Here is a 72089-nt window from a genome sequence, read left to right as displayed (position 1 = left end):
AAATTGATGATGTATGTATTTGATTATGTATTTCAAGGCCTACCTTCAAACTCAGTGCCTCTTTGCTTGACATCATGGGAAAATCTAAAGAAATCAGCCAAGACTTCAAGGTACAAAAGTATCTATATATTCTGTAAAACGAGTCCTATATCGACATAACCTGAAAGGCCACTCAGCAAGGAAGAAGACAGTGCTCCAAAACCGCCATTAAAAAGCCAGACTACGGCACATGGGGACAAAGATCAAACTTTTTGGAGAAATGTCCTCTGGTCTGATGTAAAGAAAAATAGAACTGTTTTGCCATAATGACCGTTGTTATGTTTGGAGGAAAAAGTGGGACGCTTGCAAGCCGAAGAACACCATTCCGACCATGAAGCACAGGGATGATAGCATCATGTTTGTGGGGGTGCTTTGCTGCAGGAGGGACTGGTGCACTTGACAAAAGAGATGCCATCATGAGGTGGGAAAATGATGTGGATATATTGAAGCAACATGTCAAGACATCAGTCAGAAAGTTAAAGCTTGGGCGCAAATGGGTCTTCCAAATGGACAATGACCTCAAGCATACTTACGGACAACAAAGTCAATGTATTGGAGTGGCCATCACAAAGACCTGACCTCATCCTAGAGAGAATTTGTGGGCAGAACTGAAAAAGCGTGTGCGAGCAAGGAGGCTTACAAACCTGACTCAGTTACACCAGCTCTTTCAGGAGGAATGGGCCAAAATTCATCCAACTTATTGTGGGAAGCTTGTAGAAGGCTATCCGAAACAATTGACCCAAGTTAAACAATTTCAAGACAATGCTACCAAATACTAATTGAGTGTATGTAAACTTCTGACCCACTGGGAATGTGATGAATGAAATAAAAGCTGAAATAAATCGTTCTTTCTACTAATATTCTGACATTTCACATTCTTAAAATAAAGTAGTGATCCTAACTGACCTAAAACAGGGCATTTTTACTAGGATTAAATGTCAGGGATTGTCAGGGATTGTCAACTGTATGTTGATAATGTATTCGCTCAGCCACGACTCCGTGAAGCATAAGATATTACAGTTTTGAATGTCCCGTTGATAGTTTAATCCTTCCACGTAGGTCTTCGATTTAATTTTCCAAAGATTACACGTTTGCTAGCAGAATGGAAGGAAGTGGGGGTTTATTCGATCGCCTATGAATTCTCAGAATGCAGCCTCTGGCCCCATTTTCTCTGCCTTTTCTTCATGCAAAAGACGGGGATCTGGGCCTGTTACTGGGAAAGCAGGATTTCATTCACGTTCCGCTCGTCGGACTCGTTAAAGGAAGAAAAGGATTCTACCAGTCCATGGTGAGAAATCGGACTTCTGATGCCCAGACGTTATTTTCGGTCATAAGAAATGGTAGCGGCAACATTATGTACGAAATATGTTAAAAAATAAGTTACAAACAACTCAAAGAAAACAATCTAAAAAACACAATTGGTTAGGAATACGTAAAATGTCAGCCTTGTTCTCCGGCGCCACCTTATTTGAAATTCTCTAAATTCTTCAAGCTCTGTCAAACTAGTTGTTTATCATTGCTGGACAGCCATTTTAAATGATTTCCATAGATTTTCAAGTGGATTTAAGTCAAAACTGTAACTCGGACACTCAGAAATATTCACTGTCTTCTTGGTAACCAACTCCAGTCTAGATTTGGCGTTGTGTTTTAGATTATTGTCCTACTGAAAGGTGAATTCATCTCCCAATGTCTTTTGGAAAGCAGACTGAACCAGATATTCCTCTATGATTGTGCCTGTGCTTAAGTCCAGTCCCTTTCCTTTTTATCCTGAAACACTCCCCAGTCCTTAACGAATACAAGCATGCCTATAACATGATGCAGCCACCACTATGCTTGAAATTTTGGAGAGTGGTACTCAGTACTGTGTTGTATTGGATCTTCCCCAAACATAACACTTTGTATTCAGGACAAAAAAATGCATTGCTTTGGCAAATATTTTTCTGTATTACTTCAGTGCCTTATTACGAACAGGATATATGTTTTGGAAAATGTTGTACAGGCTTCCTTCTTTTCACACTGTCAATTAGGTTAGTATTGTGGCATAACTACAATGTTGTTGATCCATCCTCAGTTTTCTCCTATCACGGCCATTAAACTTTGTAACTGTTTTAAAGTCACCATTGGCCTCAAATCCCTGAGTGGTTTGGTGAAATCCCTGACTGGGTGTATTGATAGACCAACCAAAGTGTAATTAATAACTTTACCATGCTCAAAGGGATATTCAATGTCTGCTTTTTTAAAATGTACCCATCTACCTTCTTTGTGAGGCATTGGAAAACCTCTCTTGTCTTTGTGGTGGAATCTGTGTTTGAAATTCAATGCTCGACTGAGGGACCTTACAGATAATGAATGTGTGGAGTACAAAGATGAGGTAATCATCTACAAATCATGTAAACCACTATTATTGCACACAGAGTTAGTCCATCCAACTTTTTGTGTGACTTGTTAGGCACATTTTTACTCCTGAAATTATTTAGACTTGCCATAACAAACGGGTTGAATATTTATTGACTCAAGACATTTCAGTTGATCATTTTTTATTATTTCTAAAAAAATAGAAAAACATAATTCCACTTTGACATTACCCCTTGACTTTTTCCACATTTTGTTGTGTTGTTGTGTTGTGTTGCTCCATCATTGAGAGCATCTTGACTGGTTGCATCACCACTTGATTTGGCAACATGCTTGGCATCCAACCATAAGGCGATACAGAGGTTATTGTGTTCGGCCCAGTACATCACTGGGGCCGAGCTCCCTGCCATCCAGGACCTCTATACCAGGTGGTGTCAGAGGAACGCCCTAAATATTGTCAAAGACACCAGCCACCCAAGTCATAGACTGTTCTCTCTGCCTCGGCACAACAAGCAGTACCATTGCACAAAGTCTGGAACCAGCATGGCCCTTAACAACCTCTTCCCCTGAAGCCATAAGACTGCTTAATAGTTAGTCCGGGTTGCTATTGGTTAACTATATAACTATCTGCATTGAGCCATTTAACTCTAACTCTTTTGACTCATCACATACGCTTCTGCTACTGTTAATGATCTATCCTGTTAACTATTCATTTTATCCCTACATATATGTACATATCTACCTCAATTACTCACCTCGATACTGGTACCCCATGTATATAGCCAAGTTATAATTACGCATTGTGTATTTTTTCATGTGTTGTTATTATTTCTATTTTTTAAAATGTTTTCTCTCTGTATTGTTGGGATGGGCCTGTAAGCATTTCACTGTTAGTCTAAACCTGTTGTTTACGAAGCATGTGATAAATAACATTTGATTGATGGATTATGATGATACATTCAGCCTCATTTAGCACCGTTAACCTCCTGCCTCTCTGGCAGCCGCTATCTCCAGCGTTATCTCAGAGGATATCCCTTCACACGCACGCACGCCAACACCCTGCTCAAAGGCTCAGGTTTCCCTTTCGACACTGTCTCAGAGTAATGGTTGTACGGTGAATTCCTCCATGCTTCAACGCTCTGCTCAGAAGTCAACACAATGACACCATGGGTTTCTTCTGATCCTATCAAGCTCGTTATAAGATCTGGGCTTCTGATCTGCATCTTGAGACTTACATACATTAGATGTATGGAGGGTGGGGCTTTCAGTTGGGTTTGGGGTGTATGTGGTATTGTGCCCTGTTCACCGTCAGATGCTTATGTGAAAATGGCTGTATTGTGGGAATCATATATAATAATTACAAAAAAAGAGAATTGATTGTAGAATACCTTCAGTGGGGCCTTCCTTTCAGAGACATCATCAGTGGATTAGTAGATTAGTAGAAGTGGCACGTGCCTCTAGGTTATCCACTGGTTCTAACTGTAGGGTTTACTCTGTGCATTCCTCCTCTCTCCATATACTCCACCTAATCTCCCTTTTCTATTTTGCTCTTTGTATCCATCAGCTCCTCCTCTCCATCCCCTCATCTCTCCCTCCCGTCCTTCTATCATTCCTCCCCTCCTCTGCTCCCCCTCCATCCTCTGCTCCTCCTCCCTCCTCTGCTCCCCTCCCTCCCCTGCTCCCCCTCCGTAATCCCTCTGTCTGTTCATGCTTTGTGACCCGTCAGGTGTACCTCCTCTCCCTTCACCCCCCCTGGACGCCCCTGTTTGCAAACTGTAACAAAGTATCATATTCTGTCTATTCAGGAGGTGCAGGGAGTGTGGAGAAACAGGGCATCCGGGCTTGCCCCTCTATGACTCCTCTTATCCAGCATTCCCTAACACACACCCCACATATGTACACACACACGCACTCACACATGCACGCACACACCTCAACCAGTGGCATCCTGGGCCAGGAGACTCAGACAGGGGGACTGTCTACCAAAACCCAGGTTGGTGTGTGTGCATTGGGGGGTAAAAGAGTGATGGGGGGAATACCTCACCTTACCTCACCCTGAGTGATCTCTCTTTCACCCCTAGCTCTGCTCTGTGATCCAGAAATGTAATCTGGCGGATCTCTGGCCCTCTCCACTCAGCTGTGTGATGGACAAAGCAGAGAGGCTGTGAGGGTTCAATCAAGATCTGTCTTTTGATGTCTCTGGGACAAGAGAAATGCTGTTCCTACAGACTGTATGAACTAGTTTCTGGGACCCAGATTAGAGAATCTTCATTGAATACCGTATGCTCCTTTTTAGCCAGGATTAATTGGGAAACTAGGCCTGAGAGTTTATGATGGACAGTGAAAAAGCATGTGTGTTGGACAAACTGCAAAAACTATTTGAGAAACTTCTCTAAAAGGTGATGCATATCAGATATTTTCATCTGTGTAATGAGTCAAGCTCTCGAGGAGCAAGTAATTAAAATAAAGTTAATGAACGTAGCTCTAATTAATTAAGACATTTTGAATCGTGTTGTCTGATACTCTCATTAACACATCACTGCCAACTCTTTTCTCTTGCTCTAATCTTGGTGTTGAAAAGTGCAAAAAAATTGGACATATTTATTTTTATTTTTTAATTACAGATTGACATAAACAGGAACAATTAACTTATTATAATTTTAAAACCAATTTTGTGTCCTTTATTCTACCAATGTTATTGGTACTTCTAAATCATGGAATTTACTCTTAACTCAGATTAGTCAATGTCTTTCTAGTCTAAGGTACTCTTAGTCAAGCCTTTGTGAGTTCAAATCATAATTTAGTATTTATAGGGGGTGGAGTAACGGGGTGGGTGATGAGGTAGACACAGGGAGACACAGGGAAAGTTGGATAGTGTTGGGGTGTAGTTTCTGGAGTGGTGGGATGCAGGTGTGTTGACAGCATGCCATAGTGTTGTGTAGTGGGGTGGGGTCCTCAGTGACCACATGAAATGGATTGTTCTACCAGTTCGGTGCCCTTTGAGAAGTGTAACTTGGTAAAAAAAAAATAAACTTGTAATTTCACCTAATTTTAACATTCTGTAAAAAAGAGCACAGATTCCAATTCATAAAAACATTTTCCCAACTCAATAGGTCAAATAAATAAATGTTTATGGTAAGCCTATTTACATTTTAGTCAGCAGAGCAACTTGTCCCTTGCTCAAAGGCACATCGGCAGATTTTTCAACTCGTCAGCTCGGGGATTACGAACTAGTGACCTTACTGTTACTGGCCCAAAGCTCTTAACCGCTAGGCTACCTGCCGGCCCCTATTAAGTGCCAACTGAAGCAACAGGGTGGAACATTTCATCTTAAATGTCCCCTTGTGACAGGGGGAATAGAAGCTTGCAGTGTGCAAAAGGGAGTGGCAACTAATCACAAAAAAATGTAACTGTTTTAGTAAACCATTTCTAGTCTGTCTATCTATAGGTAACAGGCAGTGGTGGAAAAAGTACACAATTGTCATACTTCAGCAAAAGCAAAGATACCTTATTAGAAAATGACTCAAGTAAAAGTAAAAGTCACCCAGGAAAATACTACCTGAGTAAAAGTCTAAAGGTATTTGGTTTGAACTATACTTAAGTATCAAAGTAAATATCAAAAGTAAAAGTCAAAATTATTTCACATTCCTTATATTAAGAAAACCAGACGGCACTATTTTCTTGTTTTATTATTTTACTGATAGCCAGGGGCACAATCCAACACTCCAACACTCAGATATAATTCACAAGCATTTCTGTTTAGTGAGTCCTTCAGATCAGAGGCAGTAGGGATGACCATGGATGTTCTCTTGAATAGTGTGTGAATTGGCTAAATCTTCTGTCTTCTGCAAAGCATTCAAAATGTAACTAGTACTTTTGGGTGTCAGAGAAAATATACGGAGTAAAGAAATGCATATTTTCTCTACGAATGTACGGGAGTAAAAGTATAAAGTTGTCAAAAAAATAAATAGTAAAGTAAAGTACAGATACCACCCCCCCAAAAAAAAAAAAAAAATACTTAGTTAGTACTTTATGGTAACTGGTAACAGAGTTGACAAATTATGCTCGACCCGCTCATTTTTCCAGCAAAAAACACCAGAAAATGGCTAAATATTGTATAACCATCCCACCTGCTTTTACAGGATGATTTGACATTGTTCCATGTTCAATGTTGAATGTTTCCTTTGAAAAAAGTATTTGAAAAGGAATAGTTTCACCATATTAAAATGGGAGTTTAGTTCACAAAACAGGGTTGACCTTAGAATGAGGGACAGACAGACGTAAATGAGTCACTAGTCACATGAAATAAATTAAATATCTTCAGAAATGACTTTGTCAAAGCAACAAAATAACTAGGGCTTTACAATGATGGTGAGACTTGGAGACATTTTAAGATTAAGTTGGTTGAAATCTCAGGACACATTAGCAAGCCATTATTCATATAAAAAAATGACATTTACTGAATTCTCCATGTAGACTCTTTTAAAGGGAACTTAATATTACAGGCTTCTACTTAATTTCTACTTAAAATATAAAAGAGATGCAAAAGGAACTAATTTCGTGGAACGACCCAAACATATAGCCTGGGGGCCCCTATTAAGTTTTTATTCATCCACAGTGACTGACTGAGGAAGCTCTTAGTGTCTCATTAAATCCCAACCCTCCCAGTTATAGGGCAGACTTCCATCCCTACAGGAGGTTCTGAGGGCAGTAAAATACACTCTGGGGGAATGGTGGTAGCCTGGTCACCGGTAGGACAAAGTACTGTAGGGACATTAGTTGGGCACAGCCTTTGTTCAAACAAAATCCATGTGGTTTTAATTTTTTATCAATTTGCTTTTTAAATCCTTGATATTTTGCATATCCACCTCAAAATAAACAGTGAACATACAAGTCAACAGTGGTTGTTTGCATGACCATCCTTAATGAGGTTTGGATCTAGGCTCAATTCACAATTTCCAGCAAACATATTCAGGCAGACCTCTGGAAGGTAGCTGAGGTCCCATCACATGCCTAGGACACTGTTTTGGCAGTGCCTAGTCCTGTGTAGCTCAGTTGGTAGAGCATGGTGCTTGCAATGTGGGTTTGATTCCCACTGGGGACCAGTATGAAAATGAATGCACTCACTACTATAAGTTGCTCTTGATAAGAGTATGTGCCAAATGACAAGAATGTAAACCCAATGAGTCTTGACCCATTTATGCCTGTCACAGACTAGAACTAGATGTTGGGGGATAGAAAAAAATACCTTACATTGTATTCCTTGAGCCTAAGTCAGAAGAAACCTTGGCTACCAATGTTTTGAGGTTTAAGTGAAGTAAAATGGTGACTGGGTAAAGATTTTGATGATGTCTATCTACAATGGTAGCCAAATCGTTGCCTGACGACTCATTCTGAAGAAATGCAGGTTTACGTGCCGTTTGGCCAGAGCGATGTGGATGGTTAATCAGGTTGCCAAAGGGAACTCCTCCCAACTGAATGGAACTGAATGAAACTGAATGAGAACAGTTGGCTCCCATGAAGACTTCTAGGTCTCTTTTATGACTAAATTAATTTCCAAAAATGAGTGTATGCTGTTGGACAAGTTCAGCGAGTCCCTCCTCACGTTTGGTGCCTACTGAAGCTGAGCTTGGTCTGCAGACTGTGTGTCCTCTGAGCCATATGCAATATAGAGCAGACAGCATGAGCCTATAAGTGTAATAGAGCTCTGCTATTTTCATCAATAAAAAGGGTACAGGCAGGGCTCAGGTATCACTAAATAGATCACTAACATTTTGAAGCTGAGCCATTTGCATGTGCTCTGGTGCGCAGTACAGTCATATCTCACTAAGATCATAACATGGTGTCAGAAGTGCTTCAACCTCATCAAATAAGAAGACCTGAGAGATTATTTCACAGAAAAAATAGTAATGTTCCTTGAGTTTTGTTGAAGTTTAGAGTGAAAAGTACTGCTCTCTCGTGTCTCTTCATTAAGCAGAGCAGCCTAAGCGGAGCCATTGCTGTGGATACTCACATACTCCGAGCACCATGAGCAGAGTGCATGCAGAGTGCATGCAGACAGAGAGGAGCAGCTAATTTACTAACAGTGAAAGTTATTTCTGGTTTGGGGCCTTACATTTGGCAGAAGCAATCAGGCCTGCATCTTCAAAGTGCGCCTCTGCATGATTTTGATGTGGCTCAGTGCCAACCCTGCTGTCCATGTCACCCAGCTAAGCTCCCAGCCATGCCCACTCCCCCTCTCACTCCAGCCTGACCTCTGACCCTTAGCCCTATATGAGCAGAAAAACCACCAGTGAATGAATGTGTCATGGAAAGGGAGAGAAAGAGGGATAGGAGAGGTGGAGGGTTCAGGAAGGGCAAAGGGAAAGGGAAAGCGAGAGTGGGAAAGGGTGTAGAAGATGAAGGCGGAATGGTGGATGGGCATTTTGTGAGAAGCAGGTAAACAGAACAACACAGTAATACTCCTACCAAATGAGAAACCACTTCCCTTGTCAGTCACTGGAAGTGATTTGTTCTGGGTTTAGGGTGGGCGAATGGGACAGTTTTGCAGTTGGACAGAGTGTTACTGTAACTCTGCTGTGTGCCTGGGGCTTGGCAGAGAGAGAAGCCTGGCTAATGTAGCGTGAGTTACTGGGCACAGAGGGTAGGAGTTTCTGGGCATGAGCTTTTGCTTGAAAGGACAGCTGGGCCCATATCCTGCATAGTTACACAATACTGATGCCCGCAGCTCGTATCTCCTCTCCTCTCTCTACACATCCTCTACTCTCCTCTGCTCCAAATCTGTTTTCACAGTGACTGATGCCTCCCTCTTGTGCTTCACCCCATCCTGGTGAAAGTAGTTGTGGTTATCAGCTCTTTAATCAGAGAAGGAGTGTTTGTCTTCTCCCTCCAGGTAACAGCTTTTCTCACTGAGCCATAAAGCCCAGCAGTTATTGATACTCCAGCTAAGGGGGTCATACCATAACAATAATAGCCCTTCACTCTCTACTGGTAGTGGAGGATTTCTGCACTCTTTGTTTCGGGAGTCTTATCTCCGGCATATTATATTCAAGTTTGCTGACGACATAACACTGGTAGGCCTGATGACCAAAAACGACACAACAGCCTACATTGAGGAGGTGAAGGCCCTGGAGGAATGGTACCAGGAAAATAACTTGTCCTTCAACGTCAACAAAATGGAGGAGCTTATCGTGGACTTCAGGCAACAGCAGAGAGCGCACGCCCCCATCCACATCGACGAGACCACAGTGGAGAGGGTGACAACTTGAAATGATCCATTCACATGAACAGTGTGGTGAAGAAGACGCAACAGTGACTCTTCAATCTCAGGAGGCTAAAGAAATTTGGCTTGGCCCCTAAGATTCCCTATGACCCTCACAAACTACTACAGATGCGCCATTGAGAGCATACTGTCGGGCTCTTCCCAAACTTTTAATAGTCCTGTACCCCTTCAGACATTCAACCTCCAGCTGTGTACCCCCTCTAGCACCAGGGTCAGCACACTCTCAAATGCTTTTTTTTGCCTTCATTGTAAGCCTGCCACACACACACTATACAATACATGTATTGTCACAACCCGACGAGTGGGAAGTGAAAAAGAGCTCTTATAGGACCAGGGCACAAATAATAATATAATAATAATCAATCATTTTTCTATTTATTTAACCATCTTACATATAAACCTTATTTGTTCATCGACAATTGTGAATAACTCACCACAGGGTAATGAGGAGGGTGTACTTGAAAGGATGCACATAACTCTGCCATGTTGGTTTGTATTGGAGAGTCTCAGTCTGAGCAAGAGGACAAGTACATTAGAGTGTCTAGTTTGAGAAACAGATGCCTCACAAGTCTTCAACTGGCAGCTTCATTAAATTGTACCCACAAAACACTCAATGTCACCAGTCTCAACGTCAACAGTAAAGAGGCGACTCCGGGATGCTGGCGTTCTAGGCAGAGTTGCAAAGAAAAAGCCATATCTCAGACTGGCCAATGAAAAGAAAAGATTAAGATGGGCAAAAGAACACAGACACTGGACAGAGGAACTCTGCCTAGAAAGCCAGCATCCTGGAGTCGCCTCTACACTGTTGATGTTGAGACGGATGTTTTGTGCTGAGTAACTGACAAATTTACGAACACTCAACACCCTATAAATATGGCTAGTGTCAGTAAAAGTCAAATTTGGCCAAAAATTGTAATTCAATTGTTGCCAGCAGCACAGTTGCATTCACCAACACTCTGGATAACATAAAAAGAGCCTAACCAGCACTGCTAGGTCGAGTAAAATGGTCAGAGTGAGCTGTTCTCTCATTTGTGTCTGGCAGTAGCTAGCCAACGTCAGCCAGTTAGCTTGGCTGCTTGACTGCTGTTGTTAGGTGAGAATGCTCGGATCAACCCTTCTCCTAGGCCAGAGCATCCAGTGTGCGCTCTGAACGCTCCGAGACCCAAACGCTCAGAATTTATGAGCGGACAATCTGACAATGCTCTCTAGGGCACACTCTGGCACTCCAGATTAAATGTATGAACACACCCGTAGTATATGTCAGCCTTTAGCCTTGAAATCTTTGGTTGTTTAGCACATAGCCTCACATGTGAATCCTTAAAGAGATGGGTGAGGCCAAACTTAAGAGGGCGTGAACGATGCTGAATGTGTGTAGACAAAGAAGAACTTTCCACTAGGTAACAAAACATTCAAGAGACATTTTCTCAAAAGTGAGGTTACAAGTTTATCAACTTTCAAAGGAGAATTACTTTCCCATTGTTCATCAACTGCAGTGTGTGATTTACAATTTTTGAGCTCTGAGTCTCTACTTTTATCCAATATAAAAAACACAATTTCAAATGTTTGCTACACAAGACCGAATCGAGCCGGTCAGTCACATTTGTGGTTGCTTCAGGTTGTGTATGTACAGTCTTTTATGTATTGTGTTGTCATCAACTCCAATCCAATGTTAGTCCGTTATAGTCACAGAAACAAAATAACCAAATGTATGTAAGCCTATCCCATCTTTGCTAAATATTTTGAAAATGTTTTCAGTTCACATTGTAAGAAGCCTCAGATGATGCAGGTGAAGAAGCTGGATGTGAGAGGTCCTGGGCTGGGATGGTTACATGTTGTCTGCCAGTTAGACGTACTGCCAAATTCTCTTAAACATATTTCTCAGCTTTTGGCAGAGAAATTAGCGTTCAATTCTCTAACAACAGCTCTGGTAGACATTCCTGCATTCCGCATGCCAATGTCATGCTCTCTCAAAATGTGAGACATCGGTGGCATTGTGTTGTGTGACAGAACTGCACATTTTAGGGGTGGACTTTTATTGTCCCGAGCCGAAGGTGCACCTATGTAATGACCTTATTATATATTATATTATATATTACCTTGCTGTTTCATTAGCTTCTTGATATGCCACATCTGTCAGGTGGATTATCTTGGCAAATGATAAATGCTCTCTAAAAGGGATGTAAACAAAATTGTGCACAAAATTTGAGAGAAATAAGCTTTTTGTGCATATGGAACATTTCTGGGATCTTTTATTTCAGCTCATGAAACATGGGACCAACACTTTACACGTTGTATTTATATTCTTGCTCAGTGTATAAACATAGCATTTGCACCAATATATGGGCTAGGCCTACTGTAAATTTAATTGTGTCTGCTATGTCTGAGCTATGGACATGCCAAAAGTTGCAATAAGCAAGATGAAATGCCTGGTCAGTTCCCCTCGTTCCACTGGGATTCTCTGACTCTAACCCTATTACAGGAGCTGAGTTACTGGCTTACTGGTGCTCTTTCATGCCGTCCCTAGGAGGGGTGCGTCACTTGAGTGGGTTGAGTCACTGATGTGATCTTCCTGTCTGGGTTGGCGCCCCCCTTGGGTTGTGCCATGGCGGAGATCTTTGTGGGCTATACTCGGCCTTGTCTCAGGATGGTAAGTTGGTGGTTGAAGATAGCCCTCTAGTGGTGTGGGGGCTGTCCAGTAAAGATACTTGTGTAGTGTAAGGAGACGGATCTAGATTCAAATCTATTTTTAAGAGATATCTCCCCCAATACCTCAGGAGATAGTTTGGGAGACATCTCACCACATGTAAAGCACATATTCCCAAACTGTTTTGGCCCACAACCACACCTCGACCACGTGAATTTTTTTTTAATTAACATCCAATGTTTACTTTTTTTGGGGGGGCTATGGCAGTCAATTGAAAAACATTCTAACAGTATTTCTGATTGTCTTCTCAACTCTCCGTGACATACTTTTAATGTGGGGAGTTTTGACTCCTGACTCAAAGGGAATAAATACCCTGCCGTCTCCATTTTAGCATTAATGCTGAGTTCAAAACAACTGGAAACTGGGAACTGGGAAATCTTCAGTGTTTTCAAGACAGCTGGAAACTGAAAAATATGTGGTCAAATCAATACATCTGTGATCTTCAGGTCGGAAAGTTGGAGCTCTGGAGCTCAAGTTGGAATTTCGAGTTGGATGACTGGTAATTTTTTTTCCAGAGTTCCCAGTTGACTGCTGCAGTATATATCTGAGTTCTGTGCTCAGCTCTTTTGCCTCCAGTTGCTCTCGGCATATCATACAATAACTCCATGTGGCAGAGGGATACCCATTCATAACTAAAGTGCATAGGCCTGCCTGCCATCCACCATAGATGGAGCCCAATCTGTGTATGTAATCTGTTTTTCATTAATTTAGCCACACAGCACCTTGAACATCCCCTGTGTCGTTTCATGCTCCGGAATATGCGGGTACAATTTAATGAAGCTGTCAGTTGAGGACTTGTGAGGCATCTGTTTCTCAACCTAGACACTCTAATGTACTTGTCCTCTTGCTCAATTGTGCACCGGGGCCTCCCACTCCTCTTTCTATTTTGGTTAGAGCCAGTGTTCGCTGTTCTGTGAAGGGAGTAGTACACAGCGTTGTACAAGATCTTCAGTTTCTTGGCAATTTCTCGCATGGCAACCCTTCATTTCCCAGAACAAGAATAGACTGACGAGTTTCAGAAGAAAGGTATTTGTTTTTGGCCATTTTGAGCCTCTAATCTAAACCACAAATGCTGATGCTCCAGATCCTCAACTAGTCTAAACAAGGCCAGTTTTTTTGCTTCTTTAATCAGGACAACAGTTTTCAGCTGTGCTAACATAATTGCAAAAAGGGTTTTCTAATGATCAGCCTTTCAAAAAAAAGCCTTTTAAAATGATAAACTCGCTTAGCTAACACAATGTGCCATTGGAACACAGGAGTGATGGTTCCTGATAATGTACACATATGTAGATATTCCATAAAATAATCTGCCGCTTCCAGCTACAATAGTCATTTACAACATTAACAATGTCTACACTGTATTTCTGATCAATTTGATGTTATTGTAATGGAAAAAATGTGCTTTTCTTTCAAAAACAAGGACATTTCTAAGTGACCTTAAACTTTTTAACGGTGGTGTATTTCTAAATTAGATGGGGTCAGAAGCATTATATAATAAATCACGTCTATTGTTCCAATAAATCACATCTATAATTCCATCACATCTATCGTTCAACAGGTAGACCTACATGTCTTTAAGTATAACATTTGCACGTCTATACAAAATACTAGGCTCCTGTCAAATGTATTGTTGCCTATGTGCGAGGCACATTCTTAAAATAATCCACCGTTGATATGGCATTATAGGAGGACTGAATAGTTTGGAGCAGCACGTCTTTGGTAATCTGATGATGGCTGCTCTTTGAAAATGTGGATGGATAGCCTACTTGAACAAGCAAAATGAAGTGTGCAGGTATGTGAATTGTGAATAATGACTGCAAAAACCTCCACAATTCTTCAAACAGATTTAGTAGATAATTTAAAACCACTTTCTTCATATAGGCTACTTGGCTAATGCATGGCCAGGATAACAAGATGCACCTATGCAAAGCTGCTAAACCAGCCTTGATTAAGGGGAGGGGAGGATAGGCTATGCTTATGCCATGAGCAAAATATTTAAAAAATCTCCCCATCCCAGATTCTAATGGTTTTCATCCTTTCACCAAGTTCCTGTTAACACGTGCACGCACGACTACTAACTGCTTTGGTGAGGGAGATGAAAAATGGCAGGAGTTTCTAAAACATTGACTTTCTCAGTGTGAAAGTACTCATATTACTTTGATTTGGAGAAAATTACAATGATTTATCTGTAAAACACCTCCACACTGCTAGAAACACAACTTCCAATCTTTTGAAGCACCTATAAAGGCAACAAGCCAACACAAAACTCATACCGAAAGACCCCCAAGACCTGACCACTGCTGCTAATATGCCTGTAGGCCTGTAATGTAATAGAGAAAATGCTGCCTATTTTCCATGGTAGAATCTCCCTCTTTCAGACAGATATTTAGCAAAATACCGATGACAGTTCACATTGAGTGAGGACGCGCAACGTTTTGGGGTGTAACGCCAAAGTAATATAACGAGTTGTGTAACAAAGTACTTTTCCCAGGGAGTAAAGTAAAGCAATTCATTATTTTTGAACGAAGTAACGAGTAAAAGTGAATATGACTTTTTTTGAGTAATGACCCCAACACTGGGTGCTAATCAGTCTGTCGTGTTGTTTACCAGCTGTCTGTAATGTTACGCTGAGATCAAACGAAAAGGATCAGTGGGTTTCACTCCCCTTCTCCCCCTGATATACACCTCCTTACAGAACACTAATACACACAGCCCTGACAATCTCCACTAACCTTGTCCTATAGTTTGGGCCTAGCTGTCCATACTGAACTAGAATAGCACCTCCAAATCATCCAGAGCTATAGAGGACGAATGGAGAGGACTGAGGACAGTCCACGGTCATTAGTTAGTGTTAGTGTTGAGAGTGTTGAGTTATCCCTGTCTACAGCTGAACATCTCTCAATACGTTGGTCCTCAGGAGAGGAACACTGGGAGGAACACGATTCACTACAAGCCTCAAAGGCGCATTTCCTTTGGTAATTACTTTTTTTGTAGGGTAGAATGGACACGCTGTGAAAGATATAACGACAGAGTCTGTAGCTCACCAGGACTGAGATGACATCTCCTTTCCTCTCCTCTCCTCATGTTGACATAGACATCCTTCAGTGCTGTGACATAAACATATATAATCCAGTGTTAACTCCACATCTGTCCCCCTGAGCACACTCAGAGCTACCTGTAGCTCTGTGACCAGAGCCCTCCCATTCAGCCCCAGGGAGGTTGATAAAAACACAGAGCTCAGACTAATTGGTCCTTCGGCAGGAAACAACAGCTTGTTGTAATTTATAGCTTTGCTCGACACGCTGCAGACATCTGACACAGCATGCCTCTTCTCCTCTCCCTGCCTGCATAGATCAAACAATGTGTTCACTCCAGATTAGAGTCATCCTCATTGATATGTTCTCTCTCTCTCTCTCTCAGTATCCATTATCTCTCTCTGTTTCTCTGCTTTTCTATTCCCTATCTCGTCCTCTCATTATATCTGTCACTCTAAAGCAGTGACCTGCGGTGAGGTCGGTGGCTGGGACTGCACTGGCTATGATAACAAATATATATCTACATTTTTTCCACCTTTTTTTTCCTTACACCAAATACAAACAAACACATTCGAGCAACAACTTACAGACACACACAAACAACAACTACATCTCATCTGTCCAGACCTGCATGCTCGCACCCCCATCTCTAGTGCCTGGACTTACATTTAAGCAATTTGTTTTTCTCGGTCGCCCATGCCATTTCAATATTTCAATAATAAATCATGCATTTTTTTCCGTTGTGTTAATTGTGTCAGATTGATAGATTTCCACATTTAAAAAATGTTTATTTCAAAATAAGTGTTGAGAAGATTATCGTCCAGTCCATTGGGTATCTCACTATACCCCCATATGCCATGTCTCGAAATATGCAGACAGATGGATTAGAAGTACATTTATATTGTAATACTTCTGACAGACAACTTTCTAGCTCCACCCATAACTTTTGGACTGTATAACATTCCAAGAAAGCATGTAGTCATTGTTAATTTTACACTTAATTTGTGAATATAGAATTTTGTATAATACATTCTATACATTAGTTTATATTGGATTAGGTGTACATTTAGAGTAATTTTGTTAGTTATGTTCCAACCTTCCCTCCATCTTGTGCCAACATCAGATATTTTTAAGTAGTTTATATTTTTTTCTAAGAGATTGTCAGATATGCAAGGTTTTGTATACATTACCTATTATATGAACATCCTTTTCTGACTCAAATAACATTCCCTCAAGGTTGCATGTATTTGAAATGATCTACATTGGTCAGTCTAAAATAGCTTTTTAATTCTGTCATGGAAAAAAATATCTGGTTAACAAGTCATTTACAGTTTCTATGCCTTTAGTTTTCCATGTGGACCAATTTATCTGTGAACTCTGAAAACCTAACCAAGGATTGTTCCATAATGTTGTGTTTTTAGGGAGTGATGTTGCTTCTTGTAGAATACATTTAATTTTCATCCATATATTTATAGTGTTTTTAATTATTAAGTTCTTAACATTCTTAGCTTTATTCTTTGAAAATAGACACGTGGAATGGTTCAGGGGATGAGAATGCGCACCTTCAATGTCACGTTCTGACCTTAGTTCCTTTATTATGTCTTTGTGTTAGTTTGGTCCGGGCGTGAGTTGGGGTGGGTAGTCTATGTTATTTTTTCTGTGTTGTATTTCTGTGTTTGGCCTGGTATGGTTCTCAATCAGAGGTAGCTGTTGATCGTTGTCTCTGATTGAGAATCATACTTAGGTAGCCTGTTTTCCCCATGTTGGTTGTGGGTTATTATTTTCCGTCAGTGTTTGCTCCATACGGGACTGTGTCGGTTTCCATTTATTCTCTTATTCTTTTGTTTCCTGTGTTCAATTGTAATTTCATTAAAATTATATTATGGACACTTACCACGCTGCGCATTGGTCCGATCCTTCCTACTCCTCCTCAGAAGAGGAGGACGGAAACCGTTACATTCAATATGTACTCATTGTTCCTCTTTGTTGCATTTAACTACATGTCACAAGTAAAAGCCTTGGGTGGCAAGTTGATACATTTACAAGTTTGGAAGGATTAAAACCACCCTCAGACTTAGGTAAATTTAAACTTTCCTTTTTATTCTATGAATGTTTTTTGTCCACAAGGTCTGTTATGACTGAGTATACTTTTTAAAATTATATCTTCAGTGGGGTAATTGGTATTACTGAAATAAATACAAAAACTTAGGGAGCCATGCCATTCTGAAGAGTTTTATTCTACCTGTAAGATTTATGGGAAGATTATTCCATTTAATTAGGTCTGCTTTCATATTTTGTAGTAATGGAATAAAGTGATCTTTATATATTTGTTGTCACTTACTAAGAATCCTAAGTATTGTGGTCAACTTAAAGGATTGCTGTAGATCATGAGTTTTTATAATATTTTTAAATTTTTCCACATTTGTTATTTTATAACCAGAGATTTTTGACTATTCAATAAATAGTTTTAGCAATGGGGGCATTGAGTTTTGAATATTGGTCAGGTATATCAAGCGATCATGTCACGCCCTGACCTTAGTTAACTTTGTTTTCTTGATTATTTTGGTTAGGTCAGGGTGTGACAAGGGTGGTTTGTTTAGTTTTTGTATTGTCTAGGCGTTTTTGTATGTCTAGGGGGTTTTGTATGTCTAGGGGTTTCTCTTGTCTAGGGGTTTCTCTGGTCTAGGTGTTTATATGTCTATGGTTGCCTAGATTGGTTCTCAATCAGAGGCAGCTGTTTATCGTTGTCTCTGATTGGGGACCATATTTAGGTAGCCATATTCCTTGGGTATTTTGTGGGTTGTATGTCTATGTGTAGTTGCATGGCTGCATTTGTTCTATATAGCGTCACAGTCATTTTGTTTAATGATTTTCCTTCATTAAAAGAAGTATGTACGCTTATCACGCTGCATCTTGGTCTCATCAATACGATGAACGTGAAAGATCAACTGCAAATAAGCTTTGTTTACATTCATGTCAACTGATACCTGTTACGTTTGGGTCTTGTCTAACTGCAAACGGTTCAATTTCTAGTGCAAACAGGAGGGGGAGAGGGGACATATCTGTCTTGTGCCCCTTTCTAAAGCAATTTCATCAGATAATGCAAATATATCTTTTTTTCTTTACTTTAGGACATAATATTTTTATTACATGTATTATTTCAGCTGGAAAGTTGAAATCTTCCAAAGTGAATAGAAAAGGCCATTCAAGACGGCCGAAACAACCATCATTGATACATATCAATTTTGTTTTACATATTGTATGAAACTGAAACATGTTCTTGGAATTTTGTTAGTAAACCCTGCTTGAAAATATCATGTCTGGTAAGGCTTTTCCACTCTATTGCTTATAAAGTTAGTTATTTTATTGTTACAATTTTTTTTAAAGGACTTTCAATATAACTGAAATAACTATTTGATACATGGAACTAGAAAGTACTGAATTGAGTGACATGCGTGTTGTCATTTACAGTATGTAAATAGGGGCGCTACTTTGTCCCAAAATGTTGAATATAATTCTATGGGAAAGCCTTCCATTCCCAGTGCTTTTCTCCATGCAAATGTTTCAACAGTATCTCATATTTATTTTTGGATGATCTCTGTTTTTAGTGATTTTTGTCTGCTGATACTTGCTTCAGGGTTGTTGAGTCCAACTGTTGTTTAATTTAGTTTATATCAATTTTCATATAAACTTTTACAATTGTGATTAATCACCTTGTTGTTTCTAATTACAACATTTGTATCTTTAAATGTAACTACATGTAATCTAAAATGTAATCTACCTAGTCTCCAAAAGTAATTGTTTATCATAAGAGGACCATAGAAAATAACTAGTAATGCTACATTCTCCAAGAAATGTTAAAATCTCACCTTTTTGCCAATTTGTAAGTCGCTCTGGATAAGAGCGTCTGCTAAATGACTTAAATGTTAAATGTTAAATGTTTGCCAAAACCCACAAAATAGACATACAACCCACGAAATTCTAAATTACTGAGGTGTAGTCACTTTTGAGGAAACTTGCTCAAGTGCACAGAACAAATGTGATGCAAATATGAAACTATAACATTTTCTATTACCTATTTAATTCTTAACAAAACTGTATGAATAAGGCTTGAAATGACTTACAGTGGGGAGAACAAGTATTTGATACACTGCCGATTTTGCAGGTTTTCCTACTTACAAATCATGTAGAGGTCTGTCATTTTTATCATAGATACACCTCAACTGTGAGACGGAATCTAAAACATAAATCCAGAAAATCACATTGTATGATTTTTAAGTAATTCATTTGCATTTTATTGCATGACATAAGTATTTGATACATCATAAATACAGAACTTAATATTTGGTACAGAAACCTCTGTTAGCAATTACAGAGATCATAAATTTCCTGTAGTTCTTGATCAGGTTTGCACACACTGCAGCAGGGATTTTGGCCCACTCCTCCATACAGACCTTCTCCAGATCCCTCAGGTTTCGGGGCTGTCGCTGGGCAATACGGACTTTCAGCTCCCTCCAAAGATGTTCTATTGGGTTCAGGTCTGGAGACTGGCTAGGCCACTCCAGGAACTTGAGATGCTTCTTACGGAGCCACTCCTTATTTGCCCTGGCGGTGTGTTTCAGGTCATTGTCATGCTGGAAGACCCAGCCACGACCCATTTTCAATGCTCTTACTGAGGGAAGGAGGTTGTTGGCCAAGATCTCGCAATACATGGCCCCATCCATCCTCCCCTCAATACGGTGCAGTCGTCCTGTCCCCTTTGCAGAAAAGCATCCCCAAAGAATGATGTTTACACCTCCATGCTTTACGGTTGGGATGGTGTTCTTGGGGTTGCACTCATCCTTCTTCTTCCTCCAAACACGGCGAGTGCAGTTTAGACCAAAAAGCTCAATTTCTGTCTCATCAGACCACATGACCTTCTCCCATTCCTCCTCTGGATAATCCAGATAGTCATTGGCAAACTTCAGACGGGCCTGGACATGCGCTGGCTTGAGCAGGGGGACAAATTATTTATTTCAGCTTTTATTTCTTTCATCACATTCCCAGTGGGTCAGAAGTTTACATACACTCAATTAGTATTTGGTAGCGTTGCCTTTAAATTGTTTATCTTGGTCAAACATTTCGGGTAGCCTTCCACAAGCTTCCCACAAATAAGTTGGGTGAATTTTGGTCCATTCCTCCTGACAGAGCTGGTGTAACTGAGTCAGGTTTGTAGGCCTCCTTACTCACACATGCTTGTTCAGTTCTGGCCACACATTTTTTATAGCATTGAGGTCAGGCCTTTGTGATGGCCACTCCAATACCTTGACTTTGTTGTCCTTAAGCCATTTTTCCACAACTTTAGAAGTGTGTTTTCCATTTGGAAGACCCATTTGCGACCAAGCTGACTGATGTCTTGAGATGTTGCTTTAACAGGCTAAAGTACTAACCAATCATGGTCTGCATTTTGTGAATGTGTGCTGTGGAATGGTCTGACGAGGTCGGTATAACGCTGGACGAAATAGTGTTCTGCAAGTCCAACGGTTAATTTTCCTTCCTCATGAAGCCAGGTATTTTGTGAAGTGCACCAGTCCCTCCTGCAGCAAAGCACCCCCACAACATGATGCTGCCACCCCTGCGCTTCACGGTTGGGATGGTGTTCTTCGGCTTGCAAGCGTCCCCCTTTTTCCTCCAAACATACAATGTTCATTATGGCTAAACATTTCTATTTTTGTTTCATCAGACCAGAGGACATTTCTCCCAAAATGACGATCTTTGTCCCCATGTGCAGTTGCAAACCGTAGTCTGTTTTTTTATGGCGGTTTTGGAGCAGTGGTTTCTTCCTTGCTGAGCGGCCGTTCAGGTTATGTCGATATAGGACTTGTTTTACTGTGGATATATATACTTTTGTACCTGTTTCCTCCAGCATCTTCTCAAGGTCCTTTGCTGTTGTTCTGGGATTGATTTGCACTTTTCACACCAAAGTACGTTCATCTCTAGGAGACATAACGCGTCTCCTTCCTGATCGATATGACGGCTGCGTGGTCCCATGGTGTTTATACTTGCGTACCTTTGTTTGTGCAGATGAACGTGGTACCTTCAGGTGTTTGGAAAAAATTCCTAAGGATGAAGCAGACATATGGAGGTCTCTACCAATGTATACAACAAGCAGGATGTGAGGGCTTGCAAAATTAACCAATTACTGCACTATTTCTGCATAAAAGAGTCAAATAATTGCAATATTATTGCATGAAACTGACATCACAGCAATACAAAAAGAGGGCTCGCAATTTCAACCAATCGCCGCACATTTACTGCATATTACTGTGGTAGAAAAAGTAACCAATTGTCATACTTGAGTAAAAGTTGTGACGACCCTCCCACTCTGTCTGCCGAATTCTTTCTCTTTGCTCTTGTTTTCCTTAATAGGATGTCGGTGGGTGGAGCCGGGAGGGTTGTCAGCGACATGGGACACACCTGGGCCCGGGTGTGTCCCAGGATAAATGCACCTCTTCCCCATTCTTTGGGGAGACTCTCCATGCAGACACCTTTATAGAATTTCTTTGTGCTATTTTTGTGGCCTTTTGGTTGTTTGCTTTGGCACCTTTACACCCTGCATTATCACATTTATGCATGCAAAACACTCACTTACACTACTGATTACACACACCATTGTTAATTGTATTTAGTTTACTTTATTTATTAAATATATTTTGTTATTCCTTGTCTCCACGTTGCCTCCCTTTTGTTACGAACTTCGAGCCAGTTCGTGACAAAGTAAAGATACCTTAATAGAAAATCACTAAAGTGAAAGTCACCCAGTAAAATATTGCTTGAGTGAAAGTATTAGGTTTTAAATATACTTAAGTGTCAAAAGTAAAAGTGTAAATAATTTCAAATTCCTTATATTAAGTCAATGAGACAGCACAATTTTTTTTAAATATTTTTTTTACATTTAAGGATAGACATCTCCAATCCTCAGGCATAATTTGCAAATGAAGCATGTGTGTTTAGTGAGTCCGCCAGATCAGAGGCAGTAGGGATGACCACTGATTTTGTCTTGATATGTGGGTGAATTGGACCATTTCCTGTCCTGCTAAGCAATCAAAATGTAACCAGTTGTTTTGGGTGTCAGGGAAATGTATGGAGTAAAAAGTACATTGTTGTCTTTAGGAATGTAGTGAAGTAAAACAAACATTTGTCAAACTATAAATATTTAAGTACAGATGCCCCCAAAAAACGACTTAAGTAGTACTGTTTTTAGTTAAGTACTTTACATCACTGGCATAATATGGTTCGATCAAGCCATGTCAACAAATGTATTCCCTTGTCAGCGCATTTTCACAACACATTGGACAAAATCATTGCATATGGCCATGCAAAATGTCAGAATTACCACAGCAAAATCTGTTTACCCACAAATCTCACAACAAATCATTGAGGGACTGATAAACTATACGTAACATGAAGTCCCTCTTTAGTGTCAAATGTTTTAGTACTATTGGTAGGGTGTAGGCTTAGGTTTCTGTGTGTGGAGAAAATTAAACAGTGGTCTGTGAATTTCCAGGAATGGTGAATACATTAGAGAACAACTGCAATGCTCCTGGCTTCGCTGCTGGGACAGAATCATAATCAGATTGTTCATGTATTAACCATTAGGAATGAACAATGAATCAATGCTGATAAGCATCATACAGAGGTTTTACTGTATTAAGTCTAAACAGAGGTTATCTGGCCTGGCTGAAAGGACTGTCTGCAGTCTGGGATAGACTTCATCATGATCACACACTAACAGGTGTGAGGCAGGACAATTCCCTTTGGAGGGAAAAGATAACACGAATGTTATGGTTGATAACAATAACATAACTGTACAATTCATGATCGATCACCCTAACATTCGAGTGAAGTGAATGCATTAAGAAGTTACTTGGACAGAGACAGTATAATGGTGTAGGTCTAAAGCTGTACTGTCAGTCTGGTGTGTCTCATGATAGCATGGAAACCTTCTAAGGATCTGGATAGTTTACAACAGCTGCATATTCAGAGTGATAGAGAAAAGCCCTGTCTGGAGAGTACATCTATCTGACTGACAGTTAGCAGGACTCTGGTTCACTATGCAGGACAGAGTTCTAAGAGCTTACAAGGCTCAGTACACAACAGGACTGCTGACCAAGTGGCAGTCTCAGTTCCTATTTCTCTTGGTCTTACATAATGCCACAGAACACACACACATACACCAACGATGCCCAATCAGACATGTGTGTTATACATATAGGAGCAGGCCTAAAAACATCATCCAAAAATCCATGTTTATTGGTTAAAAAAACATAAATTTAGATTTCTGTGTGGTTCTGGGAATAGATAAGGGTGTTACAGTAAATCATATTGAACAAACCTGAGTTTAACCTTCAACAGCAGAGCCAAGGCAACGTTGTAGCGACGGTGGTGTAATGTAAATGTCCTTATCCCAGTTCATGTCATCTCTGTGTAGATAGACGTGGAACAATGTGAATCCTTGTGGTTGTGTAACTCAGGTAGACTCACAGTGAAATATTCATGGCGGATGATAAATTCATGTGGAGAAAGAACAGGCTGAGAACAGCGACCCTCAGAGCTCTGCTAAACCTGCCAGTTAGAGAACAGGAATCCTATAGGCTATTCCCTACTGACGGGTAAGATTACTGTACACTATATCACTTTACTGGAATGTATTGAATCATAGAGTGAAGGTCTGTCTATATGTGTTTTAGTTTACTAATCCTGCAAGGTAAGGGTGGGACTTCCACCAGGGATTTAGTGGCTAGAATGTTAAACGCTGGTTTAGAGGACTGGCAGCGAGTAATGTAAACTCTAATCCTACCAATGCTAATTTAGCTTAAACGTTTGTGACAGGTTCATAAACAGCATGTATGTGTTTTATGCTCCATTACATCCCTGGCTGCATGGACAGATAGGGTGGGGCTGCATGGATGTCGAGGACAGAACACTGTCCCCAGTTGTTGTTTTATAAATAGTACATGGACTAATCTGTCTATTTAATACACGACTTTCAGATCCTGAGCCATGGGATTTATGCCCATTCACCACCCCCAAAGCTTCCGTTTCATCATGATAGGCAATTCAATATCCGTGGAAACAGGAGAGACTGTGTCTCTATTTCATATGTGTCACGCCCTGATCTGTTTCACCTGTCTTTGTGATTGTCTCCACCCCCTTCCACCCCCTTCAGGTGTCACCCATCTTTCCCATTATCCCCTGTGTATTTATACCTGTGTTCACTGTTTGTCTGTTGCCAGTTCATCTTGTTTGTCATGTCAACCAGCATTTTTGTGTCTCAGCTCCTGCTTTTCCCAATCCCCCTCCAGGCTTTGACCCTTGCCTGTCCTGACTCTGAGCCTGCCTGCCTGAACACTCTGCCTGCCTGCAACCTGTACCTTTGCCCCACCTCTGGATCATTGACCTCTGCCTACCCTGACCCTGAGCCTGCCTGCTGTCTGGTACCGTTGCCCCACCTCTCTGGGAGGGAAGCTGCCCGAAAGCTAATCTAGCTCCAGCAGGACGATCGCAGAGTGGCTGACTATATGGTGTATTTCCGCACATTGGCAGCGGCGAGTTTGTGGAACCAGGAAGCACTGTTCGACATGTTCCTGCACGACGTCTCAGAGGAGGTTAAGGGCGAGCGCTGCTCGGGATTTACTCATGGATCTTGACTCCCTCATCGCTTTGACCATTCGCAACGATGGGCAATTGAGGGACCTACGGATGGAGAGGAAATTAGCTTTTGCTCGCACATCCAGGGATTCCACCTCACCTCCATGTCGCCCAGTAAAAGACCAGGCTCACCGGTAGGAGCGAGTACTCTGTCTGGGCCATATGGAGAAGTTCTCTGTTTCCCTTGCTCATACACCTTTTCATGTTATTCTGCTGTGGGGAAACAAGTCCAAATCTCTTCGGGTCCTCATTGACTCAAGGGTTGATGAGAGCTTTTTGGATGCCACACTGGCTTCCGAGCTGAACAACCCCACTCAGCACCTCTCCATTCACATGGATATTCGCGTGCTGGATGGGCGCTCTATAGGTCGGGCCACCCATAACACCACTTCCATCAACCTACGTGTGTCAGGGAATCACAGCAAGACTATTCTGCTCATCAAGCCCTCCCAGATTCCCATGGTTTTGGGATTCTCCTGGCTCCAGCGACACAATCCCCTCAACAACTGGTCTACGGGTGCTATCATGGGTTGGAGTCCGTTCTGCCATGCCCATTGTCTGAAGTCGGCGCAACCTGTCCCGGGACGTCTTTATGGGGGCTCGGAAGTTGCCCTGGACCTCTCTGCCATTCCCGCAGAGTACCAGGACCTCTGGGAGGTGTTCAGCAAGTCCCGGGCCACTTCCCTTCTGCCGCACCACCCCTATGACTGCGGGATTGCCTTTCTCCCTAGCACCACGCTGCCCCGGGGACATCTGTACTCTCTGTCCGGACAAGAAACCAAGGCTATGGAGACCTACATTGGTGACTCCCTAGCTACAGGATTTATCCGTCCCTCTTCCTCTCTCGCTGGCGCAGGTTTCTTCTTCATGGAGAAAAGGGACAAGACCCTGCACCCATGTATTGACTACCGGGGACTCAATGACATTACTGTAAAGAATCGTTATCCGCGACCACTCATTTCCTCGGCCTTCGAGTCACTCCATGGGGCCACTGTTTTCTCCAAGCTGGATCTACGAAACGCCTACCACCTGGTGCGGATATGAGAAGAGGACGAGTGAAAGACCGCCTTCAACACGGCCAGCGGCCACTACGAATATCTGGTCATGCCCTTTGGCCTCAACAATGCCCATGCCATGTTCCAGATTCTGGAGAATGAAGTTCTCCACGACATGCTGAACCGCTCGTCTTCGTCTACATTGATGACATCCTCATCTTCTCCAGCTCCCCGATGAACACGTGCTCCACGTCAGGTTATGCAACGCCTTCTGGATAACAAGTTGTGTGTTAAGGTGGAAAAGTATGAGTTCCATTGCTCCACCATTCCCTTTCTGGGCCACATCATCTCTGCTGGGAGTGTCCAGATTGATCCCGAGAAGATGAGAGCGGTGGTGGATTGGCCTCAGGCTACTTCCACGGTTAAGCTGCATCCCTGCGCCTTCTTCTCCCACAGCCTCAGCACCATGGAGAGGAACTACGATGTTGGGAATCAAGTGCTTCTCGCGGTGATGTTTATTCAGGGCCACGCAAGTTCGTGGTACAAAACCATTCCTTTTATACTAGCTCCTTACGCGCATACTTTTGCACAAAAACAGAATTCATACGCACATACATTTGCACACAAACAGTAGGTATCCTACGCACATACTGTATCAATACCCAGCCGACAAAGATTAGGGACCGTGAGAAGCACTCCCTGTCCATTCCCAAATCTCTCAGTGGCCCCTAGACAAGGTCGGCACCGAATCTTGCTCAGACCGTCTGTGTTTAAGATACTACAGAGACATATTGTACAGATATATTGTTTTAGTCTAATTCTGACTAAAACTACACACATCATTTATTATAATTTTACTGACAGACTACACACATCATTAATAATAATTTGACGATTCCAATGTATTTCATTGATGATTTTAATCAATTACATACAATTATATAGTTTCAGGGTAGAATATTCTAATCATTCATTTAAACGTATAAATTCCATCAACAATCCCCGGGCTCTCGTCGGACCCTGGCCTTCATGCGACAACACTTTCGGTGGCCTACTATGTTTCCGGATGTTGCCATGTTTGTCGCCACATGCACATTCTGCGCACAGAACAAGACTCCTCGGCAAGCTCTGGCTGGTCTTCTCCAACCACTGCCTGTTCCTCACCCTGAACAGTTTCACCTGTCTTTGTGATTGTCTCCACCCCCCTCCAGGTGTCGCCCATCTTCCCCATTATCCCCTGTGTATATCTACCTGTGTTCTCTGTTTGTCTGTTGCCAATTCGTGTTGTTTGTCAAGTCAACCAGTGTTTTTGTGTCTCAGCTTCTGCTTTCCCAGTCTCTTTTTTTTCTCACCCTACAGGTTTTGACCCTTGCCTGTCCTGACTCTGAGCCTGCCTGCCTGACCACTCTGCCTGCCCCTGACCCTGAGCCTGCCTGCCGACCTGTACCTTTGCCCACCTCTGGATTATTGACCTCCGCCTACCCTGAGCCTGCCTGCCATCCAATACAATTGCCCAACCTCTGGTTTACTGACCCCTGCCTGCATTGACTTGTCTATTGCCTGCCCCTGTTTAATTATTAAAACATTGTTACCTTACCCTCATACCTGATAATATGTTTCTTCTCAGGTATATCACACACACAAATATACACACACACACACAAACTCATCTCCAATCAAATATTATTCAGATGTATTTCAATTAATTCAAGGATCGGTCATTCATTCTGCTAAACTTGCCAGTTAGAGAACAGGAATCCGATAGACATCAGAGACGGAAGGCTTTCCCTGACAAATCACAGATGAATCCACGGGTTCAATCACATTGCTAGGCACTAGTTTGTATTATTTTGGTTTTGACCCTATCCCAAAACTTGGACCACCAATTGGAATTAATGGGGTATTTATTTTTGGTAAAAACTGACATTTTGTTTGTTATATCTGGAGTACTGCTCCTGTCCTATTCGGTGTTCTGTGTGAATCTAAGTGTGCGTTCTCTAATTCTCTCCTCTCTTTCTTTCGTCTCTCGGAGGACCTGAGCCCTAGGACCATGCCCCAGGACTACCTGACATGATGACTCCTTGCTGTCCCCAGTCCACCTGACCGTGCTGCTGCTCCAGTTTCAACTGTTCTACTTTATTATTATTCGACCATGCTGGTCATTTATGAACATTTGAACATCTTGGCCATGTTCTGTTATAATCTCCACCCGGCACAGCCAGAAGAGGACTGGCCACCCCACATGGCCTGGTTCCTCTCCCGGTTTCTTCCTAGGTTTTGGCCTTTCTAGGGAGTTTTTCCTAGCCACCGTGCTTCTACACCTGCATTGCTTGCTGTTTGGGGTTTTAGGCTGGGTTTCTGTACAGCACTTTAAGATATCAGCTGATGTACGAAGGGCTATATAAATAAATGTGATTTGATTTGATTTGACATTTGACATTGAAATGACGAAAACTAAATTGAAACTGTGTAAAAATGACCTACAGTATATTTATAGTCTCTTCACTCTGTCCAGCTTGCTAACAGTGATAAAAATGAATGCGAGACAGTCAGGGAGCATCGAAAATTCCAAAAGTGATGGATATGGGACTATTTTATAAAACATTTTAACGGCAACGAAATATAATACATTTTAAGTGCACCCCCCTGGACCTCGATGAAAACCGAGTGCTGGGGGGGGGGTGACATCCTTGGCCTAAACTTAACCTTTGAGTTGTTTCTGTTTTAACTCTATCCCAAACCTTAACCATTAAGTTAACCAATCGGAATGAACGCCTAAACTGTAATTAACCGTCAAAACTCGATGTTTATCCACCCTGGACAAACGTGTATATTGAAGTCAGACCGTGTCAGGCCATGAGATCTTGTTGCCCAGCCCTGTGGAGTGGAGAGAGAACAGAGGGGAGGGGAGAGAGTGGAGTGGAGAGAGAACAGAGGGGAGAGGAGAGAGTGGAGTGGAGAGAGAACAGAGGGGAGAGGAGAGAGTGGAGTGGAGAGAGAACAGAGGGAAGGGGAGAGAGTGGAGGAAAAAGAAGAGATAGCTATTCTGGGTCAGATGGGGTAACAGAGCTGGTCTGGATGGGGGTCAGGCCTTAAGTGGGGTGGGGGAAGAGAGATCTGAGAGTTAGGAGTGCATGTGTGGACTTGGGGTGGGGCGATGGAGGTGGTATTGTTTGAAAAGGCCTGAGTGAGCTCTGATGGGGTTATTCGGACTCCCAGTGGGTATCAACAGAACCTCTCCACTAACACCCAATCTCTAACAATACCACAAGCACCCCACTGCATAATAAACTCAAACACTTCCCCCTCGCACTCCAGAAATATATGAGTTTTAAGCTCTCCAGTCCTTTGAGGTCGTCAGACCACTTCAAGTCCTCTCTGTATTAACACCATTATTTAGTGGATGTGACAGTTTATATTTAGTAGCTCTCTGACAACCCATAAACCCACAGGATACAGTCAGAAGACTGAAAGACAAACTGGACTAATGTAATGCAGTGTGTTTCTGAACAGTAGAGGAGCTCAAATGAAAGGCAGAGGAGGCTAATATTCTGGGGTTTACAAAGGCTGTGAATATGAAATCAGACACTGTGACCGAGAGAAGGAGAGAGCGAAGGAGAGAGAGTGAAAGTTTGTGTCAGATTTATGGGATTTGATAGCACCGGAGAGAGGAGTGGAGAAATGAGGAGAGGAATGGAGAGAAAATTGAAGAGAGGGGTAATGGAACAGGATAGAGAGAGGGAGATCGAGAGGAGTGGAGGGGTGATGGGTGAGTGAGGAGTAGAGAGAGGTGGAAAGATAAGAGGGGGAGAGTTAAGACATGAGGAGGAGAGGTGTAGAAAAGGGATGAAATGAGATGAGTGGAGATATGGTTTGAGAGATGGAGAAGAGTTGAAGAGGTGACGGGAGTAGGAGAGTGAGGAGTGGAGGACTCTTAAGTTGTCCTAAACACATTCCCTAACAGGATGGAATGGTCAATGCTAGCAGGGAAGAATTTCAAACACAACCATTTTTTTCCTCTGTAGCTTTCTGAAGCTCGTTTATTATGCTATCACCCATCACTACTTTTCTAACAAACTGATATCCTTCCATTAGATAGAATTACATTTCAATCCCAGTTGTCAAGAGATGGGAAAGAAGACAAAGTGTGTTTTATCAATCTCAAGTGGGCCACTCACCAGTCATCTACCTCAATAATAGTCCTGTCTGGCTTCATAACCTGGTCTCAGAGCATTTCAGATTATTATGTAAGTAAATTTGCAACCCTCCATTTAGTATGATATGCTACTTTTTGTGTGGTATGTATTAATTTGTGGATGTCCATCACCAATTTCATGTGATATGTTTTGAATTGCAATTTGTATTATATGTTATAAATTTGTAAAATGTGCAATGTTACGAATTTCCAAAATGTACTATATGTTACAAACTTGCAGAATTTATGATAGGTTACAAATTATATATAGGTGGGTATGTGTGTGTGTTTGTGTGTGTGTGTGTGTGTGTGTGTGTGTGTGTGTGTGTGTGTGTGTGTGTGTGTGTGTGTGTGTGTGTGTGTGTGTGTGTGTGTGTGTGTGTGTGTGTGTGTGTGTGTGTGTGTGTGTGCGTGTGTGCGTGTGTGCGAGAGCGTGTGTGTGCGTGTGTGAACAGTCCCCAAATCACCATAACCATGTTTCCACCCACTTCAGTAGGGGATTAGTTCTGCTGTTCTCAGTGTTTCTAAATGGGTCATTATACACATTGCTATGTTAGTGGTCACTACCATCAGCCCTGGGTCTAGACCAGACACATAGAACTGCAATTACTGAAACACACATCTCCATTCAAAGTTACACTCTGTGGTGGATAGACCACTGATGGCCAGATGTGCAATTTCAAACGTTGAGTTGGTTAAATTCAGAATTCTGTGCCACCACATAATTCAGTGTCTTGCTCAGTGTATAAAAGAGTCAAGAATTCTGATATTGGGTGTGAAATTATTTGGATTTCAGGGTTATGTCTGTTCTATCAGTCCTGAGTCATGGCCAGAGCATCCACACTAGAACTCATTATCATTCACTAGAGAAGGGAGACAGCTTACTAACTGTCAGATGTTTGTTAGCGAGTGACGTCCCACTTTACACACTTTAAGAGGAAAGACAATTGGCCAAGTTCTCTTATAATCTCTACCCGGCACAGCCAGAAGAGGACTGGCCACCCCTCATAGCCTGGTTCCTCTCTAGGTTACTTCCTAGGTTCTGGCCTTTCTAGGGAGTTTTTCCTAGCCACAGTGCTTCTACACCTGCATTGCTTGCTGCTTGGGATTTTAGGCTGGGTTTCTGTACAGCACTTTGTGACATCAGCTGATATAAGAAGGGCTTTATAAATAAATGTAATCGATTGATCGAATAGTCCTCTTGATGAGTCTATGATTGATGACTCTCTGTTTATGGCTTCTACGTGTGTGGATTGATAGTGTTAATTCTAACTTCCCTGTTTTAACCTCACTTGTTTGTGAAAACAATAACGGGTGTGGGAAATAACAAAAGCGTATGTGATAGTTAAGGCTTTAATCTTTGAATTGTGATAATATGAAATTGATTGTGTCTGGTAACTTTTGGTATGGAATATGTATGTCTCATGTAACTGTTATAGCAGTGTACATGGACCAAACAGTGGTCCTGTCCATTTGACCTGGGTTCAAAAGGTCATGTGATCAGCTCAGTGAGCTCTTATAACAACAACAGTGTTCCAGATGACTTCTTCGAACTTCCTTGTGTGACTGTGAGTGTGGGAATATATGTCAGACAGAGAGAGATATGGAGAGCAGGGTATATTTCTCTATGTGATCAGGCACCAAGTGTCTGACAAGTATACCTTACTGTAGTGGAACATTTCCCAGAAATTCATTTCATATGTACTGTATACATCTAATACATTTTTCATTGTGATGGAGCCAATCACTCACACAATATACACATACAGTATGTGTCTGTCTAAGCATGAACCATGATTCATCAATTTCATAACGTTGTTTAAACCTGTGATCTTTGATGTCCTGATAAGCACAATGAAACACACGAAGAGCACAGTTGATGTGTGGGACATTGCGCATTGATGACGTGCTGGATATAAAGTCTCCTATGAAACCTGGATAGGAGAGTCCTTCAACACTGAGTTCTCAGAAAAACACAGAGCGTAAGTTTTGTTGTCACACCGTCAGCTGACCGCTTTGGGCACCGATGAGATTGTGTAACCACTATGCCACCAAGTCTTGATGAAAGATAGGTTATTAGATATCCATGACTGCTTGAATGCAAAGTAAACATTTTGTTGCTCTAGCCAGACAGTGCACCGTTTGACCTGCGCTGAACTCACAAGAGAAACTGAGAAATCTACAACGAAATGTCTGGTGCTTCAAAGCAGTCAACCACACACATAATAATTTCCTGGTAGGCTTAAAGGTCCTTAATTTAAGTAATATTAGGGTAATTTAGAGTTCAATGCTGCATTTATGAAAATGTATTATTTGTCAAGAACATGCATATCTATCATTGTGTGACACTCTCGGTTCTAGGTACCACAAATACAGAACCTTCACAGCAGTGGATTACGGTGTTTAGTCATTTATCACCATCTCAACACAACTCTCCAATGATATGCACATTTAGAACAGCTTGAACTTTTACCTTAATATTTCATTTTTTTGTCAAAATAAAGTTTTAACTAACCATTACAGATTGACTCTAGGTACAGTACAGTAAGCATTGGCAGCAGATTATAGCAAGCCCTGCCAAGTGATCTCAGTATGATTAATATAAATTATACTGTAACGTATGACTGTAGGGAGAGGGACCTCACAGAGATGGAGAGAGAGAAACAGATTTAGAACTGCTGCAGGGAGAAATGTGAAAAGGGGGAAGAGGAGGGGGGTAGGGTTCGAGAGGTGGAAGAGAAAAGACTGACAACCGCTGATGGAGGGAAGGGAGGAGGGAGAAAGGAAGGAGGGAGGATGAGATAGAGGGAGGGAGAGATAGAGGAATGACAGGTGAGGGGTTTAGAGATGGAAAGGGAAGTAGAGGTGTGAGACAGGTCAGAACAGATGTGGACACATGAGACATGTCAGGACCCGCTGACCCTATAGAGTGACATTATTTAGCTTAACATTGTGATTTTGTCTTCCTTCTAGTGTCTCTGTGTTTATAATTATTGTACATAGATTTAGAAGATATACTGTACATAATACAATGCTGGGTTAAACACAACCCAGCGCTGGGTAAATAGTGGATAGATCACATGTTAGTTGGGATATTGAGCAATGATCAGTGGTGTAATGTACTCAAGTAAAAATAATTCAAAGTACTACTTAAGTAGTTGTTTTGGGTATCTGTACTTTACTATTTATATTTTTGATTAATTTTTATTTTACTTTACTACATTCCTAAAGAAAATAATGGTATTTTTAAATCTATACATTTTCCCTGACACCCAAAAAATACTTGTTAAATTTCGAATGCTTATCAGTGCAGGAAAATGTTCCTATTCATACACTTTTCAAAGAACATCCCTGGTCATCCCTACTGCCTCTGATCTGGTGGGCTGACTAAACACAAATGCTTTGATTGTAAATTAGTGTTGGAGTGTGCCCCTGGGTATCCGTAAATTTAAAAAACAAGAAAATTGTGTTGTCTGGTTTGCTTATTGTAAGGAATGTGAAATAATATATACTTTTACTTTTGATACATAAGTATATTTTAGCAATTACATTGACTTTTGATACCTAAGTATATTTAAAGCCAAATACTTTCCACGTTTACTCACCTAGTGTTTTACTGGGTGACTTTCACTTTTACTTGAGTAATCTGCTATTAAGGTGTCTTTACATTTACTCAAGTATGATCATTGGGTAATTTTTCCACCACTGGCTATGATCAACCAGGTCAGATTAGAAGACTGGAGGTGTGGCTTAGTAAGGGCGTGGCTTTCATCTAGTTATTTTTTTGCTACCCGTGAGAGTAAATGTCATTCCGCTTAATTTGTTCTGTTGTATTGTCAAACAAATAAAGTTTGAGCACTGACATGTTGGTAGCTTATTGAGGTTTCCTTCCACCTGTATTTGTGGACTTTTCCCCATTCTTCTCTGCAGATCCTCCAAAGCTCTGTCAGGTTGTATGGGGAGCGTCGCTGCACAGCTATTTTCAGGACTCTCCAGAGATTTTTGAATTCCGGGCTCGGGCTGGGCCACTCAAGGACAATCAGAGTATTGTTCCGAAGCCACTCCTGCGTTGTCTTGGCTGTGTGCTTAGGATTGTTGTCTTGTTGGAAGGTGAACCTTCGCCCCTAGTCTGAGGTCCTGAGCGCTCTGGAGCACGTTTTCATCAATATCTCTCTGTACTTTGCTCTGTTCATCTATCCCTTGATCCTGACAAGTCTCACAGTCCATGCCGCTGAAAAACATCTCCACAACATGATGCTGCCACCACCATGCTTCACTGTAGGGATGATGGTGCCATGCCAGGTGTGTGCCATTCCAAATCATGTCCAATCAATTGAATTACCACAGGTGGACTCCAATCAAGATGTAGAAACATCTCAAGGGTGATTAATGGAAACAGGTTGCACCTGAGCTCAATTTAGAATCTCATAGCAAAGGGTCTAAATTTTTTTAAATAAAAAATATATATATTTTCACTTTGTAATTATGGAGTATTGTGTGTAGATTGGCGAGGGGAAAAAATAGGTTAATCCATTTTAGAATAAAGCTGTAACTTAACAACATGTGGATAAAGAGAAGGGGTCTGAATACTTTCTTAATGAGCTGTATTTCACCATAATGCCATGATGTTATCCACTGACACTGCTTTGTAATGTCAGTAAACAAATCCTATACACAACAAAGAGTAAAACGTACAGTGCCTTGCGAAAGTATTCGGCCCCCTTGAACTTTGCGACCTTTTGCCACATTTCAGGCTTCAAACATAAAGATATAAAACTGTATTTTCTGTGAAGAATCAACAACAAGTGGGACACAATCATGAAGTGGAACAACATTTATTGGATATTTCAAACTTTTTTAACAAATCAAAAACTGAAAAATTGGGTGTGCAAAATTATTCAGCCCCCTTAAGTTAATACTTTGTAGCGCCACCTTTTGCTGCGATTACAGCTTTAAGTCCCTTGGGGTATGTCTCTATCAGTTTTGCACATCGAGAGACTGAAATTTTTTCCCATTCCTCCTTGCAAAACAGCTCGAGCTCAGTGAGGTTGGATGGAGAGCATTCGTGAACAGCAGTTTTCAGTTCTTTCCACAGATTCTCGATTGGATTCAGGTCTGGACTTTGACTTGGCCATTCTAACACCTGGATATGTTTATTTTTTAACCATTCCATTGTAGATTTTGCTTTATGTTTTGGATCATTGTCTTGTTGGAAGACAAATCTCCGTCCCAGTCTCAGGTCTTTTGCAGACTCCATCAGGTTTTCTTCCAGAATGGTTCTGTATTTGGCTCCATCCATCTTCCCATCAATTTTAACCATCTTCCCTGTCCCTGCTGAAGAAAAGCAGGCCCAAACCATGATGCTGCCACCACCATGTTTGACAGTGGGGATGGTGTATTCAGGGTGATGAGCTGTGTTGCTTTTACGCCAAACATAACGTTTTTCATTGTTGCCAAAAAGTTCAATTTTGGTTTCATCTGACCAGAGCACCTTCTTCCGCATGTTTGGTGTGTCTCCCAGGTGGCTTGTGGCAAACTTTAAATGACACTTTTTATGGATATCTTTAAGAAATGGCTTTCTTCTTGCCACTCTTCCATAAAGGCCAGATTTGTGCAATATACGACTGATTGTTGTCCTATGGACAGAGTCTCCCAGCTCAGCTGTAGATCTCTGCAGTTCATCCAGAGTGATCATGGGCCTCTTGGCTGCATCTCTGATCAGTCTTCTCCTTGTATGAGCTGAAAGTTTAGAGGGACGGCCAGATCTTGGTAGATTTGCATTGGTCTGATACTCCTTCCATTTCAATATTATCGCTTGCACAGTACTCCTTGGGATGTTTAAAGCTTGGGAAATCTTTTTGTATCCAAATCCGGCTAAAAACTTCTTCACAACAGTATCTCGGACCTGCCTGGTGTGTTCCTTGTTCTTCATGATGCTCTCTGCGCTTTTAACGGACCTCTGAGACTATCACAGTGCAGGTGCATTTATACGGAGACTTGATTACACACAGGTGGATTGTATTTATCATCATTAGTCATTTAGGTCAACATTGGATCATTCAGAGATCCTCACTGAACCTCTGGAGAGAGTTTCCTGCACTGAAAGTAAAGGGGCTGAATAATTTTGCACGCCCAGTTTTTCAGTTTTTGATTTGTTAAAAAAGTTTGAAATATCCAATAAATGTTGTTCTACTTCATGATTGTGTCCCACTTGTTGTTGATTCTTCACAAAAAAATACAGTTTTATATCTTTATGTTTGAAGCCTGAAATGTGGCATAAGTTCGCAAAGTTCAAGGGGGCCGAATACTTTCGCAAGGCACTGTAAATAAGTAGAAACATTTGCATCCCCTAATCTGAAACATGTTTTAAGGGATAAATGGTTGATTAAAGCCAGATAAGGCCTGAGCTTCATTCTAATGGTAATGTTTTCACAGGACAGTAATCTAATGCTGAGTCCATTCTCCGAGCTTCTGGCCTACAGCCCACTGCAACTACCGTAGCAATCTGTCCATATTACAATAGCACTAGTTACCTCTCTCGCTCTTTCAAGGACAGTGAAGTCCTTGGCCCTGTTTTGCAAGGCTGACCAGTAAATTGTGTGTTTGGCTGTGAAACCGTAACAGTGGTGTGTCCAGCTAGCCAGGCCCGTAGAGGCTGTATGGGACTCATTCAGATGGTTATTGTGGAGCATTGAGACTGTTGACTGATTTGGAAAGGACATGTCTACTATTCATTATACCAGTGACCTAATGTCCTGGTAGTGGTACTGATAGAGTCCTGCTGTCAACGATATATCAAGATAGGGTAGGTCTCCCCAGGTAGAACCGAGCATTGGGAGAAGGAGAGTAGCAGAGGTCAAGCGTAGAGGAATAGAGCAATCTGAGGTAAAACAGTAGAGCTCATTGTAGAAAATAAACAGTTACAGCGTTCAATTACAGCACAGCATTCAATTTAAGCACTCCGCTCTACTATTCTCTATGCTTTACTGCTCCTCTCTTACTCACTCTGCCCTCCTTCTTTCCCTCTCTCTTTCTCTCTCCCTCCTCTCTCTTTCACTCTCGCAGCTCTCTCGCTCTCTCACACTTTCCCGTGCTCTACCCGCCTCCCCCCCTCTGGCAGTGCTGGCTCCCTCAGCTGCTTTCATTTGCCCTGTGTGCAGTGTGCAGCGTGGACTGGGCTTGGCTGAGCTGGGCTGTGTTGAAGACATATAGTGGATCCGTATAGTGAATTTGTGAGAACTACAGAAGGAGTGTCTCAGTAAAGACTCTGTTTCCCAAACTAATTGGATTAGGAACTGGAACATACTGGACCAGTTTTTCTACACTAACTTAAGACAGAGCTCTAAGCGAGGGGAGGCTCGAAGAGAGAAAATAGAAAACCATACAGAAAGTCAACACTGGAGAACTGCTGGAGCAGAGACCCACGTCAAGGCTGATCTCTAGCCCAGGTCCCCTCATCCACCCTGGGATCGGAATGGTGGGACTCCTCCTGCCTCTGACCTCCAACACTGGGGTGATGTGAGTCTGCTGTGTGGTTCCTGTTTAGCTCAGTTCAGTCCCAGTTAGTTAAGTTTGGCTCAGTTCTGTTTGACTTCCTTAGGCTGGCCCTTTATGACACTGACCCATACCCCTGCTGCTTTTGCAGGTTATGTGTCTCTGGGACCCCTGACCCCTAACCCCTGAACCTAGGACAGATTCTGGTAAGGCTTTACGAATTACTGTCTTCTGGAGGACTGGTGCTTCAGGGACCTGTCTGGCCTCTTTCTCCCTTGGATCATGGCCTCTCTCTGGGGCACGGTGGTGCTGCTGTGTGGGGTGGTGGCTCTCTCTGGAGCCCAGCAGAAAAAGAGCAATGTTCCCCGGCTAAAACTCTCTTACAAAGGTCAGTCCACCTTACTCTGACATTTACTATACCATGTTCCTTTCCTATTTCTCCTATTACTCTACAAGAAGAATCCTCTATGCTGACTGTCTTCTCACCAACTGCTCTCTATGTTTACTTGTCTGTATGCATGTCTGGCAGGGACAACGGTTTCTGTGGCTGTTTGTATTGAGAAAGAGCAGAAGCAGAATTGATGTTGTTGTTTCTATTTGAGACCCATAGGTTGAAACCTATAGGTTCTATTTGAGACCCATAGGTTGAAACCTATAGGTTCTATTTGAGACCCATAGGTTGAAACCTATAGGTTCTATTTGAGACCTATAGGTTCTATTTGAGACCCATAGGTTGAAACCTATAATTTCTATTTGAGACCCATAGGTTGAAACCTATAGGTTCTATTTGAGACCTATATAGGCTATAGGTTGAAATATAGCAGGACTAATGTCTAATATGTGTGTCAAGATAAAGTGCCACCCTTATTTCAGTGATGTTGTTTGGTTGCTTTTAGATAGTGTATAGTAGTGGCTTTATAAAGCACATTTTGAGGACAACCATAATCTAGTTGCAATAACTTTATTTGTTCCTAAAAATGAGAGATGCATGTTTGGTATGATCATTATTGAATAAAACATTTAATGTATAGCCTATGCACTCTGCACCATATGTTTGTATGTATCTATGTTTCTCCCAGCTCTGGGAGATATCCACCTTTTCCACTGTGTGGTATAAGTCAGGTAGAACTGAACGATCTCTTATTTCATAGAATACTTTATCAGAGCATCCACATAATCAGCTATGCGTATGAGTGTACAGTGCTATCTTTTCTCTATTGTTGTCAGTTTGTTAGTAATCAGAGATGATAGAGTCTGACTTTCCAGTGGTTAAGTGAAGTATCACTCATCTATCTATCCTTCTCTCCCTCTTGTTTTCGTGGTTGTCGTTTTTCCGCTCTGTCGTTCCCTGCATGGTAATTATGGTGAGGATGAACGGTGTAAGTCTGTCTCAACAGATGGCTCTTCCAAACAGAGACGTTTCTCTCTCAGCACCATCACACTCATAATTACGCATTCTCTCTCTCTCTCTCTCTCTCTCTCTCTCTCTCTCTCTCTCTCTCTCTCTCTCTCTCTCACAAACACACATGCAACCATAATCACATGCACTTTGGCCATCTGTAGGTAATGATACCTGTGTGTGTATGTATCAGTCATCTCTAAATCACTAGCCTTCTAGGATTTCTCTATTATACCACAGAACTACAAAAACACTACATGGCGACATTTTGCAGAGTCACATAGGCACAGCAGCACAGACCTGCACAGAGCTCAGGGTAGAATGTCAGTCTCTGATATGGATCCGTTCATATTGACTGTTTAATTATGATTATAGGCTTAAACGCTGGTGTGGATAAAAGCTAAATTACTTTATATTGCTAAACATTTGTGGGGTGAGGTGTGTGTGTGTGTGTGTGTGTGTGTGTGTGTGTGTGTGTGTGTGTGTGTGTGTGTGTGTGTGTGTGTGTGTGTGTGTGTGTGTGTGTGTGTGTGTGTGTGTGTGTGTGTGTGTGTGTGTGTATGTATATGTGGCTTCTGAGTGTGTGTGGTTGGTCTTCTCTGTGAACCACAGGTTCCGGGGCGTGTAGAAAACCTGACCCCTACAGGTGGCACTCAGCACACACACACACACACACACACACAACTGTAACAACAGCAGGCCAGCAGGACTTTTAGACTGCAGGGCAGCAGAGGGACAGGGTAGAGAAAGATATATCACTGGTCGCCTGAGGCGAGATTTTAATGGATTTCTGTACAGTGGCAGGGACATAGGAACTTAAGCTTAGCTGTACAGTATGTCATACATGTGTCCTAGCCAGGAAAAGTGGAGGGCATATTGTTAAGTGTCTGGGAAATAGAGGAAGACAAAAGAGTTTGAAGGAGAAGAAATGCGAGGGAAGGAGAGTGAAAGAGAGGGTACTTTAGTTTCATGGCCAGTGAGGGGACTTCCAGGAGCTCTGTCTCTGTCAGACCTATCCACCCCTTTGATACTCACAGCCAAGACACACACACACACACACACACACACACACACACACACACACACACACACACACACACACACACACACACACACACACACACACACACACACACACACACACACACACACACACACACACACACACACACACACACACACACACTAAAACTCTCTCTCCTGCCCCCTTTCTCCCATGTTTCTCTACCCTTCTCTCTCTCCTCCTGAGGTTATGTACATCTTAGTGGTAATGTTATCCACTGAGTCTGAATAGACTTTTAATCAGAGCATGGAATGAGGGAGGTTAATTTCAAATGTTTAATTTATAAGGATGTTTATTTGTCTATGCTTTACCCATCAGTATCCCACAGAGACAGATGACATGCTGAAATATGCTTGTGTGAAGCCTGGTGTTGTGGACAGTGACTAGGGAACATACAGAGAAGGAACTGCCAGATGAGTCATAATAGCCTGGAAGTAAAGCAGCATTGAGAGCCAAATTTGAAATGGAATACATTGAATACATGGAGCATTAAAACATGATTTAAATGTATTTTCAAAAGGTCACCATTCATGTAATACATGAAATCTATACATCTCATGGTAGTCGGGAGCTATTTTATAGTTTTGTCAAGGGTATATTATTTTCACATTTTAATTGTATAGCAACCCTATGCTTGACGTGACTGTTATGGGAAGAGTAGACCATACAATATGCCTAATTATATGAAGGATGGAATAAAAATGTAAGAGCTTCTATATTGATACTAATCTCACATCAGTGTAGTTTGCAAGCGATGTTGTTAGGCTAGATTGTATCGTTGTTTCTTCTTCAGATGATACATTTTACATTTGAGTCATTTTTTATTTTACCTTTATTTAACTAGGCAAGTCAGATAAGAACAAATTCTTATTTTCAATGACGGCCTAGGAACAGTGGGTTAACTGCCTGTTCAGGGACAGAACGACAGATTTGCACCTTGTCAGCTCAGGGGTTCGAACTTGCGACCTTCCAGTTACTAGTCCAACGCTCTAACCACTAGGCTACCCTGCCACCCCATTTAGCAGACGCCCTTATCCAGAGCGACTTACAGTTAGTACATTCATCTTAAAATAGCTAGGTGTTACTCGTTTTGCTTGACCGTGAGAATCACACGTTCTTTCAAGTTTTGCAATGTATGTTCTGAATGTTTGCATTAAAATAAAGTGTATAGGCTATTACATATCAGTGGAGGAGCCTATAGGCCTACTATAAAAAACATCTAAATGAACTGATTGGATCCCCCTCACCTACTGAACGAATGTACTATACAGCACAGTGCACACCACATGATCTCCACCCCAGACCATCAGATCAGAGAAAACAGACAATTAAATGGAGGACATTCATCCCAGGGGCCTTCACTATTATAAACAATTCCCCATGTGGGCAGGTGTGGGGTGGGGTAGGAGGGTAGGAAAGGTATCTGCCTGACTGTTCCTATTGTTTGTTTCCTGTTGTGTTTCCTATATGTGTTGTTTAGGCCTATGTGATGTGTTAGAAGTGGTAGGATTTCCTCTTGTAGGACAAAAGTGAATCTGAATCGGAATTGGTTTTACTTTTCCATCACATGAACGTCTTGATGCAAATGCATTAATATAGTTTTATTCAATCAATGAATCAAAGTTTAATGCTGTAATTATTTTCTCCTTCATGGCATGAGGAGTGATAGCTCATGAACTGAAGAGAATTTAGGCCTATACTATAAGATTGATTGCCTTCCTTCTCTCGTTGATATGTTTTACACCTTCCCAATTCAGACCCAAACACACATTTGAGTTACACACACGGGGACTCCATTATCATAATGTGGGATGTGATGGGTATATGGTCTTTAAAGTTAGGAAACAAGAATCTCAACCTACAGTGGTCAAATGATTTAGCATTATGTCACGCCCTGACCTTAGAGAGCCTTTTTATTTCTCTATTTGGTTAGGTTGAGGTGTGATTTGGGTGGGCATTCTAGTTTTCCTATTTCTTTGTTTGGCCTGGTATTGTTCCCAATCAGAGGCAGCTGTCTATCGTTGTCTCTGATTGGGGATCATACTTAGGCAGCCTTTTTTCCCCCTTTAGTTTGTGGGATCTTGATTTTGTATAGGTGCTGTGTAGCCTGCAGAACTTTGCTTTCGTTTTTTTGTTTGTTTTGTTTTTCGGTGTTTAAATAAAGTAAGATGTTCGCCTACCACACTGCACCTTGGTCTAATTCATCCAACGAACGTAACACATAAATATAAATAAGCACCAAAAATAAAAATAAAGTGTAAAAAGTGTAAAACTTGCATGTGAAGATTAATTACAATATTAGTGGGAATATGTCCATGATAAAGACAGTCGGATATAATTAGATAAATTAGAAAAAAATATTATTTGAGATGCAGCCACCACTTGACTGTGGGTTGCTATTTCTAAAATCAATATGGACAGCGCCCGGTGCTGAAAGTTGAGTAGACAAATTAGCAAGAGGGTTTTGTTGGATCACTAAGAAATAAGAGGTATAGGTTTAGCTGTTTGACAGATTATTATGCAATTATGTTATACTGTCACCATGCACTCCTTAAAGAGGCCTACCTCCTTTCTGCGTCGGACTCGGGCCACATGTCTGGGGTGGTAAAATGGCGATGCTCAGATTCATAATGACATCTCAGATGTAATTATTTGCACACAGCGACAGTAGATTTGCAAACAAGACACACTGGTTTGGCAGTGGAAAAATAAGGTAAGATTAATATATTTTCATAGAGTAAGTAGACCTATTCATGAATACATAGGTGGTTTTAACAATGTAATCAGATAAAAATGAATATGTTATTGTCAATGAATTTTCTAGCCCACTAACCACGTGTTAAATGTGTAGTGTAGTGCTTTGAATTGGGCAGCTAGTAGGCTATTTGTTAATAGGTTAATTATGTTCTGGCGCACTGACTAGCTACAAACTCAGGAACAAATTGGCTGGAGGCCAAAACTAGTTGCCATCCCCTGTTATATATTTAAGTAAAGGGCATGAGGGGGTGTGGTATATGGCCAATACACCACAGCTAAGGACTGTTCTTATGCATGACACAACGCGGTGTACTTTTGTACGGCCATTAGCCAAGGCATATTGGCCATATACCACAAAACTTTGAGGTGCCTTAATGCTATTATAAACTTATTATTAAAAAATCTAATCAAATCAAACTTTATTTGTCACATGCGCCGAGTACAATAACTGTAAAGCCCTTAACCAACAGAAAATATTGACCCAATAAACTAAAGTAAAAAAAATAATAAAAAGTAATAATAACAAGGCTATATACAGGGGGTACCGGTACCGAGTCAGTGTGCAAAGGTACAGGTTAGTTGAGGTCATTTGTACATGTAGGTAGGGGTGAAGTGAGTAGCAGCAGTTTACAAAACAAATGGGGGCAGGTCAATGTTACTATTCTGGTGGCAATTTGATTAATTGCTCAGCATTCTTATGGCTTGGGGATAGAAGCTGTTAAGGAGCCTTTTGGTCCTAGACTTGGCGCTCCGGTACCGTTTGCTGTGTGGTAGCAGAGAAAACAGTCTATGACTTGGGTGACTGGAGTCTCTGAGAATTTGATGGACTTTCCTCTGACACAGCCAATTATATAGGTCCAGGATGGCAGGAATCTTGGCCCCAGTGATGTACTGGGCCGTACGCACTACCCTCTGTAGCGCCTTATGGTCAGATGCCGAGCAGTTTACATACCAAGCGGTGATGCAACCGATCAGGATGCTCTCGATTGTGCAGCTGTAGAACTTTTGATCTGGGGACCCATGCCAAATCTTTTCAGTCTCCTGAGAGGGAAAAGGTAATGTCGTGCCCTCCTCATTACTGTCTTGGTGTGTTTAAAACATAATAATTGGTTGGTGATGTGGAGACCAAGGAACTTGAAACTCTCGACCCGCTCAACTACAGTCCTGTTGAAGTTAATGGGGCCTGTTCGGCCTGCCTTTTCCTGTAGTCCACGATCAGCTCCTTTGTCTTGCTCACACAGCATTCTCACATAGGTGTTCCTTTTGTCCAGGTGGGAAAGGGCGGTGTGGTTTGCGATTGAGATTGTGTCATCTGTGGATCTGTTTAGGCGGCATGCACATTGGAGTGTCTGAGAGGATGCTGTTGATGTGAGCCATGACCTGCCTTTCAAAGCACTTCAATAATTTGTTCCTAACTGACTTGTGTAGTTAAATAAAGGTTAAATAAAAACATGTATAACACTTCACTGTTCATTGTCTATACTCCACCCCTCAGACATATATAACCTGGAGTCTCTGTGTTGATATGATCAGGAGAAGCTTTATCTGCTGTTATGGAGCAAATACACACAGCCATGTGGATGTCAGCTGATCTATAACAACAAGGCCTTGAGATATAGGGCACCATACCATACAATACTGGCTCATATGTTTTATTGCTTAGATGTGCTTCTGATATTTTCTATCGCAGCACTTAACTCTCCCTATGCTCTCCAGCCCAGAGACAAACAAGGAAAGAGAGAGACAGAGCGAGACAGAGAGAGAGAGAGAGAGAGAGAGAGAGAGAGAGAGCAAGAGAATGTAGGATCAAATAATTAATTTATAAAGGTCTCACATAAAATAAAGCTGTGTCTTAACTGAGAGTGTGAGACAGAGGGAGGAAGGTGGAGGATGAAGTGACTGGAGAACGGAAAGGCAGAGATGGAAAGAGAGAAAAGAGAAAGAGGCAAAAATAGATAGTTTGGGTGAGGGGTGACATGGAGAGCGCATTGAAATAAAATAGAGTGGGGAGGGTGGAGCATATTGCATCTGAGAGAGGGGGAATGTTGAATGGAGAGTGTGGGAAAGGAAGAAACATGAATAGTGGGGATAGGGAAAGGTTAACAGCTGACATCTTGTGACCCCACTTTCCATATGTCTGTCTGTCTGTCTGTCTGTCTGTCTGTCTGTCTGTCTGTCTGTCTGTCTGTCTGTCTGTCTGTCTGTCTGTCTGTCTGTCTGTCTGTCTGTCTGTCTGTCTGTCTGTCTGTCTGTCTGTCTGTCTGTCTGTCTGTCTGTCTGTCTGTCTGTCTGTCTGTCTGTCTGTCTGTCTGTCTGTCTGTCTGTCTGTCTGTCTGTCTGGCCACCTGTTGTTCACCTGTCCATCTGTCTTTCCAAATGAGCCCCTATGCAGAATGCGAGTGAGTAGTAGGTCTAGGAGTTGATTCTGACCAGGAGGATACAGATAAGAGTTGCTGTGTGGATCCACATATGCTTAATCGTGCATGTGTGTGTCTGTATGTCAGCAGTTGTCCGTTTATTTTTTTAATAATCTCACTATACTCTGGTGAATGGTTTTCATGGATACACCACCTGAGCTGTGGTGTGTGTTAAAATGATTCCCGGACTGGCTCTCTACATGTCTGACACACCACCACTATACGACAAGCAGGCTGGGATCTATGCAATTAGCTGCTTACTTTTCACACAGTGGATAGCATATACAGTAGGATTACAGTAACGCACACCTCTGTATCTTTGTTTGTTCAGGTGTGTGTGTGTGTATGTGTGTGTATGTGTGTGTGTGTGTGTGTGTGTGTGTGTGTGTGTGTGTGTGTGTGTGTGTGTGTGTGTGTGTGTGTGTGTGTGTGTGTGTGTGTGTGTGTGTGTGTGTGTGTGTGTGTGTGTGTGCTTGGGGTGGGGGGGGGGGGGGTGAGGGTAATGCTGGGGTGTGTGTAGGAGAGGAGTGCTTTCAATGAAAAGTGGGGTGTGTTTGTGACAGAGCAGATGAAGGGCACTTGAGGGAATATGTTTCTAACTAGAAGCAGGCGGTCTCTCTCTCTCCCCTCTCTCTTTATCTCTCCCCCTCCGTCTCTTATTCTGTCTCACTCTCGTCTTTCTACTTCCTTTGCACATGTTCCCTTACATTGCCTTTTTCTTAAACTGCATGCATATCCATCTCTCTTCTTTTACTTTGTCCACTTCTCTCCTCTTTTCCTCCCCCATGTTCTTTCCCTTCTCCTCTCTCGCTCCTCCCTCCCAGGGGTTCTGACATATAAACACACTTCAGATAGGGGCCATTCTCCCTGCTGAAACATTCATGATGTACACATTTATTCATTCCCAGAGAGAGAGACATAAAGAGAGACAGAGAGACAGAGAGAGAGAGATAACGATATAGATACTGACTGCACTGCCAATAGTTGAAGTTTCAATCGTTTCTGAGAATTCCACTTCCTGATGTACATATTCAAATATGTAACAACACAAAATACATCCTGTGACAAACAGAACCGAGTCACTAATAAACGTTTCAATTTATTACAAAGCAATACACCCTCAGCTAACAACCAGCTGCACAATAAGGTGTTGATTCAGCATATAGCACTCTGAAACCTATCATCGCGAAAGTTTTCGTTATCACACATAGTAATACATCTACTAACATAGATCTACTACCAATCCCACATTTAGAATATCATCTAGCAACTGGCTGTAGAGTGGTTGTAGAGAGCTTTCAGGTGGGTTGTATATTGGTTGTAGCGAGGATTTGTGTTGGTTATAGATTATTGATTCGTGTAACACAGAAGCTGAAAACATACACAGTGTAATGTATGACTGTGGTGTGTCCTGGACTACGTTAACAGAACATTCCCATTAGTCTAGCGAGCTATACCTCTACCCACACACAGTGATATTAAACACATGGCCATAATGAACATTACTAATGTTTCTCCAGAGAACACTCACAAATGGCTGTCACTATTTCAGGAAAAACACTACTTGACGAAAACATTTCAGGGAAAATACTCTTGTCCTACGAAGCTCAACCCTCTGGAGAGCTGTCCAACCATCTTATGTATTCTGATAGATGAGACCAATGGTAATACATGGTAGCTAGGTTTTTGTAGTTCATCTGTGTGAAGAAATGTGCTTCTAAGATCAGACACAGATCTTGAACAAACAGATATTCCACCTAGCTTTCAAGCCATAAGTGAGAAGGGAGTATGCCACTACTGCCTACGTCAAACCACATTGGTCTGTGGGGAGAGAGAGAGAGAGAGAGAGAGAAGAGAAATATAAATGGTGTAGGGACTAAGGCGCCCAGAATTACAGGGTGTTACAGACACTCATCTTAACAATTCCTCAGAGACTTTACGCTGTGGTTACTTCATTATTGCCACTTATCTCACACACACACACACTCTCTCTCCCTGTCCCAAACTCTCTCCCTGTCTCTTCCTCGCTCTCCCTGTCCCTCACTCTCTCCCTGTCTCTTCCCCGCTCTCCCTGTCCCTCACTCTCTCCCTGTCTCTTCCCCGCTCTCCCTGTCCCTCACTCTCTCCCTGTCTCTTCCTCGCTCTCCCTGTCCCTCACTCTCTCCCTGTCTCTTCCCCGCTACCCTGTCCCAAACTCTCTCCCTGTCTCTTCCTCGCTCTCCCTGTCCCTCACTCTCTCCCTGTCCCTCACTCTCTCCCTGTCTCTTCCCCTCTCTCCCTGTACCTCACTCTCTCCCTGTCCCTCACTTTCTCCCTGTCTCTTCCCCTCTCTCCCTGTCCCTCACTCTCTCCCTGTCTTTCCCCTCTCTCCCTGTCCCTCACTCTCTCCCTGTCTCTTCCCCTCTCTCCCTGTCCCTCACTCTCTCCTTGTCCCTCCCTCTCTCTCCCTGTCCCCCACTCTCTCCCTGTCCCTCACTCTCTCCCTGTCCCTCACTCGCTCCCTGTCTCTTCCCCTCTCTCCCTGTCCCTTATTCTCTCCCTGTCTCTTCCCCTCTCTCCCTGTCCTTCACTCTCCCTGTCTTTCCCCTCTCTCCATGTCCCTCACTCTCTCCCTGTCTCTTCCCCTCTCTCCATGTCCCTCACTCTCTCCATGTCCCTCCCTCTCTCTCCCTGTCCCTCACTCTCTTCCTGTCCCTCACTCTCTCCCTGTCTCTTCCCCTCTCTCCCTGTCTCTTCCCCTCTCTCCCTGTCCCTCACTCTCTCCCTGTCTCTTCCCCTCTCTCCCTGTCCCTCACTCTCCCTGTCCCTCCCCTCTCTCCCTGTCCCTCACTCTCTCCCTGTCTCTTCCCTCTCTCCCTGTCCCTCACTCTCTCCCTGTCTCTTCCCCTCTCTCCCTGTCCCTCACTCTCTCCATCACTCTCTCCCTGTCTCTTCCCCTCTCTCCCTGTCTCTTCCCCTCTCTCCCTGTCTCTTCCCCTCTCCCTGTCTCTTCCCCTCTCTCCCTGTCCCTCACTCTCTCCCTGTCCCTCACTGTCTCCCTGTCTCTTCCCCTCTCTCCCTGTCCCTCACTCTCCCTGTCCCCCACTCTCTCCCTGTCTCTTCCCCTCTCTCCCTGTCCCTCACTCTCTCCCTGTCTCTTCCCCTCTCTCCCTGTCTCTTCCCCTCTCTCCCTGTCCCTTACTCTCTCCCTGTCCCTCACTTTCTCCCTGTCCCTCACTTTCTCCCTGTCTCTTCCCCTCTCTCCCTGTCACTCACTCTCTCCCTGTCTCTTCCCCTCTCTCCCTGTCTCTTCCCTCTCTCCCTTCTCTTCCCCTCTCTCCCTGTCCCTCACTCTCCCTGTCCCTCACTCTCTCCCTGTCTCTTCCCCTCTCTCCCTGTCCCTCACTCTCTCCCTGTCCCTCCCTCTCTCTCCCTGTCCCTCACTCTCTCCCTGTCTCTTCCCCTCTCTCCCTGTCTCTTCCCCTCTCTCCCTGTCCCTTCCCCTCTCTCCCTGTCCCTCACTCTCCCTGTCCCTCACTCTCTCCCTGTCTCTTCCCCTCTCTCCCTATCCCTCACTCTCTCCCTGTCTCTTCCCCTCTCTCCCTGTCCCTTACTCTCTCCCTGTCTCTTCCCCTCTCTCCCTGTCCCTTACTCTCTCCCTGTCTCTTCCCCTCTCTCCCTGTCCCTCACTCTCTCCCTGTCCCTCACTCTCTCCCTGTCTCTTCCCCTCTCTCCCTGTCCCTCACTCTCCCTGTCCCCCACTCTCTCCCTGTCTCTTCCCCTCTCTCCCTGTCCCTTACTCTCTCCCTGTCTCTTCCCCTCTCTCCCTGTCCCTTACTCTCTCCCTGTCTCTTCCTCTCTCTCCCTGTCCCTCACTCTCTCCCTGTCCCTCACTGTCTCCCTGTCTCTTCCCCTCTCTCCCTGTCCCTCACTCTCCCTGTCCCCCACTCTCTCCCTGTCCCTCACTCTCTCCCTGTCTCTCCCCCTCTCTCCCTGTCTCTTCCCCTCTCTCCCTGTCCCTTCCCCTCTCTCCCTGTCACTCACTCTCCCTGTCCCTCACTCTCTCCTGTCTCTTCCCTCTCTCCCTATCCCTCACTCTCTCCCTGTCTCTTCCCCTCTCTCCCTGTCCCTTACTCTCTCCCTGTCTCTTCCCCCTCCCTGTCCCTTACTCTCTCCCTGTCTCTTCCCCCTCTCCCTGTCCCTCACTCTCTCCCTGTCCCTCACTGTCTCCTGTCTCTTCCCTCTCTCCCTGTCCCTCACTCTCCCTGTCCCCCACTCTCTCCCTGTCTCTTCCCTCTCTCCCTGTCCCTTACTCTCTCCCTGTCTCTTCCCCTCTCTCCCTGTCCCTTACTCTCTCCCTGTCTCTTCCTCTCTCTCCTGTCCCTCACTCTCTCCCTGTCCCTCACTGTCTCCCTGTCTCTTCCCCTCTCTCCCTGTCTCTTCCCCTCTCTACCTGTCCCTCACTCTCTTCCTGTCTCTTCCCCTCTCTCCCTGTGCCTCACTCTCTTCCTGTCCCTCCCTCTCTCTCCCTGTCCCTCACTTTCTCCCTGTCCCTCACTTTCTCCCTGTCTCTTCCCCTCTCTCCCTGTCCCTCACTCTCTCCCTGTCTTTCCCCTCTCTCCCTGTCCCTCACTCTCTCCCTGTCTTTCCCCTCTCTACCTGTCCCTCACTCTCTCCCTGTCTCTTCCCCTCTCTCCCTGTGCCTCACTCTCTTCCTGTCCCTCCCTCTCTCTCCCTGTCCCTCACTCTCTCCCTGTCCCTCACTTTCTCCCTGTCTCTTCCCCTCTCTCCCTGTCCCTCACTCTCTCCCTGTCTTTCCCCTCTCTCCTTGTCCCTCACTCTCTCCCTGTCTCTTCCCCTCTCTCCCTGTCCCTCACTCTCTCCATGTCCCTCCCTCTCTCTCCCTGTCCCTCACTCTCTTCCTGTCCCTCACTTTCTCCATGTCTCTTCCCCTCTCTCCCTGTCCCTCACTCTCCCTGTCTTTCCCCTCTCTCCCTGTCCCTCACTCTCTCCCTGTCTCTTCCCCTCTCTCCCTGTCCCTCACTCTCTCCATGTTCCTCCCTCTCTCTCCCTGTCCCCCACTCTCTCCCTGTCCCTCACTCTCTCCCTGTCCCTCACTCTCTCCCTGTCTCTTCCCCTCTCTCCCTGTCCCTTACTCTCTCCCTGTCCCTTACTCTCTCCCTGTCTCTTCCCCTCTCTCCCTGTCCCTCACTCTCCCTGTCTTTCCCCTCTCTCCATGTCCCTCACTCTCTCCCTGTCTCTTCCCCTCTCTCCCTGTCCCTCACTCTCTCCCTGTCCCTCCCTCTCTCTCCCTGTCCCTCACTCTCTTCCTGTCCCTCACTCTCTTCCTGTCTCTTCCCCTCTCTCCCTGTCTCTTCCCCTCTCTCCCTGTCTCTTCCCCTCTCTCCCTGTCTCTTCCCCTCTCTCCCTGTCTCTTCCCCTCTCTCCCTGTACCTCACTCTCTCCCTGTCTCTTCCCCTCTCTCCCTGTCCCTCACTCTCCCTGTCCCTCCCTCTCTCTCCCTGTCCCTCACTCTCTTCCTGTCCCTCACTCTCTTCCTGTCTCTTCCCCTCTCTCCCTGTCTCTTCCCCTCTCTCCCTGTCTCTTCCCCTCTCTCCCTGTCTCTTCCCCTCTCTCCCTGTCCCTCACTCTCTCTCTGTCTCTTCCCCTCTCTCCCTGTCCCTCACTCTCCCTGTCCCTCACTCTCTCCCTGTCTCTTCCCCTCTCTCCCTGTCCCTCACTCTCTCCCTGTCTCTTCCCCTCTCTCCCTGTCCCTTACTCTCTCCCTGTCTCTTCCCCTCTCTCCCTGTCCCTCCCTCCTCCTGACTTTCGCTTATTCACAAGATTCACAATATATCTTCATAATTTTATATGTTTCCTTATATTTTTCCTCCCTCCTCTCTTTCCCTCTCTCCCTCCCACACACAAATGTACGGGTGGTCAGCTGGTGTGGGCGATGGGTGTTGGTGGGTTCATTTGGTGAGGAGAGAGTGTGAGAAGGAATGGTGTGTGCATATGTGGGTGGGTACGCGTGTGTGTGTGTGTGTGTGTGTGTGTGTGTGTGTGTGTGTGTGTGTGTGTGTGTGTGTGTGTGTGTGTGTGTGTGTGTGTGTGTGTGTGTGTGTGTGTGTGTGTGTGTGTGTGTGTGTGTGTGTGTGTGTGTGTGTGTGTGTGTGTGTGTGGTGTTAGAGATGGAGTGTGAGTGAGATTTAGGTGTGAGAAAACAATTTTGGCAGCAGGTAAAGGTTACAGTTTCATCTTGAAAGGCGGTCTAAATAACACCCCTCAGGTTGCAAACATTGTATTGTACAATACTGGGCTGTTTTTTGACACTGACCTAATGGTTGTTGTGGTTTGAAGTGGTTCACCAGAGCCTACAGGAAGACTAAAACTAAAATTGTTTCCCAGATCATTCGTTAGGTCACTGCAAATTTTCTCATAAAACAAAATCTGTCCAGTCGTGGTGATGATTATAGAACGTTTCTATGTAACATTCACCTGATATTACAAGAAGGTTCCTAGAACACATTTAATCTGTTCTTTAAAAATCCCAGAATATTTCATTAGGTTGTGGGAACGTTGTGTGTGATTCCCAAAAGAGTTTCCAAACACAAAAACTGTCCAGTTGTGCTAATTATTGCAATCGTTCTATTAGGTTGCAAAAAACTGTCCAGATGTGCTAATTATTGCAATCGTTCTATTAGGTTGCAAAAAACTGTCCAGTTGTGCTAATTATTGCAATCGTTCTATTAGGTTGCAAAAAACTGTCCAGATGTGCTAATTATTGCAATCGTTCTATTAGGTTGCAAAAAACTGTCCAGTTGTGCTAATTATTGCAATCGTTCTATTAGGTTGCAAAAACTGTCCAGTTGTGCTAATTATTGCAATCGTTCTATTAGGTTGCAAAAAACTGTCCAGTTGTGCTAATTATTGCAATCGTTCTATTAGGTTGCAAAAAACTGTCCAGATGTGCTAATTATTGCAATCGTTCTATTAGGTTGCAAAAAACTGTCCAGTTGTGCTAATTATTGCAATCGTTCTATTAGGTTGCAAAAAAAATTCCAGATGTGCTAATTATTGCAATCGTTCTATTAGGTTGCAAAAAACAGAACACGTTTTATTTTCTTAAAAATGTCCTAACACATTTATTTACATTGTGGGAACATTGTGGGGATATGACAAGATACATATTAGAGAGAAATATTAATGTGTGGACTTTTTTGTGTGGAATGTTTTTGTGTGGAATGTTTTTGTGTGGAATGTTTTTGTAACATCAGGTGAATATTTTTTGCACCCTAAAAAATACATTGTAGACTCATCTGTACAACTGGACAGTTTTGTGTTTTGGGAACATATATTTTGTGATGTCCCCACAATGTTCTCAACAGACTGTTCCCACAACCTAATGAAATATTCTGTGAACCTTAAATAATAGATTAAGGACTAAGCAATCTGTAATGATTCAGCTTTACAGATTCCGCAATATAAATATAAAGGTAATATCCGATCGAGCCGACATATGTAGCGTTTACCGTGAATGCATTCTCTGCTGAAGCGGGAACATTGCTTTTAAATTTCATTCACGGTGTAACGCTGAGCTTCCCTAAATGTTTTATTTTGTAGGAAAGGTCTTGCAACCTCCGACGATTGTTTTATACAAACATTCTATAATCATCACCACAAATGGACAGTTCTTGTGTTATGAGAAAATTTGCAGCAACCTAACGAATGTTCCGGGAACGTTCACTGAACCAATGATGGTTTGCTGAGAAAACATTACTGGTACATGTACATTGTGTTATTAGATTAGCTGGAAACCGAATGAGAACTTTTGGGGAATGTTCAATGGTGGTTGTTATAGATGTTGTGCACATTTTAATACAACAATTTAAATGACCTCATGTTTGTTGTGGTTTGCATTGATTTCGCCAGTGTCTACTCTGAGACAGGCTGGTCATTCTGTATGGAGAATTGTCTCCGTCTTCCGCTGTGAGTTTGTTCTGTGGTCCAGTTCTGCTTGGCTGGCCAGTCAAGGTCAGTTCCCCCAGCCAGACCATTTGGTCATTGCCACAATTTGGTCATTGCATCTGATTCATAGAATACATATTTGTTGGACACAAACTAGTGTGGGGAAGAGGGTGTGAGGGAGAATGTGTGATTGGGCAAGAGAGATCACACTAACATTTTTTAATTAAATCTCAGCCAAAGCACCCTCTCTTTCTGGTACCTCCCTAGGCTTTTGGAGTTGAGATCGTGTCCCTGCTGCTACGCTATTAGGGAAAATGGTTCCAAAATGGTTATTCAGCTGTCCCCATAGGATAACCCTTTTTGGTTCCAATTAGATTCCTTTTTTGTTGCAGGTAGAACCCCATGGAACAATTTTTATTTTTACAGGAACCAAAAAGAGTGTAGGATGTGTCTTCATGTGGGGATGGGATGTTTCCCCTCTGACATTATGATATACTGAGGAGACAGGTCAACATGTGCTCTATAAGATGCTGTTCTATTAGATGCTGTATGCTAAAACTTCACTAATTCCCCTTTTCAAACTATAGGAAGTAATATGGTTACCAATTGCTAATTCTCTCTCTCTCTCTCTCTCTCTCTCTCTCTCTCTCTCTCTCTCTCTCTCTCTCTCTCTCTCTCTCTCTCTCTCTCTCTCTCTCTCTCTCTCTCTCTCTCTCTCTCTCTCTCCTCCCTCCCTCCCTCCCTCCCTCCCTCCCTCCCTCCCTCTGTTCTCCTCTCCAGAGATGTTGGAGTCTAATAACTTGGTCACGTTTGAGGGCCAGGTGAATAGCTCTGCATACCACACGTTCCTATTGGATGAGGAGAAGGGTCGTCTGGTGGTGGGAGCCAAGGACCACATATTCTCCTTCAACCTAGTCAACATCAGCAGAAATATGGCACAGGTAACAGTTACAATACACTTATAACGCATTATAATCAATACACTTGCATATATACACCATAGTCTGTCTGCTTGTAGTCTGTCTGACTATACAGATGTAGGATCTTCATTCGAGCCAGTTTGCTACAGAAGGAAAATAATCCTGCAGCAAAAAGAAATGTGAATTATTATGTGGATTATAGTTAATGAACAATTTTTTAGGGGTTGATACACTTTTCGTAAGGGAAACTAATGTCTGAAATTTTTGGGTGGAAACCTTTTTAAACCTCAAATACACTACAAGTTTAACATTTCCTGCATTTCAGGAAAATGATCGTGCAACAGGGTGATCAAATTAAGATCTTACGTCTGTAGCTATCTCACCCCTGTCAGTCTTAGCCAGTTTCCGCAAGGGACTCTGTTTCTACCATAGATATAGATAGAGGACTCATCTTTGAATCTGTGCCATTATAACATCTGTGACAGCATAGGCAGTGCTATTGAGGCAATCTCCATTTTTAAGAATTACATTTTCTTCTTTACTATTGGCTGATCCCTCCTGATGACCCGGTTGAACATGACTCTAACAGGGTCACCAGGAGGGATAAGCCAATAAAGTTGGAAGTCCCACCAAGGTGACTACATTAAAATGGTGGAAGCACTCAATGGCGCGGCCTATGCTAATACAACATTTTGGCACCGAGAGGCCTCTATCATTCTCCATGGTTTCTACAGAGAAGTGGCTGATGATTCATTCAGATCTGAGCTGTCGTGCAGGATCTCACACTGGCATGTTAGGCACTCCACGCACACCTGGATGAATAATGCGTAATCGAAAACAAAGTGGAGAACAAATCGCATTGTGACCCACCACACACAGATACACATGTGAACATACAGAAGAAGACACATACACATCAATGAAATCTCATAAAATATGAGCTTCCTCCTACAAAAGTACATTTTGTATTAACGTTGCTGGCAGAACCACCTCAGCTAATTTAAGGCCTGTTAGCTGAACAGCTGCTTGGTCGAGGGTTTAGGGTTAGGGACTGGTTGAAGTTAGGATTGCTAGTGGCTGATTAAGGTTATTATATCTATGTGTATTGTGTAGTGAAGTATCCTTATCTCTCTGTGTTTGTGTAGATCCCGTGGCCTGCCTCCACCTCCAGAAGAGACGAGTGTAAATGGGCAGGAAAGGACCTAATGGTGAGTAGCTACCTCATCTTACACCATCTCTCCCTCCCGAAGTACTACTTTTTACACTACAGTGGGTTTATGTCATCTGGGTGTTGACACATGGACAGGAAGCTCGGAATCTGATCACAATCCCTTTGCCAAGATAGAGACATTACATGAACTTAATCAACTAGAGTCCAACTAGACTGTAAAATAAATCCATTGATGAAGTCACCCCATTGTTTCCGATGAGAATGCTCAGCGGCACATTTGAAGATCAGGAAGTGCCATATCAACATGTCACCATCCTGCTTCATGTTTTTGGAAATGTTGCATGTGCAGTTTGAGCTACTCTAGGAAGTGACGTTGCAGGCTAGCTCAGTGTATCTTAAGTTGAAGGCTGGTTACTGCAGACTACCAATAGCAACTAAATGATCCTTTGTCTGTGTGTGATTTTAAAGTAATCAGTTCAAGGACATACATCTGGTGAAATAGATATAATTGTTGGTACCATGATTGATTTGATTTTTATTTTATATACTGTATATATAGCCACCAATATTGACCACAAAGATTGTCATTTTCCCAGTCACTATAATGGGGTATCCTGTTTTCTGGAAACAATGCCTGCAGTACTGCAGTCGGCCTTCAACTTGAAATTGTCAATGCGAGGGGACAGTCGTTCTCCCCTGGTCTAACAATAGAACAGTTGACCTAACCACTGAGATACGGGGCTAACAGTGGACAGCCAATGGGCTTACAGTGGACAGCCAATGGGCTAACAGTGGACAGCCAATGGGCTAATGAGTGGACAGCCAATGGGCTTACAGTGGACAGCCAATGGGCTAACAGTGGACAGCCAATGGGCTTACAGTCACTACTTTCAACACAGGAGCAGTGTCCTACTGTAACATCAGCTATGGCTGTGTAGAGACAGGTATTTGTGAAATAGAGCATGGTTTCTGTCTACACAGTCATATGGCATTAGAAATTCGCACTGCTATATCAAGATAATTTAGGTGTGTGTTTTCCTCAGTCTAAGAAGAGTGATGTCGATACCAGCAGCACCTCTATGCTACATATGTCCTTCTTGCATGACTAGCTCAGTCGTGTATATTTGTCCTGTATACCTGCAAGCAGTATATTGTGTAAAGACTCAGAGAGACAGTTCCATCTCTCTCCTTCTGACTTCCTTCTCAGACACAGCCTGGGGCCATGTGTTGACTGCAATATAAAATCATAGCTCCGTCTGTCTCACTGAGTTCACAGGCACAAGGTCAAGCTATGCTGAGTTTCTATGGGGTTGATTTGAAGGGCCATCAGCTCTTTTGTGTGTGTGTTTTCTGTAAACATTCTGGAAGGGATGAGCGGGGAGCCCTGAAGGATGGTCTTTGTGTGTGAAGGGCAGAGGAGACAGGGAGGAGAGGAAGAAAAAGAGGGCAGAGGGGAGAAGGAGAGAGAGAGAGAGGTAGCAGGACTACAGATGCCCTTTGATGAACTTGAACAAAGACACTTGTGAACATGCCGCAGGGAAGACCGTGAAAGAGAGATGAGAGAGAGAAAATAATAGAAGCAGACATTTCTAATTTACTCTACATCTATGAAGAAAGGAGGGTGATACACAGAGCCAGGGAAAAAATAATTAAATCTGCACATCTGCACAGCTAAACCACCCTGAAATGTCAGACAGCTCTTTGGAGGACAATAAAGGCATACCCAATCAACAGAGCTGCTTCCTGTTGATAAAGTCAGATCAATTTAGTCATGCATTATTTGTGGTTCTGTTTTCTCTTTTTCCCATCATTGTGATGACATTAATTTTCATGTGAGGTCATGCCTGTTGCCTGCTCAGGCACGAGCTGACAGATCACGGGAAACAGGCTTTACAGCATGGAGACAGACACACTACACTCACTACACTAAACAGTAAACTCAGATGTGGTTACAGTATGTAATGCTCATCACATTTTATTGTTGTGGGGAGGTTGCTGGTGCGTTGCAGGCTAGTTGCAGGGATGTTTCTGCATTAAAACGTCTCACTGGTTGATGTCCATCCTAAAATCGCAGCTGTTTCAATACTCATCACATGTCCCTGAGCCTTTCTGATCAGGAGTCAGGATAGGAGAGAGGTCATTCAGTGTATATGGGGAGGGGGAGATGGAGAGAGAAATATAGGAGAGGGATATAGAGATCATTAAATAAAGGGAGAAATACTGAGAATTACAGATTACTGGCCTCAATCTGAACAGCGAGTTGTTGAGTTATTTACACAGCACAACGGTCTGGATTATCTCTGAAACAGCAGAAACAGCACAACAGTCTGGATTATCTCTGAAACAGCAGAAACAGCACAACAGCATTGGTACAGTATAACCAATCAGGGCTGTTCCTTTCCCCAACATTGTTATTCACATGTAGTTTAAGTAGTTCCCTGCATATTCTTGGACTATTATTAATAGATGATTATTATTTTATTCTGATTTCAGATGCCCTTTATTCCCTCAACCTAAACATGTGTTTTCCCGCATAGCTCTACTGTATGTGATGTTGTGTTAAGTCCAGAGTGGGCTAACACTTTTCTCTGTCCAGTGGAAAAGCTCTGGATAGGAGTGCTTACTTCTGATGGACAAACTGGGTTTTGGGCAGGACTCGGTTTTGACCCAAATGGGCAGGACTGGGTTTTGACCCAAATGGGCAGGACTGGGTTTTGACCCAAATGGGCAGGACTGGGTTTTGATCCAAATGGGCAGGACTGGGTTTTGACCCAAATGGGCAGGACTGGGTTTTGATCCAAATCAACAGGACTGGGTTTTGATCCAAATCAACAGGACTGGGTTTTGATCCAAATGGGCAGGACTGGGTTTTGATCCAAATCAACAGGACTGGGTTTTGATCCAAATGGGCAGGACTGGGTTTTGATCCAAATCAACAGGACATGATTTTGCCCCAACAGCTTCAGAAAGCTTTATTCTCTGTGTACGTTAGTTGTTTTAATAGTCTGTTTATCTCCTGCGTACCCATGATATGCAGTGGTGCAGAGGTCTAAGGCACTGCATCTCAGTGCAAGAGGTGTCACTAAAGTCCCTTGTTTGAACCCAGGCTGAATCACATCCGGCCGTGATTGGGAGTCCCGTAGGGCGGCGCACAATTGGCCCAGCGTCTGGCCGGTGTAGGCCATCATTGTAAATACGATTTTTCTCCTAACTGATTTGCCTAGTTAAATGAAGGTTAAAAAATATATACAAAATCTCTCTCTTTTTCTATCTCCAGAGTGAATGCTCTAATTTCATCAAGGTGTTACAGCCATTTAACCAGACCCATCTGTATGTATGTGGAACTGGAGCCTTCCACCCTGTCTGTGCCTACCTGGAGGTGGGGAAGAAACTAGAGGTATACCCACCTGCATTGTAACTATTTACACATGTATTCATCTTTCTGTCCACCCATCAGTCTGCTTACTCTAGTAATCTAGCTCTAGTGTTCTGCTATTTACTGACCAATATGACAACATAAGCCATGGAAGAGGGAATGTCATGGTTTTTGTCTGATTCAAGCCTTATATGAGCTGCAGCCAGATTACAGTATTAACAAAAACTCTACACTATAATGTGTGATTATGGTTTTGGATTTCGATTTAAAACTATAAACCGTGGCGGTATTCTCTGAATCGTAATGATTCACTGATGGCCTGAGGAAAAATGTTTTTATCCGTTCAGTAAATGAGGTGTAAAATTCCATCGTCCAAAACATCCTCAATTCATTACTTTACAAATGAAACGCTGTGTGTTTGCGTGTGTTCTATACCTCCTCTTCGTAATGTCAGTGAGTCAGGCTTTTCCTATTCATTAGACTGCAGAGAATTAGAGAGGGAGAATGTCTCTGAGAATAGTCGTCCCCGCTCTTAACTGCCCGGCTGGGCCCACATGTTCAAGTGACTCTATGAAAGGGGTGTCCAACTCTGTTCCTGGGGAGTTAACTTCCTGTAGGTTTTCGCTCCCACCCCAGTTGTAACTAACCTGGTTCAGCTTATCAACCAGCTAATTGTTAGGACCAGGTGTGCTAGATTAGGGTTGGAGTGAAAACCTACAGGATGGTAGCTCCCCAGGAACAGAGTTGGAGAGCCTGGCTCTATGAGAATGTAAAATATCAAAATCTGCAAAAATAGAGATACAATGTTTTTTTCCAAGACGCCAACATCATGTATTGATGTCAATCGGACTTTGCGGTAAAATCTGAGATCTAAATGCTCTTTATTTTGACCTATTTCTTATGTAAACAGGACAGTGTGTTCAGGCTGGAGCCCCAGATAGAGAACGGTCGGGGGAAGAGCCCTTATGACCCAAAGCTGCTCACAGCATCCATGCTCATTGGTGAGTGACCCAAAACAAACTCACACACTCAACTTTCTTTATCAAGGCACTAATTTACCCCAGAACTTTTCACACACATAAAGAGGAAGTTAAACCTCTTCTCTCATCGCCACTCATTCATTATGCATATTTACAGTTAAGAGGAAGTGGATAAATGACAGGGCTGGGTATATGCAGTATAGCAGGGCTGCCCAACCCTCTTCCTGGAGATCTACTGTCCTGTGGGTTTTCAGTCCAACCATAATTTAACACACCTGATTCTACTAATTAGCTGCTCAACAAGACCTTAACTAGCTGAATCAGATATGCTAAATTAGGGTTGGACTGAACCTACAGGACAGTAGATCTCCAGGAAGAGGGTTGGGCAGCCCTGCAGTAAAGTGTTCATCATTTGTAGTGCTCTACAGTGGACACACTCTAATTTCCAAGCCTGTAAGAGTGGTAGATGTGTGTGTGCAAACCTGTGTGTGTCAGCTTCATTTCTTCAACATGTTCATCACCAGAACCACTATATGACATCACCCCAACCAAAAGACGGTCATTTTCCAGCCCATGACCCCTCTGTCGCTCTCTCCTCTTTCTCCTCTCACCCATCCTTTTCCCTCTCTCCTTTCTCATCTCACTCCTCTCCCTCCTCCTCTCTCTCTCCTCATTGTCCTCACCCCTGTCTCCCTCCTTCTCTCTCTCTCTCTCCCCTCCCTCCTTTCATGCAGCCAGCTACCTGGTCCTCTGATTCTCTTCCTTGTTCTGTCCGTTGTCTGGTAGAGGAAGGTGTTCCTTGTGACAACACATTCTACCTGTATTGTTAAGGCTGCAGGCACCATAATGTACCTACTAGACTAATACAGACACTTGACACCTGTACATGAAAGGCCATGAGACACACTCACACACACACCTGATAATGTCCTCCTCCTCTGTCCTTCAGATGGCGAACTGTATTCTGGGACGTCAGCTGACTTCATGGGGAGAGACTTTGCCATTTTCCGTACGCTGGGACAGCATCACCCAATCAGAACAGAGCAACACGACTCTCGCTGGCTGAACGGTGAGATGGCGATAAAGAACATTCTCAGTTCTGATGTTCTCAGTTCATTGAACTATGCTTGCATGATGAGTAACCTTGCTTGATTCTTGAAGACTTGTGTTAGCTCCCCAAGCGGATGCCTAGGCTTTAGCTCAGCTAGCTAAAAGTCTGTTGGCATGCAGACGAGCCGGATTAAAACCATCTGAATTTGAGACAGAAAGTGTCTCAAAGACAGAAACGAAAAAGACAAACAGACAGAAGCTGAGACAGAAAGTTGTTCTCAGAGTAAGATGACAGTGGAGAGCGAGTGTTAAATCCTCTGTGTTATTGACATGACTGCAGAGAGGGTGTGGTAGCAGACACAGTATGTTAAGGTTTTTACTGGGGAAGAAGTAATGGATTACCTATTTCATTATTTGTTAAATTATTTCATTTTGTGTAGACCCCAGGTTTGTGAGTGTCCATCTGATCCCAGAGAGTGACAACCAAGAGGATGACAAGATCTACCTGTTCTTCAGAGAGAACGCTATGGATGGGGAACACGCGGGGAAGGCTACTCAAGCACGCATCGGACAGCTCTGCAAGGTACACACACAAACACACTCAGACACCTCAGACTAAAACAGCTTCCTCTATCTCTAACAGAGGAAATGAGTGACGGCGTGTTTTCCACAACGGATGCTTTCATAACCAGGTATCTCTCTTCTCTCCGGTTATATTTAGCTGCGAGGTGTGTTGTGTTTGGTGTCTCTCCTCTACATGACACTGGAGCCAGAGACAATGTAACAATGGTGGTACTGTTCGGATAATGGCTAGTATTGGCACAGACTAGTGTCTCCTCAGCCACCGAGTAGCGTGCACAACCTCCCAGCCTGATCTCTCAGTATGTGAGGAATCTGCTCCTCTCCACTCAACACAATCCATTCATTATACAGCGTGTCAGTGTTAATAGAGCGTAATAAATCACTGTGGATCTGGGTGTGTTTATTTTCTCACACCGGGAGCCTGTATTGTGTCGACGTGTGCAGAAAAACAAACACGCAAACGCAGACTGTTTTGATAAAGTAATATAAGAATCTGTAAGACTGCATTAAGCCGCTGTTGTCTGTTCGGGTGTCAATCATAGTTCTAAAATGCAGCATTGTAGTGTTGTTTTGTAGGCGGGATGTAGTAAATGTTTGAGAGGTTCATTCTGGACTGTATTTCCCTCTATCAGAATGACTTTGGAGGCCACAGGAGTCTAGTGAACAAGTGGACCACGTTCCTGAAGGCCAGACTGGTCTGTTCTGTACCTGGACTAAACGGCATAGACACTCACTTTGACGAACTACGTGAGTGTTTAACTACCACTGTGCATGTGTTGTATTCTATGTCAGGTGTGTGTGCCTGAAGAGGGGCTGTAGTGTGTGTGGATATGTTATGGGGAAACAAAATCATCTACAGCATATTTCTGCTACTGTATTGTGATTTTGTTCACTGTAAGGTTGTTTTGTTCTCAGAGGATGTGTTTCTGATGAGCTCTAAGGATCCCAAAAATCCCATTATCTATGCAGTGTTCACTACATCCAGGTACGTACACCTGCCAGTCACCTGTTTAAACTCCCATTGGAGGTGTATGGATCCTGTTAAAGATTTTCGCTGGAGACGTGTGTATCTAACCTCTCTCTCTTTCTCTCTCTTTCTCTCTCTTTCTCTCTCTTTCTCTCTCTTTCTCTCTTTCTCTCTCTTTCTCTCTCTTTCTCTCTCTTTTTCTCTCTTTCTCTCTCTTTCTCTCTCTTTCTCTCTCTTTTTCTCTCTTTCTCTCTCTCCTTCTCTCTTTCTCTCTCTTTTTCTCTCTCCTCTCTTTCTCTCTTTCTCTCTCTCCTTCTCTCTTTCTCTCTCTCTTTCTCTTTCTCTCTGTATACCTCAGTAACATCTTCAAGGGTTCAGCAGTGTGTCTGTACAGCATGGCAGACATCAGAAGGGTGTTTCTAGGTCCCTATGCCCACAGAGACGGCCCTAACTACCAGTGGGTTCCCTTCCAGGGACGGGTACCATACCCACGGCCCGGAACGGTAAGGGCATGACGGGGTCTTTGGGTGGGGGAGCATTTACAGCACTTTTAGAAGTGTTACCATATACAGTATTGTAAATTAGTGGATGAAATGGGACATGAAAGTAAGGATTCACATTGTAATCTGTGTATTTTAATCCACAGTGCCCCAGCAAGACTTTCGGTGGATTTGATTCGACAAAAGACTTGCCCGATGATGTCATAACATTTGCCAGAGGTCACCCGGCGATGTTTAACCCCGTCTACCCCATCAACAACCGACCAATCATAGTCAAGACGGACACAGACTACCAGTTCACACAGATAGTGGTGGACAGAGTGGAGGCTGAGGACGGACAGTATGACGTCATGTTCATAGGCACAGGTACACACACACACATACACACAATTGCGCGCACTCGAACACAAACACACACTAAGTAATGTAATGTGTGTATGTTATGTGTGTTGTAGATATGGGGACAGTGCTGAAGGTGGTGTCCATCCCCAGAGGGTCCTGGCATGACCTGGAGGAGATTCTACTGGAGGAGATGACTGTGTTCAGGGTAGCTTACACCCACTGATATAGTATACAGATAAAAGGACATGTACACCACATTAGTACATACTTATTATGCATACAGCAAAGGTACGATGATAACCCACAATGTATCACAATTGGCTTATGTGTTTGTACAATTGTTCATGTATTTTCTCCCAGGAACAAGCTGCTATTACAGTGATGAAACTCTCTACAAAGCAGGTAACTAACGCTGATCATATCCTTCATGACATGAGCAGGACAGACAAGGAATGGATGTCACAATAAACATTTATATGGGAAAACAAACGAGGCAGTCCTACGTTGCAGAACCATGGCCTTAGTGAAGCTACAAATCAAATGTTATTGCTTCTTAAACGACAGGTGTACGGATCCAGCCTCTAAATAGGGATACATCATCTTTCTGACATACAGAGTTAGCTACATTCATGTGTAATGAAGGAGTAGTGTTTCTCACTGGTAGTCAGCTTTCATCAACGCCAACTAGTGTTCAACACGCCAACTCACACGGTGAGCTGCAGAGGAGAGGGACACTACCATAGAAGAAAAATGTAACTGAATGAAAGCTATGCTATTCATAGAATTGCATTGTATTTGTAATATAGACTTGATGTGTCCTGTCGAGGTCGTGGGTGACACACGTAGACTGAGGGCTTTATAGGGAGAAAAGAGACTCTCATTATAAGATGTTAACATGATGCTGACTAAGACAAAAGTCCATTGTTAGGATGTCAATGAACTGGTTTCTAATATGTAGGAAGGAAGGAACTGTACTGGTGTGATATAGAAGTTGCCGAACACCAATAATAATATGATGTGGCCTTTCTGTTACTGTAAAAGCACTACATGGCTCTGAGAAAATGTCTAGACCATTATGCGTAATACATAAATAATGCATAAATTTGATCAGTTATTTTGAATATTTTCTCTCTGTTTCCACAGCAACAGTTGTACCTCGGCTCAGAGCTGGGTGTATCCCAGATGCCTTTGCATCGCTGTGAGGTGTACGGGAAGGCCTGTGCCGAGTGCTGTCTGGCTAGAGACCCTTACTGTGCCTGGGACGGGACCGAGTGCTCACGATACTTTCCCATGGCCAAGAGGTATGCTCACACGCACACACACACGCATTGCATAGTTGACTTTCAAGCACTGTTATTGTCATTCAAAGACTGCACATAGTGGGTACACTATGAAGAAGAGAAAATCAGATCGGAGGGTTTATTCATATCCACAGATTAAGGATATACAGTATGTCAGCTAGCTGTGTTTCTGTAGAGGTGGGTCTGATGATGAATAGAGAAGGCCTTGTGTTGGAGCCAGAAAGCCCTGAAGGTAGCCAGGTCACATTTCTCACTGAGACACAGAAGAATAACCTGAACTGTGTTTACTGGCAATGAGAACCAGTGTCAGTCGTACCTGCAGGCAGAATGTCTGGGTGAACGCAGGGTGAAATAAAGTGTTAACAGTTCTAGCTGTGTGTAGTGTGTGTGTAGTGTGTGTGTGTGTGTGTGTGTGTGTGTGTGTGTGTGTGTGTGTGTGTTCTGCACTGTAGCCTTCCACCCACTCATAAAGTCTCCACTGGGTTATTGATTTGAGATTTAGCCTGAAGGTCTCATATTTCTACATCTTTTAGACTCTCTGAGAAAACTGCCCTGTAGGGAAGAGATTATATGTGAGAGAAGATACTAGTTATTTCTCAATTAATAAATATCTGTTTTGTTTTTCACTCTGGTTATTCCGTTGTTTGTTCCGTCATTATTTACAATACGTGTGTGTGTGTGTGTGTGTGTGTGTGTGTGTGTGTGTGTTTGGAATCCAATCCCTCTGTATCTTTGACTGAGTGTGACTGTGTGATTCAGGCTGTGTAGCAGTTAGAGTGAGTGATTGATTAATTAGGTCTGAATTCCTCAGTCTCAGCTACCCTGTAATTATAACTACGCCTGTGGTCTACAGTGGTATGAAGCTCACTGGTGTTAGTTTATCAGCCTGGCTCACAACCACCAGCACAGCACATCCAGAACCACACACATGCACATTCACCAACTCACTGTTGACATGTGTTTTTGCAGGAGGACAAGGAGACAGGACATCAGGAACGGAGACCCTTTAACCCAGTGTTCAGATCTGCAGCATCAAGGTATGTATTTACAAACAAACCTCATCATGCAGTATTCCTCTATTCACATTATAATGGTGCTGAGTTCATGTAGTGTTCACACTATTATGTGTGTGTGTGTCTGTAGATAACCTGAATGGGCAGCCCACGGTGCTGGATAAGACAGTGTATGGAGTGGAAAACAGCAGTACGTTCCTAGAGTGTAGCGCCAAGTCCCAGAGAGCACTCACCTACTGGCAGTACCAACAAGCCAACGACGACCGAAGACGAGACGTATGAAACCTGCTTTCACGAAATCATAGACATACTGTAAAACTCCAGATAGCATTTCAATCATGATGTCCATAAATTAATGAAATACTGATTCCAGCATATCATACATATTTCTGTATTACTATAGATACTCTATCCTGTACTGTGACTATGTAAAACAATACTCAAAATAATGGATGTCAAATGTAGTACTGTTTATCTTAGTATGTAAAGTAAAATCAAGTCAAGTGAAGTAATCATTGTATTATTCCTTTCTGTGCAGATCAAAACAGAGGATCGTTTTGTATGTACGGAGCAGGGCTTGCTGATCCGCACGTTGGACAAGAAGGATTCTGGGATGTATGTGTGCCAGGCAGTAGAACACGGCTTCATGCAGACGCTCCTAAAGGTCACCCTGGAGGTCATCGACACTGAACGCCTCGACGATCTCATTCATCGTGATGACGAAGACGCCTCACACACTGCTACCACACACACCACCGCCCGGGACACGTCCACAGCCCGGGAATCGCCCAATCAGAAGCTTTGGTACCGTGACTTCCTGTCGTTAGTGAACCACCCAACCCTGAATAGCGTGGATGAGTTCTGTGAGCAGGTGTGGAAGAGGGAGAGGAAGCAGAGGAGGCAGAAAGCAAACCTATCCCAACAGGTCCAGTTACACCAACTACACCAGCAGCAGCAGCAGCAGCAGCAGGGCCTCGTGCACGCTCACACCCACGTGCACGCCCACGGCCTGGCGGCCAAATGGAAACACCTGCAGGAGAGGCAGAAGGGCCGCAACCGCCGGACCCACGAACTGGAGAGAGCCCCCCGCAGCGTCTGACCTCTCACCCACTGAATCCCATGACCCTCCAACCCCCAACCCACATACCCTTTCCTCGTTCACGAACGCCCTCCGAACCTCCTCCCCTGCCTCCTCTGCCCCATACAGAGATAAAGACTCATTCCACACTGACTTTGTACAGAGAATCTCAACTGGAAACAAAGGCAATATCCCGCCCTGGTCGATGTGTAGGCTGCGTGGGCACCCATGTTTACAGTGACACGGCACAGAGACACAGGATGATACAGTACTATTATATTCTATTATCTCAGCTGGCCTCTGTGGCCCCCAGCACCATGGAGGGACAGTGTCAGCCAACATGAGGACTGGACTTCATGTAATTACATGCTCTCTCTACTATTGAATAACCTAATGAAAACATGGCTCTGTCTCCGCAGTAGCACGGCTTTGTATCGCTCATCGTTGTTGTCCACCCAGATTTAGTGGGTATCTTCTATTAACAGCCACTATCTTAGAACAAGGGATGACAGTGTTTGATGACATACATGATTGAGCAGGGATGTACCTTGTGTGTGTATCACAAGGACAATTATAATATACAGGTCATGTAAAGCACAGCGGTTTGATGTTGAGAAGATTCTATGAGATATGAAGAGAGAGGAGGAGAGAGGAGGATGCCCGAGCACTGCAAGAAAATACATGAATGGCTACTGAAAATTCAGTAGCCATGGATTTATAACTAAAGATGTTATTCTAACTTAAATCAGACATGTAAATATGCTTTGATGCATTCTTGTACTAAAGGGAATGGTTTGCGGGTTTCTTGTTACATGATGCTGTTTCACCATAAACAATTGAATTTATCAGTAGGTTAAAAAAGTATCCAACAAGATTATGAAAGTGATTGTGTTCAGTGTATATATAATCTCTCCCTTCCAAGACACAAATGTTTTCATGTTTTGTTTTCATGTTTATCTTTTTGATTTGTTCAGAGCCCTGTATAAAATATGTTACACAGTTGAAGTTGACTTCATATGAAATATTGTCTTCAGTTTGTTTCAGTCAAACCACTGCATCCCAGTTTAACTATTCAATCTGTGTCGCTGAAGCGTTAAAGTTTGCGTGATAGAAATGGAAGGTCATTCCTGATTGAGATGACATATGCAGTGTTTACCGTGAATGCAGTCTCCGCCAACGTGGGAACATTGCCTTTGAATTTCAATCATGCTGTAACACTGAACGTCATCGATTCGGATAGAATAGAACCCGAAAACTTTGACGTCTCTGCATCGACACTGTCACATGTTGTTCAAATGAATAAATTACTCAATTTGCATACAAAACTTGTTTTCCAATGCACACATATTTATATATATATGTACATTGTGAAAAAAATATTTGATTTAAGTTGATCTATTTCAGAAGACATTTTGTAACATCTATTTTTCTTGTTTTATATCATTATAACCCTGTTGTTGTTACTTTATGATAACACCTACATGTAGGGTGCATTCGGAAAGTATTCAGACCCCTTGACTTCTTCCACATTCTGTTACTTTACAGCCATATTCTAAAATGGTTTCAATTGTGTTTTTTCCTAATCAATCTACACACAATAGCCCATAATCACATAGCAAAAACTGAAATATAACAAGTACTGGTATTACGCAGTACTTTGTTGAAGCACCTTTGACAGCGATTACAGCCTTGAGTCTTCTTGGGTATGCTGCTACAAGCTTGGCACACCTGTATTTGGGGAGTTTCTCCCATTCTTCTCTGCAGATCCTCTCAAGCTCTATCAGGTTGGATGGGGAGCGTCGCTGCACAGCTATATTCAGGTCTCTCCAGAGATGTTAGTCCGGGCTCTGTCTGGGCCACTCAAGGACATTCAGAGGCTTCTCCCAAAGCCACTCCTACGTTGTCTTGGCTGTGTGCTTAGGGTCATTGTCTTGTTGGAATGTGAACCTTCGCCCCAGTCTGAGTGCTCTGGAGCAGGTTTTCACTAAGGATCTATCTGTATCTATCTCTCCCAGTCCCTGCAGTTGACAAACATCCCATACATCCTACATGATGCTGCCACCACCATGCTTCACCATTGGGATGATGGTGCCAGGTTTCCTCCAGATGTGACGCTTGGCATTTAGGCCAAATAGTTCAATCTTGTTTTTTTCAGACCAGAGAATCTTGTTTCTCATGGTCAGAGATTCTTTAGGTGCCTTTTGACAAGCTCGAAGCAGGCTGTCATGTGCCTTTTACTGAGGAGTGGCTTCCATCTGGCCACTCTACCATAAAGGCCTGATTGGTGGAGTGCTGCAGAGATGGTTGTCCTTCTGAAAGGTTCTCCCATCTCTACAGAGGAACTCTGGAACTCTGTCAGAGTGACCATCGGGTTCATGGTCACCTCCCTGATCAAGGCTCTTCTCTCCCGATTGCTCAGTTTGGCCGGACGGCCAGCTCTAGGTCGTCTTGCTGGTTCCAAACTTCTTCCATTTAAGATTGATGGAGACCACTGTGTTTTTAGGGACCTTCAATGCTGCAGACATCTTTTGGTACCCATCCCGAGATCTGTGCCTCGACACAATCATGTCTTGGAGCTCTACGGATAATTATTTTGACTTCATGCCTTGTTTTAGCTTTGTCATTATGGGGTACTGTGTGCAGATTGATGAGGGGGAAAAAAATAATGAATACATTTTAGAATAAGTCTGTTACGTAACAAAATGTGGAAAAAGTCAAGGGATCTGAATACTTTCCGAATGCAATGTAACATGTACATGCTGGCAAACAGGACCAACTAACAGAGCAATACTTTCCATTCATTAAAAAATGACCACTGGTGTTTTTTGGGACATGCAGGCTTCTATTACAATAGTTAGCATACCACTAATGTACCGTATACGTCCATGTCAGACTGCAAATGTACTACATAGCGTACCATACTCTTCCAGCAAAATACAGGTATTGTGTTCTTTTCCAGGAGCATAGTGTATCTGTTTCGTCTATGTATTTTCAGCAGAATCACTGCAGTATGTACTTTACATATATACTTCAGGATGTGTTTAATTTTGGAATATCTCAACAGAGACAGACACAGTGAACCTGGAATGTAGTTGTGAACATAACATACACATTGAAGAGTAAATCCTATGGTCCAACAGTATGACACTGTGCTAATTGCATGTGAATGACATTCTAGTGTACCTTTCTTTATATAACTGTGTAATGTTTCATGTTGTTTCTGATGGTATGCTCTTAGCTTAGAGGCAGTACATGTTAACCTGTTACTGAGGTGTAAATACTCTATTTTCAGTAGGAAATATAAGGCACACAATCGATTACTGGAAGTACTGACATACTTTGAAGAACACTTAAGTAGTGCATAACTGGAGTACTCAGACTTTAGTTTTACCATACCAGAGTTCCTATTTTAGAACCGGTATTCTTCAGTATAAAAGGTGCTGGTTCTCTGTACCAGTCATCTCCAGCCAACTTCAACCACTAGCAGGACTGCTGAGTGTAAATGAGGGAGTAAACTGATGCTGCTGTATTGACTGTGTTTGGCATGATGATGATGATGATGATGATGATGATGATGTAGTCTACTGTTCTAATAAAAATCAATTCCTAAAGCCTGGTTTTACTGACCCTGTCTTGCTATTTGTTATATCTCAGACTGTTACTCTACCACAATGCTACTAAGTCATGGGCACTCTGCAATTGGTACATAAATTGTTGCACTTTAAATTAATGATACAGTATATACCCATTGATTCTAGAATAATATCACTTCTAAATGGCTAATGAGCTTAGTTCAACTATTGTACCACATCATAACTCAAAATAAACTTGTTTTACTCAATTGTTTGTAAATAATGTAATTGTGAACAAATACTGTACAGCCTCAAAACTTGGACTGGGATTCAATCTGATTGGCTTTGTCCGCAATACACGTTTTAAAGTCAAGTTCCTGTGTTCGCGGTGACAACATTCACAGTAAATGTTGTAAATGTCAGCTCAATAGGAAATTACCATTAAATAGCGCATTTTCCAATTCCGCAAACTAATTGAATATCGGCCATGGTTAAAGCTATAACATTAATCTCACGCTTGTTCAGTCCTCGCATCCATAGCTGTCTATGAATGTGAATGTCTCCACCCGCAGCCCTCAGATTTCTATTAAAACTGTGGTGGGATTACCGCTTCGTTGATGTTTGAACTGCAGATGTCCCCTTTAGAAACTAACATCCACGGTGGGCTTGGTCATATTCATCTATTTCAAATATCAACACATTGAGATGAGACATTTGGTTGTTGAGGGTGTTGTTACAGATTTTCTCTTTTGTTAGCATGAGCCAATAGTTGTTATACAATTGCAGAATTTTAAATTGTAAAAAACACACAATGATATTCCATAAACGAAAGATATAGACCTAGCTAACAGCACACAGCCCAATTACCACCAGCATTTAATAAGTATTATAAATTACAGGCACTGAAATTATAATTCATGCTCGATGATTCATCATCTCGTCCTATGATAAAAAAATAAAAATAAAGAAATCTCTGCAGGTTAATGATATTATGGTTTGACATAGCTGACATGCCTTTGCTTTTAAACATCACTCTCTGTTTTGTGGTACGTGACTGCCACCCTCTGGCAGAGCAGACATTTGTCATCATGGATCAGTTACAACTATCCTCATGTCCCTCAACACCAGGGTCCACCACAACTCTCACAAAGCACTGCTATATCCAAAGGACCTTACACGAGGGACAGAATGAGAGATATACACTTCCCCTTTCACAATGAAACATGCCTCTCCTTAAGAAAGTCACTTTAGTAAGAAATCACTAAATCAATTCCCAACGTCCAAATATAACAAAAATAATAGAAATTGAAAAAACTCATGTCACTCTGACCTATCCAATACAGTCTTCCTCCTCTCTCTCCTTCCTCTCCTTTACAGCGACTGAGTGGCGGAGGCGAAATGGTACAGAGATACAGTCGTTTATAAAATGCTATCTTGGGAAGACACTGGGTTATTTCTCACTCAGGGGAATAGGGTTCTACTGGAGAGCATGAATCACACACACACACACACACACACACACACACACACACACACACACACACACACACACACACACACACACACACACACACACACACACACACACACACACACACACACACACACACACACACACACACACACACACACACACATAGACACACATGTACACACAGCTGGCAAGTGTCTTCACTGACATTTTCAACCTCTCCCTAACCCAGTCTGCAAGAAAAAGTATGTGAACCCTTTGAAACTACCTGGATTTCTGCATAAATGGGTCATAAAACTTGATCTGATCTTCATCTAAGTCACAACAATAGACAAACACAGTCTACTTAAACTAATAACACGCAAACAATTACATGTTTTCATGTTTTTATTGAACA

The 72089-nt window shown here is 42.9% G+C and overlaps 1 protein-coding gene across 2 annotated transcripts; it reads left to right on the top strand.

Annotated features, from left to right (window-relative positions):
• The first annotated feature begins 37435 nt into the window (after positions 1-37435).
• LOC118401181 (semaphorin-3ab) lies at positions 37436-67654 on the top strand. Of its 2 annotated transcripts, XM_035798477.2 has the most exons (18): positions 37436-37810; positions 37938-38174; positions 54150-54310; positions 55435-55497; positions 58738-58857; positions 59747-59837; positions 60766-60885; positions 61307-61449; positions 62081-62195; positions 62364-62433; positions 62774-62918; positions 63062-63281; positions 63371-63462; positions 63618-63659; positions 64401-64558; positions 65528-65595; positions 65702-65847; positions 66110-67654. In XM_035798477.2, exons 2-18 carry the CDS (start codon positions 38069-38071, stop codon positions 66668-66670), a joined length of 2421 nt encoding a protein of 806 aa, XP_035654370.1. In that variant the 5' UTR covers positions 37436-37810; positions 37938-38068; the 3' UTR covers positions 66671-67654. The 2 variants fall into 2 exon arrangements, with proteins under 2 accessions (XP_035654370.1, XP_035654371.1); XM_035798478.2 differs by lacking the exons at positions 37436-37810; positions 37938-38174; positions 54150-54310; positions 55435-55497; positions 58738-58857 and adding an exon at positions 59519-59605.
• The last annotated feature ends 4435 nt before the right edge of the window (positions 67655-72089 follow it).

This window comes from Oncorhynchus keta, chromosome 22 (genome assembly GCF_023373465.1).
Source record: "Oncorhynchus keta strain PuntledgeMale-10-30-2019 chromosome 22, Oket_V2, whole genome shotgun sequence".
Classification (NCBI taxonomy): domain Eukaryota; kingdom Metazoa; phylum Chordata; class Actinopteri; order Salmoniformes; family Salmonidae; genus Oncorhynchus; species Oncorhynchus keta.
Note: the sequence above shows the minus strand (reverse complement) of the source record. Positions and strands in the feature narration are given on the sequence as shown.

Bases quoted from the DNA above. Each gene is read 5' to 3' on its own strand.
- LOC118401181 (XM_035798477.2), top strand. From the start codon at position 38,069: ATGGCCTCTCTCTGGGGCACGGTGGTGCTGCTGTGTGGGGTGGTGGCT. The intron at 38,175-54,149 runs GTCAGTCCACCT...TCTCCTCTCCAG, and splicing joins GCTAAAACTCTCTTACAAAG to AGATGTTGGAGTCTAATAAC. The intron at 61,450-62,080 runs GTACACACACAA...TCCCTCTATCAG, and splicing joins GCATCGGACAGCTCTGCAAG to AATGACTTTGGAGGCCACAG.